This window comes from Eucalyptus grandis, chromosome 10, assembly GCF_016545825.1.
Source record: "Eucalyptus grandis isolate ANBG69807.140 chromosome 10, ASM1654582v1, whole genome shotgun sequence".
In the NCBI taxonomy this organism is placed as follows: Eukaryota; Viridiplantae; Streptophyta; class Magnoliopsida; order Myrtales; family Myrtaceae; genus Eucalyptus; species Eucalyptus grandis.
Window position 1 is genome coordinate 24,448,038 of NC_052621.1, and position 71,669 is coordinate 24,519,706.

Below are 71,669 nucleotides of genomic sequence, written 5' to 3' on the forward strand. Positions count from 1 at the left end.
AATCCATTTCATTGATTAATCTTTTATCACCCATCAATGGTTTATTCCATTGATTCATCTCATATAAAACCAGACATCAATGGTTCATTCCAATGACTAATCTCAAATCACACATCGATGGTCTATTTCATCGACTAAACTCAAATCACATGTCAATTGTCCACTTCATTAACCAAACTCATATCACATGTCAATGACTCACTTGATTGAACAATTTGTTACTCAATATCAAAACATAGTCACAATACAATGCCTTGTAACAATATGATGAAAATTCCCCTTTTTGTAAGGTCTCTAGGTAGTGGCTTGGCCCACAAGAATATTTTAAACTAGTATGCGAATACTCACAAGCCCCTCATTGGGCTCACAGTGATATTGAGCACCCAACCTAATCCATCAATACTAGAAATTCAATCCATAAACAATCTCACATATCAAAATACATTTAACAAATCATTCATCAATAGCTTTCGTAATTTAACTCAGAAATACTTTTCATAAAACATTCTAAAATCATTTCAAGACTCGTCTTATAAACGTTTTTAAACTGAATCAAATTAAATGCATGTCATACAATATTTTACAAATATACATTTAACAAATCATTCATTAATAGCTTTCGTAATTTAACTCATTCGTCGGAAATACTTTTCATAAAACATTCTAAAATTATTTCAAGACTCGTCTTATAAATCATTTTTTAAACTGAATCAAATTAAATGCATGTCATACAATATTTTACAAATATATATAATATTTCTGAACTTCATTCCTTAAACAGAATATATTTTTCCATCAAACAATTCTCACACCATTTACAAATACCAAATTGTAGTCAATGCTCAGCCCAAATTTTATGTAACAAACATGCTCATTTGTAATTGATAATATATCAAATCTTTATTGAAGACATGAGTTTATAAATTCTTAGAAGAGATAGTACCACTTACCTAGGAAAGCCGAAAGTTAGCTCATGGTAGTTGCTCGAGCGAATGCACTCGTATTCCTATCAATTAATTGAAAATGATATCAAAATCAAGTAATATGCTACTCTAACTATCGATTCAACTAAACTATGCTTATTTGTCGATAAAATAACACCTCACATTAACAAATTGCATATTTAGAGCGATTATTCAAGTTGTTGGCAACGCGAAGCTTGAGGTGAAACTTTGTCATGTCATAACTTTCTCCACGAAACCTTGTTTCAAACGTTCTTACAACCAATAGAAAACTCTTTCAACGTGCTACAAGAACCTCAATTTAGCCAACCAAAAATCAAGCCAAAGCTGATGAAATATAGCCCTGAAGTAGCTAGACCCGCACTATTCATCATGCGCTAAAAAACTTGAAAATTTTCTTAGGAGTAAACTGTAAGCTAAAATCAAGTTCCATAAAATTCTACGGCTCCACAACATCCAAATTATTATTCCTATATATATACACACACGTAGCTCAACAACTCAAAAATCAGACTTCGCCACATGAATTCTGAATTTCGAGTCCTAAATTTTAAGCTACTTCGATTGAGCGAACGAGAGGTGAGAGTGCTTATGGAGCATTGCGATACTTAGTTGAATTAGCTTGGTGAGGCTCCTGTGACAAACGCATGAAGCCCTTTTTCTTCTTTTCCTTCTTCTTATTTCTTTCTTTTCCTCCTGCTTTCTTTCCTTTCTTCCCCTTCTCCCCTTTTTCTTTCTCCTTTCCCTTCTCTCTTTTCTTTCCCTTGCACGAGCTCTCTGGTCGCATCTCTCTCTCCTTCTTTCTTTATTTTCCCTTTTATCTCCTCCTTTTTCTTTTTTCCTTTTCTTTCATTTTCTCTCTCTCTTTCTTCTTTTTCTTTCTCTCTCTCAAAGGCTCTCTCTCCTCCTCCTCCTCCTCCTCCTCCTCCTCCTTTCTTTTCTTTCTTCTTCTTTTAACCATTCAACTTTTTTTTTTTGACTTGGCCAAAACCCATATTTTACAGATAATAAAGGGGATGTAGAATGAAATAAAGATAGTAGGTTAGAGTTACTAGTCAAGATTGGTAACTTTGGAGTCCGTAACCCAGGAGTAAGACGTTGTAGAAAACAAACAAAATGAACTATCTTTGGAGGTTTGTGGCAAAGTTGTCACAGGAGTTGAAAATCCTTTTACTTGTTGAGAGTGAACTATTGTATCATATTCAACAAGTGTCAATGTAACGGAATCGCCTGTATTTTGCATTGTAGTTTAACTTGGTGGAGCCGATGAGGGAGAAATAATAGTCTTCAACCTTTGTCAAGGCAACAAGGGTTGGCATGAGCTCTAGGTGAAGAGTATAATAAAATGCTTTTGTATATTCGGCTCTTTGACAATGACAACAATAATGTGAGCCACAACCATTCATAGAACTAATGGCACCACAAGGACCAACCCCTCCATCACGGTCTCCATGACCTCCACTATGAAGAAAACCGTGTCCACAACCTCAGTAGTGATGACCTCGACCTCCATGTCCACTAGGATCATGGGAAAGCATAGCATTCATCTCCAAAACTGGTGTGGAAGAAATCTTCTCAGTGATTATAGAGCGGATAGCCTAAGAGAAGACTTCATCCATTGTAGGAAGAGAGTTTTGAGATGTAATATGTTGGCGAAGAGATGAATGCTTGGGCCCTAATGATTTGAGATAAAATATCACCCACAGATCTTTTTGGCGTTTGGCCAGAACTGGTGAATCATTCGAGGTAGGAAGATAAGTATCCAATTACCGGCAAATGGTCATGAACCAAACATAATGATCAAATAAAGATCTATCTCCACAATAAATACCAAATAATGCTTCCCACATGTCACATACTCGCGTTATATTATTCTACCTAGAACAGAGTAATGCACATTTCTCCCAAATTGCCTTAGTAGAGTTACATTGAGTAAAGTGATGATTGACCTTAAGATCCCTACTATTCCATGAAAGAGTCCAAATCTTCACATCTCTTGCAATCTAGTTGGTAGCTTTATTCTTATCAGACGGTATTGTAAACATAAGATAGTCAAGTTGCTTGGTGGTAGTAAGATAGACCTTGACTATTTTAAACTAGTACGGATAATTAGTTTCATCCAACTTGATAAATATTAATTAAAAATGATCAAAAGGGGATCCGGAAGTCTTGATAAGTCACCATCAATGAATAAAGAATGTGATCGAGCTCAAAAAAATGAATGTCACAGCAATTAACACTTGAATCCAGTAATCCAATCAACCACACAGTAATTTCTAGAAATAATTAAAAAAAATAGGGCTTAATCCAATCACCAGTAATCGCAGCAATTCACCGAAACTTCATAAAATCATTTAATTGATATGCAATGCCAGAACATATAATGAGAAGGCATTTGACTTCTCAAGAGTTTCGTTAGACAGGTCTACAGATGCCATCTATCAGTGAGCAATATTACGAATCACCAAAAAATCAGCAACCTCATTCTCAATATTTGGAGTCTGTTCCGATAATTATTTATCGGCCGCAAGCAAAAAGTCTCGAGTTCGATGGCTGTTGGAAGTGCATCTCACCTGGAATTTTACTATGCTCTGGTGACAATTGAATTCTTTCGGTTTGAGACTTGGTTGGGACTTGCGAGTATATTCCAGCTTTTAGCTCGACTATTGAACAGAATATTTTGGCGAGAAAGTAGATGGACATATTTTGTTTTTTTTTTTTTTTTTTTTTTGGTAAAAGTAATGAATATATAGCTTTGGACAAATATACAAAAGCGGCACCAAAAAACTTACACTCTAACTACAGTAAGTAGAAAGAGTGGAAGGGAGCCGAAGAAAGAGCCAAAGGCAAAGAGAAACAAATATAGGAGAAAACAGAAAGCGACCAACAAGGTCACTAAAACAGAAGTCACAATAGCCAACATGAAACCTTGGCAATTCAAAAAATGAAGAGACAAAGAACGGAGAGTTGAAGTAACTTGAAGCAGGAATGCGATCCATAAGCAACCTATAGAGTCGAAGGATGGCCTAAGAAAATGGAGGGATCAAAGCCCCAGTTCCTCTGAAGACACTTGTTTCTTGGGATATCCGGAACATTTGAGAAGGTAAGTGCTTTCTCATTTATAACTTTAATTAGGTGATTTTTCAATGCAGAGACGACCAAGGCTTCCTCATGAAATATAATATCATTCCTTTTTTTTCCAAATCAAGTAACATAAGGCAGCAAAAGAAAATCTAGCAATACAGTAGAAGAAACCTTTACTATAGGGGTGTGCATGGTCTGGGTGGACGGTTCCCGACCTAGAAGCAAGAACCGCCGCTAAGGACCGGTTCCGAAAAATTAGAACCGAGATCCACCTGTTTGTTGCATGGATCTACCCGGGAACCGGACCGCCGGTCTGGTCCGGTCCGGTTTCTGGGTGGATCCATGGAACCGATCTTGACGCGAAACAATTTTGGTTTTCAATATAGAACGGTCGGGTCTATGAGTTGGGAAGGAGGGGAGGAGGTCTATGGTCGGGTTTTCAACATAGAACGGTCGCGAAACAATTTTCCGCGGCTGTGGCGGGTGGCGGCGACGCGGGGGGTGAGCAGCGGGCGGAGGAGCGGCGGCGGCGGCGTCAACGCTTGGGGAGGAATCGAAATGGCGATAGGATTAGGAGGAATCGAGGAAGAGACAAAGAGAGAGAGAACAGAAGACAAAGGGAGTGAGGAGATGAGATCTAATTTATGGTTTTTTTAGTAATTTTTTTAATAATAAAAAGGTTCAGTCCGGTCCGGGTGGGCGGATCCGCCCATGGAATCGGGAAGCGAACCAGTACCCACCGGTTCTGAAAAATTGGAATCGGGAAGGACCGGTTCCCTCAAGAACCGTTCGATTCGGTCCGGTTTTGGGCGGTCTAGGCGGTTCCCGGGTATTTTGCACACCCCTACTTTACCGGATAAGAATTTTATAGCCCAAGAAAGGTTCTCCGCCCACAGTCTCGCTCACCAAGGTAAGTTACACCTTGTTGCCCAAAAGAAAGCAAGAGAAGCCGAGACATGGCAATCAAAAAATAGGTGGTTGATGGAATCAGAAACTTCGTTGCATAATGCACAAGTGCAAAAGTCAATTCTTCCATGAGAGAGAAGGAGCTCCTGGTTTGGCAAACTGTTTCTTCGTAATCAACCACAAATTAAACTGGAATTTAGGAGCAATATCAAAGTTCCAGATAAGAGAAGCCCAAGGCACCCAGTTTTTTTTTTTTTTTTTTTCTATTCTAATGCAATCCCAAGCAGAAGCCACTGAGAAGGGTTCAGAGGGATCCCGACTCCATAGGAAACGATCCGGAGCAGAGGATGAAATCGGAATGGAGAATCCCGAGCTTTGAAGGAAAAGCCTGAAGGAATCGCCCATAGGGGAGAGAAGATCCATGACTACTGCATGCTTTGGAAGACCAGATGTCTCAATAAGAGGATGCGAAATAATCTGATCAAAAGGGTCATCTGAAAGCCAACAAACAAACCATAAGGAAACCGAAAGACCATTTCCAATTTTCCATAGAAATGATAGCCGAAATTCCACTCTTAGAAGTAAGATTTTTTTCCAAGCCCAAGAGCAAATAAAAGGTGAGGAAGAGATCCAAAAGTTGTCCCTTTTTAAAAAATTGGAATGAATCCAATGACACCATAATGATTCTTTGTATGTAAAAAGAATCCAAATGTATTTAAGCATCGCTGATTTGTTACAGTCTTTCAACTTATGAATACCCAATCCTCCTTCATTTTTAGGAAGACACACTTCATCCCATGCAACCTTAGCCCCACCTTTGCCAAGAGTGGCGCCTTTCCATAAAAATTGTCTCAAGATTTTCTCAATACTATTTAGGACCGAAACCGGCAAAGTAAAGACACTAGACCAATACGCTTGAATAGAGTGTAGGACTAATCTTATAAGTTGCAGCCTACCGGCAAAGTAGATGGACATATTTTGTTCGTACTATATAAAAGTGACATATCGGGTTTTTTTTTTTTTTTTTTTTTTTTTTTTTTAAAGGAGAAATCATACTTGGAACAGTGGAGTCAACGCCATCATTTAGAGATTTCTTGGACGGTACTTTTATTTGCAGCAAATCTTCTGGGTTCGCTCTATGATACAGAGAGACGGAAATGAACTTTCGTTAACTTGGTTTGCTTGCCATTGGCCAAGAGTTCGAATTTATTGCTGATGTTTTAGCAACAAATCCAATAAATCAAAATGCAGAGTTACCGATAATTGTCGGAAGGGAATTTGAGGAGAGTTGTTTCACTCACACAAGGGAACTGAGAACAGCTCCATATCCAAAGAAGCCTTCATACGGTACAGAGGATCAATGTCAAATCATTCATATATATTCACTAAACCCCATCAATGACATTCTCTTGATAGCTCATTATCTGTTCTTTGTTAGTTGTCGCTGATCTAAGAATCGGAGGCTCGGTTGTGATTCCAATAGAAGCCTCCTTACTCAGGTATACTTTGCCTTTGGTATGCAGATTTCAGGTCCAGGACCAGAGTGCAAATTTGTACATCAACGGACACAAAACTTAACCCAAACGGTGTCCGACTCGAAACCTTTCCGGCTAGCACCAAAACATGATTCGATTCTCACCGTATTTGATTCGTCTCAAGGCAACTTGGAATATGTTCATGACACCCACCCGAATGGACAACACTTTGCTAAGCCTACCTCTCATTCATTGGGTCACACGAATGGACAGATCCAGAAACATCTATCGGTATGGAGCTGTGCTGGACCCCGACCAAAGCTTCTACTTCAGAATCAACTTTCCACATTTAATCCACCGAAAAGATAAGGCAACGAGGATCTTCATACATTGACATTACCCGAAACCAAGTGCCAGTAATGCAATGAAATGCCATACAACCAAGGGCTGCCTCTGCAGCTCTCCTGCAATAAATGTCTGCAACTGCCTGCAGAACTGAGAATGAAATCTGAACCATGCAAAGTGAGTGGAAACCAACCAGAAAGAGAAGAACTAAACATATAAATAGCTTTTTTCTAAAATAAGTTCCCTTGATCCTGGGGCATGTAGTGGCAGAGAATTTCGGTGAAAAGAAACGCAAGAGTCTGCATACATTTGAGTGGTTAAGAAACGTCAAGGATTAATTAGGTGACATGTCCCAACCAGTCCACATTTTAAGCCCTCTCACCATTACTTCTATTATCATGTGGCAAGTTGCAGGTCCATGAGGTTCCCTAGTCTTTAGGGAATTCCAAAGAAGGGGTATGAGCAGAACATCTCTGGCTTCAGGGGCCCCACACGGCAAAAACGATGGATCTGATCGAACCATCACGGTTAAGAGATCTAGTATCTCTCTCCTGCTCAGGTTTGTCCTTACTCGGCCGTCGGAGAAATTTTGCGGGCGCCTTCTATACCTCAGTGAGATTCGACAGAATCTACGGCTTTGGTCTCATCCACCCCTCTGCTGTGAATAACTTCTGTAACTTGGTGAAATTTGATGGAGATTCCATGCTTTTTCAAATTCTTGTTTGCAACCCTTTGAAGATGTAGTTGAAAAGAATCACCATGGAAGCAGAAGAACTCATTTGCCTCTATTACCAGGGGTAGATGTCCATTGAATGCCCGAAGTGTAAGTGGTGTATAACGAAATTTCCCATGATGGGGCAATTGCTCTAGCCGACCTACAAAGCAAAGCTTTGTCGGAAAGTACAGACACTTGGGCTTTTCTTGAGTTTAATTGGCTTCAAAGTTTGATATTGGCAGTATTGTTGTCCTCATCAACAGAACATAGTGTACTTACTGTGTTCAATCACATTATAGCCTCCAAGAAATATCTAATGGACAATGGAGTACAGATCTGATCTTCAAGGACGTCCGTGAGAGCATCGCATCACCTTTGGGAAATCAAATGATCAAAGGCGAGATTCTTTGTATGATCGCTTAGTTACAGGAAATAAATCATCTAGTTTAAACAAAATACAAATGGTAGAAGTGTGATTTTGCAGGCTCCAAACAAAATATTTGTTTAAGTCACTCTTGAGCCATAAGAGTTGCACCAACTAATAAATGCTCTGCACTGTACTCTTTTTGTGTCCTCAAGAATGAAGAGCGGACAAGGTAAAAGTAAAAAGGAAGAAAATCAGTAATATCTCATTCTGGTAGGCAGTACCAATCAGGAGCTTTTTCTTTTCCTTTAATTTTCGACTGTCAGCAATCAGCATCCTTCATTGCACTGCAAATTAGCTTTCCTTCATTTCTCATTATATATTTTCTTCCCCAAATTTCCTTCCATTCCCTTCCATTGCTTCAGAAGCAAAAAATCAGTACATGCCCATTTGCTGCCATAGATATATCCACATCAATTCACATTGGCTCCAATTTAAAGGGCAAGAAAAACTCAGTACCAGATTGACTCTTTTTGCCACCCTCTCCCATTCTTGATCCAACACCTTGGAAAAAGGAGGGCAACCGATCATGCTTTCTCACTCTTTGTGCAGATAGGATTTTGCAATCAGTCCCGAATCATTTTGCCTCTGGGCCAATCATCATCAGACCCCAAGATTTAAATGTAGAAGAAACTTCCTTGCCTTTGAACAGTAGTTTCCAGGTCACGGCAAATTCAATAATTTTCTTTTAACAGATGACAAAAGAGAACACAGTGAAAGCAAAAAACATAAAATTTAATGGTACACCTACCATGGCTTTCTAGGGACAACTACCAAAAATGAAAAAAAAAAAAAAAATCCCCTCGTTGCTTTTGTGACTGGAACCCCAAGGTCTCTCAATTCACCTAAATTTCAATATAAAATACAAAGGTCAACATGCTAATCACCGTAGCCAACCAAAGCTAGACCAGAGAAAGGTCTAAAACAACCTTGTCCGCAACACTAGCCTTCTGGTGGCCCAACTGCCATTGCCACCGCATTGAGGGGCATTGTTGTAAACGATCGCTGCTCCTTCACCATTCGGCGAAACATCCCTTACTTGAGAAATAAGGCTATATATAAGGTAAGGAGGTCCTGACATAACTAGTGTCACTGGTCCTGCCTCTTCTACAGGCGAAAATAGACGACGCAGAGAAAATGCCAAGAGAAGGCGATGACTCAGAGATCGCCTTGCTCAGGATACAACTTGAAGCTTGTCTGGCAAGGAATACTTCCCTGGAGAAAGAAAATCAGGAGCTGAGGCATGAAGCAGCACGCCTTAAGTCGCAGATAAGCTCCCTCAAGGCGCACGACAACGAAAGGAAGTCCCTTCTCTGGAAGAAGATACAGAACTCGCTAGAGAGCGAAAGTGCATCTCTGCAGAAACCAACTGCTAAGATAGTGGAACATAATTCGCCCACCCAGAACTTATCTCCGAGACTGGCTTTTGCAGCTAAAAAGGAAAGAGAAGAAAGGATCCCGATTCCGCCACCGAAGCCTAATGGTAATCTTGCTTCCTTTAAAGATGAGAATGGGAAAAAGTCGCCATCGGCACCAGCACCACCCCCACCGCCACCGCCATCAAGATCTCTTTCAGGGATCCGAGCAGTTCGCCGTGTGCCGGAAGTGGTGGAGCTGTATCGTGCGCTGACGAGGAAAGATGCACGGATGGAGAACAAATCCAACCCAACAGTAGTACCCACAGTCACCTTCACTAGGAACATGATCGGAGAGATCGAGAACCGCTCTTCTTATCTCTCGGCTGTAAGTTTTAGCAGCTAACTTTTTGTATGTAAAGGTATTTGATAAATACCGACTTTGGCTCAAAACACATAGTTGTGAACAGATTAAATCTGACGTGGAGAGGCAGGGGCAATTCATCAATTTCCTAATCAAGGAAGTGGAATCGGCAGCCTTCAAAGATATGACTGACGTGGAGGCGTTCATCAAGTGGCTGGATGAAGAACTGTCGTCCTTGGTCGACGAGAGGGCGGTCCTGAAGCATTTTCCACATTGGCCCGAAAGAAAAGCAGATGCCATGAGGGAAGCGGCTTTTAGCTATCGGGACTTGAGGAACTTAGAATCCGAAGTTTCTTCATTCCAGGACAATCCCAAGGAGCCCCTCATCCCGGCCCTGAGACGGATGCAAGCATTGCAAGACAGGCGAGCATGTATAAAAATTTATCATCTTCTCCATGTGTCCGTTGAAGATGTTGTTTATTGATTCCGTGATTCCAATTTCGCATTCGCAGGTTGGAGCAAAGTATTAACAACGTGGAGCGGATGAGAGAGAGCACGAGTAAGAAATACAGAGATCTTCAGATTCCTTGGCAATGGATGCTGGACACGGGACTGATCGGTCAGGTAGGTAGCTTTTGAACGGGAAAAACTGGGCAAAATATTGTTGCTACACGACGTATGATCCCAAGTTCAAGTAGGCTGCTGGTTCAAATCACTGACACAATCACCTACAAGAGCTTCCAAATATGTTAATCTCACCACAGAAAATGATACCGCATCAAAATTGTCATTTCACTATAGTTAAGAGCACAGCTTGAGGTGCTTCTCCATTCTCTTGCAGATGAAGCTGAGCTCGCTAAAACTGGCGAAGGAATACATGAAGAGGATAGCTAGAGAGATGCGCTCCAGTGAGTACTCACAAGAGGACAATCTTATGCTTCAAGGGGTTCGTTTTGCTTTCCGAGTTCACCAGGTAAACTATGCAGCGAAAAGACACTTTGCTTTTCTATATGTATGGGCGTATCTAAGTTTCGACAATTCAGTTCTCAGGTGGCTTTGATGACGAAACCATAGGTGCATTTGAACTACTGAAGATGGCTGGCTCGGGTTATCAGAAACAACAAAATATAGCAACAGACTTGTAATCATATGCAGTTGGCAGGTCAGGACCACTATGTAGGCTATTCGTATAGAAAATTTTCCTGTCTTTTCATTTTCCTTTGTTTCAGAGAACAAGAAAACGGAAACCTCCTAGAGTCACTCGCTATAGCTATTGTTATGCACTCAAACCATCTCATATCTTTTGTACATTTCTGGTGAAAATCCAGATAGGAATGAGCTTCTCTGATGAAAGAGCAGTTTGGATGAATTCCGTGTCAAATCTTCTGTTAGGACAAGTATCATCTGGAAGAGAGGATGATTGATTCGTCTAATGTTAGCTAAGCCTAATCTTTTTTAGATCTTACATCAGTAAAAATCTGGACAATCATTGTGGTTTCACTGAGCACATTTAAATGAGTATGTGACTAATATGAATGAGTCAGTTGAACTACTATTGCTAGTTGAATGCATATCAGTCAATCATGATAGGTACAAGTAACTACAACAGAGCTCGAGTCTATATCACATGGTCATTGTCCTATATGTTAAACCGACTTGGCGTGCATATTGGGTAACCGCAGACTCCAGATGAAGAGGATTCTGTGTAATAGGAATATAGAATAGACGCATCATGTTGTCGGTCACCAATATTAGGGAATTACAATTTCATCGCCAGAACTTTCAAGTCACGTCCAGATTACTGAAGTCAGAGGATGATATTGGTCATCAATAGTTGCAAGCATCATAACCCTTCAGGAATTTTTCTTCTCTCTTTAGTTGAAGTTCTTGATAAAGACACTAGCAGTTCATCATCTCTTGGTTAGTTGGCCCTACTGATGAAGAAAACCGGCACAATTGTACCACTGATGCAGGATACAGACTAGAGAAAGTCGAAGAGCGAGTGCTACACTTACAGAGAAATATCGATGGTAAATGTTCTCAACCGTGACAAAATTGATATGGCGTCCTGGGGTATCATTTATAATCATCTGAAACACCAGAATTCTATTTGATAATGAACATTTGCCAACATGCCATATCAAGTTACCCTGTAATCATAAAGCTAATTGAAGAGTTATCTCATATTTCCATCCTATATCTCACTTTTAAGCTGTGAAGCTGTTTATGAGTGGAAGATAGTACAACTTTCTTTACTTGTTATGTAGATTTTAGTTTTGAGGGATTTAGTTAATCATTACAAACACATTGCAGTACTTATCATAGGGCATTAGATAACCTCCAGTGCATTGTGAGACTATCTTAGGGCATGGTTGTTGCTGGAATCTGCACGGTCCATTGTTACCAGTCCCAAGTCCAAGAGCAAAGAGAAACTGCAAAAAGGCCCCGGAGTTTTCTCCTGTTAGCCCGTCTGATGCTAAAGTTAGTCGGCACTCATGGAGGATGAGAGAGAGAGAGAGAGAGAGAGAGAGAAGGGCAGGGCTTCGTAGGAGAATAAGGCATACCACGATTAGATACCATGTGCTTAGGAAATGGACCTCATTGTTTTAGCCATGCTGCTAGCTAGGATTCAAATTCCCATGGGGCCTTCCAGTGGGTGGTGGACTTATTCTTGTATCTCTGATTCTTTTACACTCAAAAGAACTTCATATGTTTAGAGAGGTCCTGATGCAAACTCCTGCAAGGAGCCAAAAGCATATACGGTATCTCCAAAACTGGACTCCCCACCAAACTCTGAAAGATTCATCTACCATGCTCATCACAAGTATGGAATTTGCGCATTTGGGAAGGTGGCGAGGCTGTTGCTGGGTCCTCATCCTTAACCAGTTTGGCAAAGAACTGCTCATATAGCACGTTTATGAAATGAGAGCAGTTCTGTTGTTTAAGCTTCTGTTTGTTGTTTGTTGCACTCGGGAATTCCTGTTCCTTGCGTTGATGTTTAATGCATCTCCTTGCTTTATCTTAAAAAAAGAAAAAGAAAAGAGGGAGCTGAAGAATTTGGTTGGCTCGACTCTGCGCGGGTGATTCGTCGCCACCAAAGCAGAACAACTGTAGGTTCATTGCATAGATTGGCTTCTTAGTTCTTACCCTTGTGACCTCATCATCGATTTGAAATGCCACCGAAGTTTTTAACCCTATGCTGGAGGCTATTGTCCGCCTCTTGCAGCACGCGTGAATCCTTGAACACCTCTCGTTTTGCCGCATCAACCTTGCGGCGGCTGCATAATGATCACCCCGCTCGCCAGACCGGCTTTGCACTGACCAACAGAGCTCACCACCCACGTCCTTGAGCTGCTGTCGCGCAGTCTAAATTAAGACCCTCCGGAGCATCTACCGGGTCATGAATGTGTCAACGACTCGGTTCGAAGTTCATCATATCAACTCCTCAAAGTTTGTTCACTTTACCCCTTGATGGGCCTGTTGAACTCCAGGAACTCATCAATTTAGCTTGATCATGAAAGAAATGTGATGTGTATCAGGAAGAGCGTTAGAAAAGTCTTAAACCTATTGTATTTGTATTAATTTAATCTTGAACCTTTTAATGGTGTCAATTTAGCCATAAATTTTTTAAACTAATGTCAATTTGGTCACAAACCTTTTGATTTGATGTCAATCAATATTTTCAGCTAATTTTGGCTAGATTTTGTTGACATGGATGCCGACTAGCTCACGTAACATTGGCAATGTTAATGTAGATAATTTTTTTTCCTCTCTCTCTCTCTCTCCTTTCTTCTTCCACTAGGCGGTGGCTAGCCACCAACCATGGCCAAGTAGGTTGGCCTCACCTAGCTAGGGCAAGGCCAAGCCGCTACGAGGCCGACCCTTGCTTAGGTCAGGGCAGCCTTGTTGAGTGTTACCTAGGCAAATGTGACACTCAATGAGGTCACCTAACTTGGGCGAGGTCTCCCTTGTTGGATCTGGCCTAAGCGAGGACTCCCCTTGTCAAATTCAGTGAGGTCGGCCCTTAGCCAGGCTAAGGTGGCCTCACTAGGCATTGCCTTCGCCTGTGTGACACCTAATAAGATCGCCTTGGCATAGGCAAGGGTTGGCCTTACTGGATTTGGTAAGGGAAGCCCTCAGTGGGGCTACCCTTGCTCAGGATAGATCGGGCAAGGCCGACCCTCCCCGGGGCTCGACCTTGCCCTGGCTAAGTAAGGCCAGCCCGCCTGGCCATGGGCCGGCTTTGTTGGATTTGGTGTGAAAAGCCCTCACTAAGGCTACCCTTGCCTAGGACAAATCGGGCAAGGTCGACCGCCAACCTTCACCGAGGCTCGGCCATGGCTAGTGGCCACCATCAACCATGGCCACATTAGCATTAGTAGTGTCGCATAAGTCGGTTGACGTCCACGTTAGAAAAATTTGGCTAATATTATCTAGAATGACTTAATTGGCACAAAATCAAAATGTTTAGGATTAAATTGGCATCGGTTAAAAAGATTTATTATTAAATTGTCACCATTAAAAGGTTTAGGACTAAATTGGTAGCATTCAAAATTTATGACTAAATTGATATCAATATATTAAATTTAAGATTTTTCTATATTTTTATAGATGTGTATTTGCATGCCGATTATGACATCATGATGGCAAGAGGAATTTCAAGCCATTATACCACTCAGTCCTCATCGTGGAATGGTCAAATCTGACAAGAAGCTCATCGCTCTTGATTCATCCGCAGTCCTCAACATTCATGCATAGGCATTAGGACCTAAATGCCCGATATTTGTGTTTCCACTCGCGAAACACTTAATCAATAATGCAGTGGGGGTCCCAAAACTTTTAAATAGGACAATGAAGTCCCATAATTTGGTCTGCACAATCAAATATTTCGGTGAGTTTCGTCCAATTTAAGCAACGAGAAATGTTGGTGCAGCACTTTTTAATATTTTTCGAGGATACGTGGCGTTGATGTTACGGGTTGAGGTGTCGAGGCATCATATAAAAAAGACCCGAAGATGAGAAGCCAAACGAAAAGGTTAAAAATAAGTGGGGGGAGAGAGAGATGGGGAGGGAGCCAAAAGCCTTGATGGAACGGCGAAGCACGTAAGGAGGTTGGCAATTCCTAATGAACGAACCCAAATTCGGATTATAAGGATCCGTTCGTTTTCATGAAAAATATCATATTTTCGGAAAATATTTTTTAAAAGTTATTTTTCAGGAAAATGATTATATTTTTCGATGTTGGTCAAACCTAAACTTTGAATGGAAAATATTTTCCATCGTTCGTTAGTTAATTTAATTGTTTGGGAAAAATGATCAAAAATTGAATTTTAATATTTTTAATTGATCAATAAATTATTTTTATTTTATATATATTTAAAAAACGAAATTTTAATTATTTGTATTTTTTTAAAAATTGAAATTTTTATTATTTATTATTTTTTCTTTTCCTTCCTCCTCCTTCCTTCGCCGCATGCGTGATGATGGCTGGCTGCTCGACGATCGACCAAGACTTGGTTGCTAGATCCGGCGAGCTCGAGGCTTGATCGATCTCGCCCGAGCTTGCCAAAGTTTCAAAGAGCTCAGCAAGCCGTGAGCTTGTCGGCTCTAGCAAGCCGCGAAATTTTTATTATTATTATTTTTTCTTTTCCTTCCTCCTTCCTCCTCTTTCCTTCGTGCCCGGATGGCTAGCTGCGGCAAGAAAGCTCGAGGCTGATCGATCTGGGAGCTTGCCGAGCTCCATTGCTAGATCTAGCATGTGAGCTCGATTGGGAGCTCGAGCTCCATTGCTAGATCCGGTGAGCTCGCGGCTCACCATAGCCCGACGAACCTCTGGCAAGCTCCGGCAAGGCCCGAGCCCCGCCTAGCTGCCGGATCTAGCGAGGCCCGAGCTCCGGCCTAGGCCGATGAGAGCTCTGCCTCACCCAATCTGGCGAGGCCCAAGCTCGACTTTGCCAGATTGGGCTAGGCGGAGCCTTACCAGCCTGGGGCGAGGCTCGAGCTTGCTTGCGGACGAGGGGATGCTTCGCCGCCGCGGATCATCCGTTGGGATCATCGGCGAGATCGAAGTAGGAGGAGGACGAGATCGAAACCCGGGACTTCATGAGGGCGGAGATCCAACATCGCCGGATGAGGGGATGCTCCGCCATTGCTGATCATCGGTGTTGAAGGAGGAGGAGATGAGATCAAAAAACTAGGTTTCGTGAGAAAGAGGGCATAAATGAATAAGGAAAGAAGTAGCGCAATAAAGATTGCGTGAGAGCGCGTGTCTAAGGATGGGAAAATGATTTCCTCTTTTCGAAAGAGGAAATTATTTTTCACAATCTGATGGGGAGATTTTCCATTAACCGGAAAACATTTTTTTGATCATCTATTTTCCGCCGTCCGAACACTGGAAATTTCGGAAAATATTTTTTCGGAAGTTGTTTTCTGCAAAACAAACGGACCCTAAATCCATGTCAATTCTGGGCTTTGAAGAGCATGGTGATTTTGTTGAGCATGCTCGATAGAATGTCATGTTTTGAATTTGTCGAATCAGGATGATTTTACTTTTTTTGTAGAGACAACATCACAACACCATCCATGCTAATAAAATTTCGAAAAATTAGTGTCAAAATCTATTGGTAATAAAATTTTGATTAGCAACTTGTCGTTTCAGGATGATTAACACGTTGTTAAGTTAACAACACTATCTTAGAAATATCAACAGTTGCTGGACTGTTGTAAATTATCGATAATTTAAATAGTTTATCAACATTTATTTATGTAACCTAACAATACGTTCAAATTATTATTTTTGGGATGAGAACAGTGAGAATGCCATGATTTTTGTACAACGTTCATTTGGGTGCTATAACTTTTTTTTTTTGGCTCACTTAAGTGTCAAGTAAAATCGTTTATGTGAATAGCAAACAAATCATCATATATGGTTTTTTTTTACTTAACTTTCCATTTCGATGTGGAATTTCAAATATAAATGGAAGTTCAGCGTGGAGAAACGACGTCTTTCCATGCAACCTGCTGTCTCTCTCTTTTAACGGAAACCACGTCGTTTTTATTCATATATCTTCCTGAAAGGACGATGATGTCTCACTTGCCCTTGTCTTCCTCGTGTTCGTCTCTGTATCGCAAATTAGGGGTTCAATCTCTCTCTCTCTCATCGCAAATTTGGGCTTTGATCTTCTTCAACACTCGTCTTCGAAGCAAATCAAGCGGGATGTGCAGGGTTGAGGCGAGAGGGAGCGACTGATCTGGAAGATCCTACGGAAGAAAGTTGGGCTGGTCCGATCTGGTCGCTTACCTTCAATAGCCGTGGAGGTCGCCGGAGCTGCCGACTACGTTTGACGTTGCAGATCTGGGCAGCGGGCGTCGGGAAGAAGCCGAAAGATTGCTGAAGTGACACCGGTGATGGTCTGAAGCGAGAAGAACAGGAAGCGATGCCATTTGTCCCGATTCCTTCAACTTGCGACTTTGTTTAGTATCTCAAATGATAACTGCTGCTTGTCGCTGGCACGCCACGTCAAATGATTCAATTTTTTTTTTTTAATGCCACGTTAGATTTTCCGATGAGACAAATCACCGACAATACTTTAGTGATTGATTTTTTAAATTTATGATATTTAAGTGAGGGAAAAAAATACAACATTAAAATGAGTATCGTACAAAAGTTATGACACTACGCTGATCTTATCCCATTTTCTTTTTATAAAAATTACCAACTCTTATTTGAGTTCACTTACTAATTTACCAAAAGTTTATTAATTGAACCTAACAATGTTTTAAAATTAATAATTTTTATAAAAATTACCAACTTTATTTGAGTCCACTAACTAATATTTATTTGATTGTTTTGTGATTACCAATTATTTACCAACTTTTATTTGATAAAGCTACCAACGTGTTATTGATTTAGGTCCGTTACTAGCTTTTCATAGGTTAGCTTTACTAAATCTCATTTGGATGAGTTACCAACATTTATTTAATTTTTTTCAAAGGTGAATGATTCTATATTTTGTATAAGTTCTATATGAAAATATAATCTAAAACTTATTAGAAAAGTTTATCAGTTTTGTTAGAGGTTTTAGAAATTTATCCTGTTAGGTTTCAAGGTCTGCCTAAATTCCACAAATATTATTAATTGAATGACCACCATTTAAAACTTTTAATGACCACATTTTGTCTCTATAATTTCTTTGATCATAAAGAGATATGGAAAATATGAATATTAATAAAATAAAAATCTTAATAAATAAAATGGAAGCTTAGATAAGTGCTTTTTGATTGGACATTCATCATAAAATGATATTGAATATCGCAAGATCACTTGAAGACATGAACCAAAAAAAATATTAAAACTTATTCTAGGTTCTAAATTACAGGTTACGAGTTTCAAGTTCCAGGTTTTGGATTTTTAATTAGAGGAACCTAGAAGCTAGAACCTACTTGTTAAAATAGATTCATCATTTTGAAACCCGAAACCTTTTACATACCATTGAAACTAAAACTTACATGTTCTCACTTTGGTTTGATTATCAAGTTCTAGGTTTTACCATAGAACCATGTTCACCCCAAGAAATTACCGATGATTGAATTGAAAGTTATTTGTAGAGTTTACTAACGCGTTCAATTTACTAAATTCTTACAAGAAATTACCAACTCTTATTTAAATCCTTTTATTAATGTTTATTTGATTCCTTGAAATTATTGGCACTTCCAATACTTTACCAACATTTATTTGTTAAATTTTTCAATTTTAGTTACTCTCATAAGAAATTACCAACTCTGAGTCACTACCAATGTTTATTTAATTATTTCGATTATCAACTATTCAATAATTTACTAATAATTATTTGCCCAGCTTATCGAGTTATTTAATGTACTAACCATTCTAGGAAATTACCAATTATCATTTGAGTCCATGTACCAATATTTATTAGAAAATATTGCTGGCATGGGAATCTATGTCAATTTGCATAATTTTCAAACATACAGACTTTCAATTAATAAAAATGACATAGATAGTCAATAAATTTTGATTGAATGTACAATATAATTTAAAATTTTTAATTTATTCAATGAAACTTGAACTTTAACCTAATATGTAATGTTGTTTCCAAAATTTCAATTTCAATATATCTTTAATTTAGTCATTGAGTTATCCTTAAACTTGAATTAACATAAGGACAATTTTGAACATGTACTAAAAATCCATAAATTATATTGAATTTATTAAGGATGGGATTAAATAAATTAAAAATTTATGGATTATAATATCATTAATCAAAATTTAAAGATTATTTATTATAAAATTTTTTTTAAAGATTATTGTGTCATTATCCATGTGCATTCGTGCCAATCCATGCATAGTAGTTGGGATAAAAAGGTTGGCCACCGCTCGTGGCCTTGGTCGGTCCCCCCCCTTAAGAGAATAAAAAAAAAAACAAGCATTTTCGCAAACACTTGGAAGGAGTGGGAGTGGGAGTGGGAGAGAGAGAGATACGAGGAGGTTCGCTCGCTCTCTCGATTCTTATCGCGCATGACAAGGCGCACGCGCAACGCAGACAACACGACGAAGGGCGCGCGCCAACTCCCTTTCGCTTCTCTCCATCGCACGTTCCCTTCCTCCCCCGATCTATCCACTCCCTCCTCCTCCTCCGCAACCCGACACGAGCCGCAAGCACCGAATCCGCACCCCCCTTCACCTTTCGCCCTTTCGCCTGGCTCGTTCCGCGCGCGTATAAAGAACTTGCAGGGCGGGGGGGAGGAGGAGGGGAGAGGCTTATCCAGAACGCGGTGGGCGCGCGCGCGCGCGGGGGTGTTCGTTCCGGGGGCTCGTTCCGCAATGGGGACGGGGTCGTCGAGGGGCGCGGACGGCGGGTCGCACGGGGGCGAGGAGCGGGAGGACCAGCAGCTCTACGTCTCGCTCAAGATGGAGAGGTACAAGCTCAAGGGCGAGCTCATCCCCCACGTCTACGGCTCCGTCCCTCTCGTCGGCTCCTGGGATTCTTCCAAAGCCGTAACCTTCTCGCTTCGTCCCCCACTCCTCCCTCGGCTTTTCCCTCCTCCTTCTTTTTCTCTTCTTTTCTTGATTTGGTGTTGCGATTGATTGCTGGAGCGCGGAGTGGCGCGGGCATTCCTCTGTTTTTCATGGGTTTTGCTTTTTTTCTTTCCTTTCTTTGGGATAATCTCCAGCTGAAGATGGAGCGTGAATCGACTTCAACTTGGGAGCTGAGTTTCGTGGTTCCTCCCAATCACGGTATCTTTGTATATTCATGTTCTGGTTTCGTTTTCCCTAACTTCGTTTTCGAGTAAAGAAACTGAGGGTGCGGTTTATTTTTCTATTGCACAATGCAAGTTGCGCCGGCTTTTGGTTTGGCGACACCTTCTTTTGAACATAACAAAGGCTCATAAATAGGAAAAGGTGTCTCGGTTCAAAGTCAGTCAGCATCTAGACTGGTTGGTTTTAGTTCTCAGTGCTTCTTTTCCTCAAATGGGAAGTTTGACTACCTTTTAAAATTGTGATTTTAAGTCGTAAAAGGGGCTAACTTTGTCAGCTTAGGTGCTTACAGAGGAGAGCATTGATTTTCACATTTCCTATTATGATTTTTGCATTTCATCCTAATAATAGAGACCCTGGATTTCAAGTTCCTTTTGAAGCCAAAATACAGCAGTGCGCCTGTTATAGTTGAAGAAGGTCCAAACCGGCTCCTCACCGGGGGTCATTTACAAGGGGACACGAGGCTCGCGATTTTCAGGCTTAGTGCTGATGAGGTTCTTGAATACCCTGTTTTCATTAAAGCCGATCGGGTATCTCCATTTGACCTTGCTGCCAGTTGGAGAGCCTATCAGGAGAATCTCCAGCCTTCAACTGTTCGTGGGATCCCGGATGTTAGTATTAACTCAGTGCCTGAGATGGGTATCGAGGTATGCACGCCTCGAACTATATTTCACTGATTTTTGACAACATAACTTGACCTTTCTTTTCGCCTATCTGGATTTCCTGTGAATTAATTACATCAAGATGGGATGACCTGTGGATATTTGTTCCATATTCCTAGATAGTAATCTGATAATACCTTCATCTGATTCTGTTCACATGAAATTTTGCTAGCCTGCATATCACAATGGGTGATTAAATTTGGAAATTGCTAAATTATTGAACTGCACACCTTTGTTTCGGATGCGTTGTTGGTAGCTGCATGAGAGGGTAATCTATGATAGAAATGTTATTATATGTAATTATCCTCATGTCCATGCTTTTACCTATGATGGTTGAAAACCTAATGATAGGATCACTGATCTCTTGTCCTGTCCATAATACCTAGCAGTATCCAACTAGTTTTGGGGTGTTGTTGTCCTCAAGATTTGCCACATCAGGGGATATTTCCACCTTGTGAAAAAACATATTAGGGTAGATTTTCAACTGTGCTAGTTTTGATTCTTGTTGGAATCATCTAAGTTTATCTTTTCTCCGCTCTTTATTTTTTTTCTCCAGAATGGATCTGCAGTTAGTTTGGAGCTTGATCTTGAACATTATGTTATCCCAGCTCCATCAACTTCCACACACTCTGGTTTGGTTTATGCTGCCAACATGACAGAAACTCCAAGATCTCTAACCCGTTCTGGTGTTTTTTCTAATTCTGATGGTTCAGTCAATCCTTCACATTCCATCAAGGATAGTGGTGTTTCTGTTGATCGGCCTGCACCTATAAAGGTTCATCTCCTGACTTATCTTGTGTCCTCATGGCTGGAAACTTGTTACTCCAATGTATAATTTGATTCCTTGTCTTAATTGTATGAAACTATTTGATCTACCACTTTGATAATTATATGTTTATCGAGCGTATGTTGGCAACGTTAGTTCTCATTGTGTTTGCCGCAAATCTATTTGCATGAGCATGGATCAATTAGTTGGCTGTACTTTTTGACATCGCAATGAACCCATGTGCAGTTACTCTGTCTGTGTAGTGACTGCTTTAGTAGAATTACACTTGTAAAACTCCTGCTCCTTTAGTTCTTATTTTCTACTTTGATTTTGCTAGGAGATGGAGATAGTTGTCCCAGATCCAGCTAAGGTGTATTCTGGTTCTGGCATGGTTGAATCAAAGTCCGTGGAACTTTTTCTCCTTTCCAAAAGCAGGATAGTCATCGGGGACTCTTTGTAGATCGAGGAGTTGGATCTCCCAGATTAGTCAAATCAGCAAGTTCATCTACCTTCAGTTTTGATCTTAAATTGAATCCAGAGACCAAGGTTTTTTCAGATTGATATCTTGATTATCATATCATGAGTTTTTTCTGGTGGAATTTCTCAAGTTGTCTCCTATCATTTAGAATCCAATGCCGGCGGCTGCTGGAGCTGTGGCTGCTGCAGCCGTAGCTGATCAGATGCTTGGGCCAAAGGAAGATAGACATTTAGCAATTGTCCTGGTAATTTCTTTTGAAAAGAATTATTTACATCACTGATTGATGTGATTGCACCATCCACATGTTTATATGGTTGGTGGGGATAATGGCTGAATGCTGTGTTTTTTAATTTCCCTGATAGACTCTAAAATGGCTTCAAACCACTCATCTAATTACAGTCCTTTTAATTTGTGTCTTCTACTTAGTACTGGTTTTGAATTTTATAAATGGGAGAGTTATGGTTTGCCCCTAAAGTTTTATGTCAGATTCACGTTGCCCTCTTGAGATTAAATTTTTGTCAGTTTTGTCACCTTGAGTTTATATTACTGCTTCACTTTGCCTCATTATTCTAATTATGGTTGCTTTTTCAATCAGAGGTTTATTGTCTCCTCATGTGACTCGTTTTTTATTTTCATAGATATGCATTTTTACCAAAACTCACCAGTTTGGCCAAAAGTAATCTTCATAAGTTGTAGAAGATTCTGTCTACTTTGCAAATTCTCTGTGAAGTAGCATGGAAGCTTTTTGATGAAAAGGAATCTTATGAGTTCTTAATTCTTCAGGTTGGCTTGCCTGCTCGAGGTAAGACTTTTACTGCAGCAAAACTTACTCGATATCTTCGTTGGTTGGGCCATGATACCAAGCACTTCAATGTTGGAAAGGTATAACTTACTGTTACAACTGTTTATTTAATGGTCCCAGTTCTCTAACTTTCATGAATTGCTCCTTTTATTGTCATTTTCACAGTATCGGCGCCTCAAGCATGGAGTTAATCAAGTAAGCTTCGATTTATTGTGCATGTTTGCTTTAGTCTTGGTCTTATTCAATGATGATTCTTCCTATTACTCTGCAAATTGCTTTTGCTGCTGACAATGACCTGAATAAACATATGCACTAGGTTATCTGATCCCTCTTTGCCTATATATCTTCTTTAGTTTGTGGCTCATCATATGCTCAGTTTAGATGTCAGGTAGCAGTTTATGCCCTTTTTATCTTAATAGTGTTTGGTGGCATATGGCACTCAGAAGGTCTTTCTTATAATTTGCATTCTGTAAAAGCTGAACATGGCCATTGTGAAAAGATATGACTGGCTCTTGCTAATTGGATGGCACATAAAGTATAACTAGTTACTTCAGAAGCTGGTCCTGTTGATCAGATTGAAATTTTTCTGGTCATGTTGTGCATCGGGGGTCTAACAGCTCGATTGTATTATATGTTTCTTCCTGCAGTCTGCAGATTTCTTTCGAGGTGACAATGAAGAAGGTGTAGAGGCACGCAATGAGGTGATTGTCTGCACTAGAATTGTATTTGACAAGTAATTAGTAATTTGCTGTTCCAGACATTGTTGAACAATTTGAGGTAATGATGCCTTGTCCAAAGTTGAGTTTTAGTAGTTGAAAAGCTCCAAGCATGGTCACATCAGCCTTGAATGTGCAACCTGCACTGTCCACTGCCACTGGACTTGTTTGGGTTCTGTGATAGCGGGACAGTGCAGTTTGCAGAGTCACCTGCTCGGTCACTACTTAGGCGCTTGTGGTTAATGCAGCACATGAATTGTTTATGACCTTGAGTTCAAAGAAGCTGACTCCCTAGTGGATTCTATTCGGTATTGGTGCTCCTTATAACAATTTAGTTTAAAAATCAAGAACTCATGTTCCCTTTTCATGTCCAAAAACTTGCTGTGGTGGCAGATAAACCTCCCCCGGTAGTAGCAAAGTGGTAAATAATGTCATGCATCCTCATACTTGAGAGTCAATGGAAAAGGAAAAGCAGGTGGGGGAAGCAATAAAAGAAGATTAAATTGCTGTGAGTTGACACCATTGACTGTGTGGAGCCAATTACCATTTAACACTACGAATGTGTGTTGCAGTAAATATCAAATTCCGTCTTTGAATTTGAAATACTGTGAATTCTAACCAGTGACCTGGTGTAACTGCTGTGTGAATACTTATTCTCGGTTATAAACAACCGTTGCCCAATGTGAAGCTGTATGGTTTGAATTGGTCTATAAGGATGCAGGGAGTGAAGATGTTCCTTTTCCTTTTCTCTTCTTTGTCCTCCATCATGCTGACTTTGTTGTTCTAACTTATGGGAGACATCTACTGTGAAACTAGATTTTGGAGGCCAGTAATGTCAACAAATTTTCTTACTTTCTGTCCTGACATACACGTACTAGGTGGCAGCCTTGGCAATGGAAGATATGATATCATGGATGCAGGAAGGAGGTCAGGTCAGTCCATCTGGATCAGATCTTGCAGAACCCACTTTGATTTATTCTTCTTCTTCTTTTTTATCTTCTTCCTGATTTTGCCATTTGTTATTTAATCTCAGGTAGGGATATTTGATGCAACAAACAGTACCAGGAGAAGGAGAAATTTGCTGATGAAAATGGCTGAAGGCAACTGCAAGGTACAAGGCCCATATTCTGGCAGATACATAAGAATTTTCCACTATGTAAATTTGTACAGTGAATGAATCTTGTTCACCGGAAGAGGACAATATTGATGTTAGGTGCCCAGAATTTGTACTTTGATATAAATGTCCATCATAAGTTTACAAATCTAATGCATGCCTCCATTAAAAATGGGATGCCAGACTTGACTAACAAAATTCACTTTTATGTCACTAAGAAGAGAGGATAAAGAGGCTAAACTTGATCTATCTTTCTGGCTTAGCCGAAGCTGTTTAGCTCTGAATCATAGCTTATCCTCTTCCTAATACTTAGATCATGGTTAAGCAACCCCATGAGTGGGAGATATAGGATTCCAACTGCGGGCTTTGAAGACCCAATTGAATTCATCCATCCCCAAGTCAAACTGGTGCTTGCTGTTGCACCAGGGGGCTTTTATCCTTTGATAAAAAAGAGGGGAATTGATACTTTTATAACCATTTTCTCACTCCTTGGGCGCTTCTAATTTTGATAAAGCTACCCAAAATCAGTTGGCAATGTGGAGCAATTGGGCATAAATTGACATCGACGTCCTGCCGGATTGATTGCTCAAGACCTTTGGTCTCTAAATCCTGGAAAAGCAGAAGGCTGGCTAGTTGTTTGCCCTTGGAATTCCTCCTTGTCAATTTCAACCCTCTGCCAAAGATTGGCTGTGTCGATGTCGATACACCAACTCCAACAAGAGTTGGCCCTTTTCTAGGAGCAGCTTCTAGAAAAGAAGAGTAAAAATGGATTACACAAAAAAAAAAAAAAAAACCTATTTGTATTTATTAGAGACAGACCTTCTATTAGTGATTTATGCCTGGTGTCCATATGGGTTCTGGAGTTAGGTTGGTTCTTAGGTGGGAGACTCAGACAGATTGGGATGCATAATCTTCCCATGAGATGATGTGAACCAACTTTTTTACTTGCTGCATCATTATTATTGTGTTTCCACTTTTGAATCTCTCTCTCAAAATGCTTGAGTTTATATACAGATTCAGATCCTTGAAGAAAGACTTCAAACAAGGATCAGTGACTTACAGACTTCTCTCCCTTTAAAAAGAAGGGGGTGAGAAGAAACGAATGGTTTTTATACTGTATTGGTACAAAGGCACTTGGCTTCTAGTACAATGATGACACTATTAGAAACATATACTTATGAGTTTTTTTGCTTGTTCATTCAGTTTGAATGTCCTTGCCATGATGTTGTTAAAGACTGATCTGATCGCTAATTTTTTATGTCTCATTACTTCTTTCTGGCAGATTATTTTTCTGGAAACAATATGCAATGACCAGAGCATTATTGAACGGAATATACGTCTTAAAATTCAACAGAGTCCTGACTATTCTGAAGAGTATGTATGCTTTCTGGAGCTACTGCCATTTCAAATGTAAAAGAACTTCTGGACTTACCACTGGCATCCTTTTGCAGACCAGATTATGAAACCGGATTACGTGACTTCAAAAATCGATTAGCCAATTATGAAAAAGTAGCTTCTCTATTGTCTAGCAGTTGCTACTGGTCAGATTCGTTATGATGAATTTATGATGATTAATAATCTGCGGTGATGCAAATATCACCAGGTTTATGAACCAGTGGAGGAGGGATCTTATATCAAGATGATTGACATGGTTGGTGGACATGGTGGAATAATACAAGTAAGATAGTCTAACTCTCCATTCTTCTGAAATTCAAAGATGCAGTTAGTTACAAGTTTATATTAGTCTAATATGTCGGTGCTTCTGTTTTATCCATGCTGTGGCTTGGTTGCTTATCCTGTGATTGGAAGTAGACAAATGCTTAGATAGACGGCTTTTTCTGTGTGGTTTTTCTGATACATGGCTGAGCACTGGCAATTCAAACAAGCAAGTTATACAGGCAGAGATCACCAATAGGTGGTTTTATATTTCCAAAAATGAGAAACCTTGATAGTTTCTTGAGCTTGGAAATGGAATGCAATCTTACATACCATCAAAAAAGTTTCTAATATCATCATGGATATTTGAAGATCGATCCTCTAATGTCGATGCTCTTGGCTAATTCTAGTGGATGGGTTTGGCTGGTTGGCTGGCTGGATGCTTGTTAAGTTGTACCTCTGACAACTATAATTAGCTTTTTGTCAAGCGATTTTGTTGGGTTTCTTCTTTTTATTTTTATTTTATTTTTTCCTTGGGTGGGGGTGGTTGTTTGAGCGGAGAAGGGGAACAGCTGGTTGCAGCTGCTGCTGGAAGTGAAGAGGCACATATATCTATCTGCAGTATGTGTGTGGGACCATATTATTAGCTCCTGTTGTTTGTTTGTAAAAATCAATTGCTCCTTTAACAGATTCAAAATTGTTGGTTTACGTGGAATCATAGTTAGGTAATCTTGCAGAAAAGCCATTTGTTCTGTGGTTATGATCATTTTGACTTGGGTAATTGAAAGTATGTTTGTCTTTGACTCAGGTGAACAATATCAGTGGCTATCTGCCTGGACGGATTGTTTTCTTCTTGGTATGTATTCGTATGACATCTGTGCTGCTTTTGTTTCTGCCTCTTCACAACATATCATGCCAGCAAGTGGTTGGTTTTGTGGTTGCTATAGTTCTCATCATAGAGTATCTGCACACATTGTTTGAAGTTTGAAGAGCAAAAGTAGATTAATAACGTGACTATTTTGTTTGTGTCTGGGATAATTGTTTGCTGTCTGAAACTTATTTTGAGACTGATTGTATAAGTGGAATTCCAGCATCAAAAACCAAGATCATTTGATCCTGCATTTGCCCCCAAGTTTCTGGGGCCTCTCTTTTTTCAAGGAACTGTGCTCTATATGCACATTGATGATTAAGCAATGTACATCAGTGTGAAGATATGTAAGCAATTCTTCATGTTGAGTATTCCTGCTTAACATCATAACATCTTACAGTTAAAAATAAAGAAATTATGTTATACTGATATCTGTGCATCTCTTTGTCCCCACTAGTGTCTTTCTTAGAGGATGGTTGTGCTGATGAGAAAGTTCTTAAATTGATATTGCAGGTCAATACACATCTCACGCCCCGCCCTATCCTACTAACCAGGCATGGGGAGAGTTTGGATAATGTGAGAGGCAGAATAGGTGGTGATACTGTCATAAGGTATGTTTTGCTAGTGATCATGACAGTTCATTTTGGTTAGCTAATTCTGGATGAAGTTATTTTGTTACTTCCAGAAGGTTGAAGCAGGTTGGAGATATATGGTTTGCATTTTTGTTAGCCTGTCATGGACCTTTTCTTGTCACTTGTCATTCATCCTGACTGAATGATCTGTTTTCTTCACTTTTATTCTGCTTGGGAAAGCCTTTTAAGAACGGAAGAACTAGTTCTTATAATGTTGTCTAATGTGACTGAGAAACAACAGTAATGCCAATAACTTTATCTGCTTATATGCATTAATTCTCGTGGCAACACATATGCTGTTCTAGTTCCACAATCTTTTATAAAGATGAGATCCCTTGCACCATTTTTAACTTCCGGTCACAATCCATTGCCAAATAACCTAGAGATTCCAGCCAAAAGCAGAAGGAAAATACCAGATTTCATCTACCACTTTGGTGGATAAGCAGACCAGCATGGAAGGGACCATGGCTTAGATGATTGCTTGATCAAAATCATAGTATGAGATGCTCTCCAAATAATTAATGATACCTTAATGGGTGCTTTGACATTGCATTGTTATTTCCAAGAATGTCATTGCTGTCGTCACTCTTAAGAAAATGATTCTGTTTAGATGCTGCTTGCATTGTTGTAATGGTGAGTCAATAAACCACTTGCTAGAATATCTTGTTTGTGTCTGGCTGATTACTTTCGTCGTACCATAAGTGTCAGTATCATCTGAGTCATTTGTGGGTTTTGTCCCATGATGAAGTCCATACTACATTGTTCTATTACCTTTATCTTTTAGCATGCGATTGCTGATGATTAATTGATCATTTGGTTACACTTTTCAAAGCATAATACTTCTAGTTTATGTGGCAGTGACGCTGGGGAACTCTATGCAAAGAAACTTGCTAACTTCGTCGAGAAGCGACTGAAGTCTGAAAGAGCAGCTTCTGTAAGCTTCAGTGACATTCATAATAAGTGTTCCATCTTGCACAATCTATATCAATCTAAATTTTTAGGTTAAACATTTGATCTCCCCAAAGAATCTAAATGATGATGGACGCACATCATCATTGAATTCCTTTATTTGGTCTAAAAGGAAAAGTTAGCTTGCGAATGAGGTCTCATGTAAATTTGTTTGACACCAAAACTGATGGGCACTGCCAATCCTGTCACTGGCTATAACATTGGCTTTCCTCTATCCTTTGTTCATACTTCAGTGAATAGAGTCAAATTACTAACTTGGTTGTACTTTAAAAGAAGTTCAATATTTCAAGGTCATCCTTTAATTTGTATACTTTTTTGGGGTGTATATGTTGGTTGCTTATGTGATCTTATTCTATACTCTTTGGACCAGATATGGACAAGCACTTTGCAGAGAACTATCCTGACTGCTAGTCCAATTGTTGGGTTCCCCAAGGTTTGTGAATTTTTGTGCTCAGTCCGCTATGCTTTCTTCATTCTTTGTCAAGGTTTCTGATTACTGATGGAAGTTCTCTGCTACTGCAGATACAGTGGCGTGCGCTAGACGAAATAAATGCTGGAGTATGTGATGGGATGACATATGAAGACATAAAGAAAAATATGCCTGAGGAATATGAGTATGTTGCATTTTCATATTCCCGCTCATGTACTTCATTCTCTCTTCTTGTTGGTGGAATCCTTTACGAGACGATATACATAATACAGAATCTTATGTCCTTTTGCTACAATACAGGGCACGTAAGAAAGACAAGCTGAGATATAGATATCCCCGCGGAGAATCTTATCTGGATGTCATACAAAGGTTTACAGTCTATGAACTTGTCTAATCATGGAATCATTGAATATTTGAAGTTATATTGGGTCTTCGATGCATCATCTGGGCACAAAAGTAACTCTTCCTCTTGCGGATACAAATAATTTTTGCAGGCTAGAACCGGTGATCATTGAGCTTGAAAGACAGAGAGGACCCGTTGTAGTCATCTCTCATCAGGTTATACTTTATGTCGCTGAAGTTGAGATTTCTTGCTTGCCAAGTGGTGGTCAGAAGATAATTCATTGCTTTATTTGCAGGCTGTGTTGAGGGCATTATATGCTTATTTTGCTGACAGGCCTCTGCAAGAAATCCCACATATTGAGGTAATGCTAATTTTCTTGGAAGCTAATTCCACCTTTGGTGGCATGCCAACAATTTGGGACGCGACATGTGTTCTAATGCAGGGATCGATACGTGATGGTTTCTTAAAATGAAAGGAATTATGCATCTGTAAGGTTAATTGCCAAAACTATTCCAAGAGAGACTTTGCTAAATGCTCTTGCGATTCAGTTTAAAATAGATTTTTGGTAAAGGTGGGAAGTGTAACATCAATTGAAGCAGTTGGTTTATGCTCATGGATTTTTTGGTGGATCTTTTGGTAATCGGTTTCGGTGTTTAATTGAATCAGTAAGTTCTTAGCTTAGGCCACGTAAAGCGTTCATTTCAGTAAATTCTTTGCTTAGGCCACGTAAAGTGTTCATTTCATTGTATTCTTCGCACAACTCCTCAGTAATAGCATCGTCGATTCTTTCTTCAGGTGCCGCTCCACACAATTATAGAGATACAAATGGGAGTCTCTGGGGTCCAGGAGAAGAGATACAAGCTGATGGACTAGTTAGGTCAGGTCACTTGTTCTTTTTGGCTAGTTTCTGTAACCATGATGATACTGAGGAAATTTTTCATTTCCAATTATTCTCGAGCCGATTCATCAACAAGATGTAACTCTTGCATAAGTGCATTGTTAAGAATTGAAATCAATGCCTTTAATGTAAAAGCAACGAATTACGTGTAACCCTGGATGCAAATCCATCACGGGTGATTTCACATTGAATAAATTGAATAAGATCAGCTACTGCCTTTGCGAAATCCATTCAAATTCAACACTCTTTTAAACTTCATCCAGGGCAATTGAATTTCTCGATCACTCGGAAGAGATTTATGTACCAATCCTTGTGGACTGAATGGCGTGTTGTCGCGTCATGACATTGAGTGCTGTTGCGACATGGAGTGCCGTGGCTGCAACTCTACTGGGTTAAAATAGCGCTTGTTATCTCCGCCTGTGTTTAAACTCACAAGCATGCATGATGAGATGATCCTTTGATGTTCAGTAAGAAAAAAAGTGCCATGGTATCTGTCTGAAGAGGGGGGGAATCACAACCGAGTGGGAGAGGCAAGGCAGGCAGAGAAAAAAAAAAGGACAGGACTCTATTGGTGGAAGTGCCCTGATCCGATTCCTGAAAGCCTGAAATGGTCAGCTCAAGAGATGGGGGTGATCACGAGATCTCCACTCCACCTGTCCTACAAGATCACATCGTGTCGCATGGCATACAAAGTTTTTCAAAGCCTGAAGGCACACAGCACAAGAGGTGGTACGCCCTGCTGTCGAGGAGTCAGAAGAAAAGGTGAAACGGACGAAAAGTCTTTTAGGTCTCTGGCTAGATTCACATGGGACCCCTGAAGTGAAAAGAAAGCTTGACTCCCCTGAGCTTTTTGGGTTGCTTGCCGCTCTTGCCATGGCATATTCTCGCCCTCCTTGACCACGCTCACGAGGCGATTTTTACCATGGTTTGAAATTGCAAAGGTAGTTTACTCCAAAGATTTGAATTTCGAGAAATTCTAGATGCGCATTTTCATCGATTGGAAGTCATGTGGACGATTTAAATGGAGATTTATTTGAATCTCATGTTTTATGTAGTTGGCATGTGCAACACAAAATTTGCTCTGATCAGATTTCATTCAACCTTACAGAATAAAGCACTGGCTGCATCCATCCAACCCTGTCCTTACCTTCAACTATCGCTCGAAACCGAGCTTCGAGCGTGCTTCGAGGCTAGGAACACGCGTGTAGCACGTGTCGTCGGATCCGGAAGACTTGCACACCTAAAGTCTAATAATAGATATTATGCCGTGCTATCACGTTCCCATCGACTTACCTACAACAATTGGTAAGATTAAAAAAACACGACCGTCCAATCCTCAATGACACGAACTTTGCATAAAGGTCAGAATTGCTGAATCAGAGGATGAACTCAGAGACGATGCACCCTAATTATAATATGGTTGGGGTTCGAGTGTTCTTTTTGGCCTCGGGATCCTTTACCTGCAACACCACCAAAACATTAAACAAAGCCGCGTGCCTCCTTGTTTTCTTGCCGTCGCCTTCACGCCCTTATTTTCCTCTCTTTCTCGGGCGTCTTGGACGATGGAGTCTCTCTTTTGACTTCTCAAGTCCGCACAATCATGCAACCCATCAAATCTCGAGCCTCCCTTTGCCGCCGATTGCACCGTTTCCTGTTCCCCAGATGGCATAACATGACCCAAATAATAACATCTCAATTGCGGGCTACGTTCTTTAAGAATTGAGCATATCTTCAATGGCGATACTGTTTGTCATCCCTAGTAGTTGCATAATCAATGTATCAAGCCCTTCTCTGGTGCAAACGCCGGTCGATGTCGATATAGTGACAAACCAGATTCATTTGCTGTCAATGTCATTGGGTAATGCCAGAAGTGCACTTAGTTCGGTATTGCGAAATCGACTAACAAAACCGCCTGGAATAGGATCCTTATATAAGAATTGAAGTCAATCGTATCGCTTCATTACATAAATTGATTTGGTGAATGGGTTGGGATGTCCTCGGTAATTCTCGAAGTTGATTTCGAGGGTTAGAAAGAGGTCCAACGGGCAAGGCGACACCAACTTCATTTTCACGTAAATGTTCTCTCTCTCTCTCTTGCTAGTCAATAGTATTCGTGGAAGATTCCAACGCTGTCTCCTTTTTAGTCCTCCTCCTCTTCATTCATCGTTCATCTCTCTCTCTCTCTCTCTAGCTGAAGAGCATGGTAAGCCTATCGAGCCCATCCCCACCCGACGCGCCGGCGACGGCGAGCCGGAGCCCGAGCCGGAGCCACCTCATGGACGCCGTCTTCTCCTACGACGGCAACGTCATGCTCGCCGCCATCGTCTGCCTCCTCCTCGTCATCCTCTTCGTCCTCCTCCTCCACTTCTACGCCCGGTGCTTCCTCTCCTCGTCCTCCTTCCCCCGCCGCCCCCGCCGCCGCCTCCGCCCTCCTCCTTCCTCCGCCGCCCTCGCCGCTCGCCTCCAGACGCTCGCCCGCGACGCCGCCCTCCTCTCGCCGTCCCGGGGCCTCGACCCCTCCACCATCTCGTCCATCCCTCTCTTCGTCGCGGGGCCCGAGGGCGGGGAAAAGGACGAGGAATGCGTCGTCTGCCTGGGCGGCTTCGAGGAGAACGACGTCGGCCGGAGGCTGCCGGGCTGCGGGCACGGCTTCCACGTGGACTGCATCGACACGTGGCTCCGCTCCCGCGCGAGTTGCCCCATCTGCCGAGAGCCAGTCGTCGCCGACGCTCGCAGGGAGACGGAGAACAAGAACAAGCTCGCGGTGGCGGCAGAGGATGCCGATCCGGCCGGCGCCGCGCAAGAGAGCAGGGACGCAACGGTTCAAGAAGAGACGGGCTCGGGCTCGACGGAGGTTGCGATCGACATTGCCCACGACGGCGGCGGCGACGACGGCGACGACGACGACGCGGGCAGCCCGTCGTCGTCGTCGTCGACCCGGACGCAGCAACCGGCGACGACCCTCGGGGATTCGCTGAAGAGAATGCTGAGCAGGAACAGAGCAGAAAACAAGATTCATCCGTCGTCAGCATCGTCCAACGGACCGGAATCAAACGCTTCATGTTAACGTCTCATTCAGAAAAAAAAGATGTCACGATTCCACCGATCCGACCACGCTTTCTTGCTCGACTCCTCTCGAGGCCGGATCCAACTGTCGTTACATGTTCGTTCGGGTTTGACTTGGTAGTCCGTGGAAAGCCGAGGTTTAGGAGAGAGGTTGGGTGAGTTTCTTGAATTAATTTCGAAGAGGAATCCGAAAAACCCACGACCCGGAAAAGGCCAAGGAATCATGAAGTCATACGTTAGGAGTGTAATCATTTCTCGATTTGGAGTAAATTAAAGGTGCGGTTGAACGGAAGCACCGTATACGATTCGCTTTTGCATGTATTTGGGCGACGAAAGTCAATTTTGTCTCTATCAATGGCGGCCGCTGTTGGTACGACTCTCATGTGCTAGCCTGGTTCTTGCGGAAGGACAAGAGCGCCCTGACGAAATTTTGTACATCTTTTTTTATTGCTTTTCTTTGAGTCTTTTGGGGCGTAATTCCAGGCTTTGGGGTCAATGTTTTGCTGACGGACAGAGGGGAAAAAGGGCAGGTAGAGTGGGGGACGGAGATAGTTGCCTCCATCTCCCATTTATTCCTCTCTGCCACGCCTCATTCAATGCATTATCTTGCGGTACATGACTGTTCTCGTTAGACTTTCGGGCCGACTTAGGCCTTGCCTAAGACAAATGCGCCCTTGCTTCTTCCTGCCTGATGGAGTTTCGTCTTTTCTGGGGGGGTCAAAGATTAGGGGGAATTTACCAACAGGTTGGAGTGAATGGTGGGGTTGCGTTTGAAGGTCTTTTTAGCCGAATGCCGATTGGTTCGGGGGTTCGAACGCGTATGACCACGCGACGCGACACTTGCGTGATCGATCGAACAAACCGTGGTTTGATGAGCTCCTATGTGGACTTTGTCGGTCCGACGATAGCTCTACTTTGAAAGCACCGGTGTGATTTCTCTGAGTGCGATAATTCACCTAAAATATGATGCGTATTTGGGACGAGCAAACCAAATGTTGGATAAAAGAGATGTCGTCGTACATTAATTTTATATCTTTTTGGGGGTACTGGGGAAATTGGCAACCATTAATCACCATCGACTATGGCATTCCCTGTCCCAACCGTATCGAGCGATCGTGAAGTCACACACCATGACGCCTGGAGTGACAACAATGATGGAGGTGAGCAGACCAGATCGAATCGAATCATAGTTTTTCTATGGGTAGTAATGCTTGTCTCAGTTTCCAGGGTGGTGATGTTCTACTAAATATTGGACATGTTACCACAGTGATTGCTTTGGGTACACCACGGCTTTGTTTATTTCATGAAACTGAATAATTTTAAAAAATCTTTTAAAAAAATTGTTAATATTGCTTAAGAAAGGAATTAATGAAAAATATTTTCATCTTTCATGAAAAAAATTTAGATAAAAATTATTATCGATAATGAAAATATTTTTCATTGACTAATTTTAAGTTATCATTTTAGGAAAATAGTTTTCAAAATTTATTTTTACAAAAGAAACAATTTTCTATCGGTTTGGTGCTTATGTTAAAAACTGATACCAAACTGCCAACATCATATGGAAATCCAAAAATCTAAAAGGAAACATAAAATGAAGGATTTAATGTGATTTATAATAAAATCGAACTGCCTAACACACTAGGATTAAGGTCGATTTCAGGATACCTAATGATTTGGCTTGGTTCGGCAAAAATGCCAAACCATTTTCATTACTTACTTTTGTTTCAATTCGGTTCTACCTCGAAACGAACCAAAGTGCACTGTGCTCGCCCCTAAACAATGAGGCTAAACAACCCGGCAGCCCTTAATCCCCGAAGGAAATGGCCTGAATGCCGTCAAACTGCAACGGCAGTGCCGGCCGACGCCGTCACAATTCGACCAAAAGAAAAAAAGAAAAAAACGGAGGGAACGAAGGGCACCCTTCTGATGGGTCAGCCGCGATGGACCCCTGACATGGGGCGGCGAAAAGCTCTACTAGTTTAACGCCGCCCTCCTGCTTTCCACGGTCGGTTGGGGTGGGGGTGGGGGAGGACTTCCAAGTGATCGAAATGCGGACGAAAAATCACGTGGCGGGCAAATAATAGTTTCAGGTCAGCACACCGTCTTCTATGCTCACAGTCTTAGGGAGAGAGGTTTCACTTCAGTTGACGGCGGAGCTCGGATTGGACCGACGGAAGCTCCGTCGACAATGACTTCCCCCAAAAAGAGAAAGGGAGAAAAAGAAAGAGGGATGATGAAAAGGGTTGGTCCCGGCGGGGCTCGAACCCGCGACCTTCGGCTCATAAGACCAACGCTCTAACCAACTGAGCTACGGGACCATTTGTGACTGCATTTGCATATTTATTAATGGATAATTGTTCATTCGCAACAAAATATTTTCTTTGTGCGGCGGTAAAAAAAAAATACGCTTTTTTGGAGAGATATACTATTTCACCAATCGAGTCACAGGTATCTAACATATTCATACCTAACATCTTGGTCTCGCTCTCTCCCCCCAAATTATAGAACACCGTACTTTGGTCAGGAGTCCATTCCAGTTCCAGCTTCTTCCTCTTTGATTCATGAACGGACATGGGAATGCCTACAAGGCGAGGCACGGTACGGTTTGCACAGCCACCTCTCCAGTAGGTAGCTGAACCCTTTATGTTCATGTCCTATATTATCCGAGACAAAAATATAAAGCTTATCAAGAAGAGCTCGTTTCGACATCCAACTCCCCTTCAAGTATAGAAATAGGGTGCGTGCTCAACCCATCGTGACCCACAAAATGCTTTCTTGCTTGAGAAAAATCAAAAAAGGAGGAAATTTCAGTTCAAGTTTCAACCACTAAGGTGTTTGAATCAGCTATACATGTTGATAAGAAGTTTGATAACCGTGTTGGTTATATTGTGTAAAACACATTACTGGACGAGTCGTGTTCATGTTGGAATAGTTTGAGGGCGTTTATTACATATGTTATGTTCGAGTTAGCTATATTCATGTTATATCCTGATGTCGACACGGCACGACACGAATTGTCCGCCTTACTTGCGTCGCTTCCTGCACAGTCCAATGACACTATTACTGATGTCCTCGACATTGGAATGCATTTGACCTGAATTGGTAGACTTACTCAGGGCAATAACCGTTTCTTCAAAAACGGCTTGAGAGACCTGTGATCACGTGTAGTTCGTACATGTATAGTCCTGTGGCGCAATGGCTGAGCAAGGGATTAGACTAGGTGAGGTATTTGCATAGACAAAATTATGAAATTGAAGGAAGAATTTCCATTAGCTACTCCGTCCAGTTTCGCAAAACACCCCTAAATTTGACAACCGTGTATCAATTATCTCCTTTTGCTAATCGAACGGTGATGAAAGTGGTCCGTCGCGGCACATGTGCATCTCACATGCTTAATTTCAGTCCGATCGAGAGCATTTTTGTCAAATTACAAAAAAGAAATTGCTTAAAAATTAAAATAAAAGATAGAGAGGGAGAGAGAGAGAGAGGCAGAGGAGGAGGCGAAGGCTCATGTACATCCGATGTTATTAACGTCACACCGATCCCTACCCCCATCATTTTTTCTTCTAGTTAGGCCTGTTAAATGGATGAGTTGGGTCACGTCGAAAATTATCCGATTCAAATTGACACATTTAACTCGTATAGCCATTTTTATGTAATACAATTATTTTAATAATCCAAACTCGACCTGACCAAAACTTGACCCAACTCATATTACTAAAACACATCCATATACATACCAAAACATTTAACCTACTTTAAGCTCTTCATAAGAATGTGTTATCTAAATAGATTTTTTTTTTAAAAATCCAATTAGCTAAATAAAATATGTTAGTAAATAAAAGGAAAAACATTAAAAAAAAAAAACCTAAAGATTGAAATGCACATGAGGAACCAAAAAAGCACACATGTTTACATGTTTGGTGACAAAATATACCATAAAATTATCCAAATGTCCTAAATCTATTGTACTTATGTTAGTTCTGGCCAAAATTTTTTAATTTTGTTAATTTAATTCTAATATTTTGACGATTTACCAATTTAGCTATTCTGGCTAGTTTTAATCGAAAATCACTAGAGCGTGTGTCAATTATTTTATGTGGCACAACTGGTGTCGACCATTTATGTTGATGTAGATAATTTTTATAATTTTTATTTTAAATTTCCAAATCCTTTTATATATTTTATTTTTTTCCACTTTTTTTCTTTCTTTCTTTTTATATTTCTTTTTTCTTCCAAGTTTGATGAAGGTCGTTATCAATCTTGTTGGTCACAAGAGAGGGCTCGCCGACCCTTGCCAACTTGCCAACCACAAGCAAGGGCTGATGACCATTGTTGGCCATTGCGAGGACCATGAAGCCCTTGCCGACCATGAGGGAGGGTCGGGCCCTCGCCTAGATTTAGTGAGGGTCGCAAAGCCTTAACTCAGTAGTTGTTTGGGCAAAGGCCATGACCCTCACCGGATTTCGTGGTAAAAAAAAAAGAAAATAAAGAAAGAAAAAGGAAAAAGAATAAAAAGAAAGTTTTAAAATGTCAGAAGATTTTAAAAAATAAAAATTATTAAAATTGTCCAGACTGTTATGAAATACATGAATGGATAGAATATATGAATGGATATTCATTATATTCATCTTATCCAATGTACTTATTATGATACATTTGTATCAAATGTTCTAAGTACATCTCCCTATACAATGAACATTCGTCTCCCTTATCTTGTATATGTATCATTCGATACATTGATATTAATGATAAGTACATTATTGTTCTCCTATAAATAGGAGTTTAGTTTTGATGTACAATATACAATCACACAGAAACACGACAGTGACAGTGAGATACTAGAAATAAAGCTCTCTCATTTTGATACTATCTCTAGTGTTCACTTGCTTTCTCTTCTTTAATCTCTTCTCTATTATATTCGCAACGCGATATTTTACAACACAGACATATCCAACTCCAGCTTGAGTACTTTGCGCATTATGGAACGGCGAAGAAGTTCTCTATTTTTCACATGGGCTTAAAATGAATAAATTCTCAACCTATTTAAGACTTATTAAATTGCTGGGCACTTATTTCTCGGGCCCATTTAAGCCTGTTTTTAAAACTGAAAAGACAATCCATATCTGACTACCATCAAACACCTGCCCAGGATTAAAAGAAAAGTGAGAGAGAGCTGGTAACGGTGACCCTTTCTAAAAAACCATTGGACTAATTTTGGACCCACATTGACATCCAATTGCCCTGACAAACCTTCAAATGTCTGAGCCCGGGTTCGAACCGGGGACCTCTAGTGTGTGAGACTAGCGTGATAACCGACTACACCACCCAGACAGGATGTGATGACTTTTGCTCAAATTAAATATCATATAATCATGTAGTAATCGGACTGCAAACCAATTGCAAGAGGTGGTCTGAATTCTTACCTTTCCTCTTGTTTTGGTTGGGTGAGGCTCATCTTTTTACTTGTTTCTGGATTGCAAGTGATGACGCTGAATTTCGATTGCCATTTTAGATTGTCAAAGCACTAACGATAGTGGGAAGGCGTATGGGGCAGATGATGTATAAAAGGTGTAGTCGGTGATCATGCTAATCTCGCACGGTATCTCTTGATGAAGTAAAAATGGGGGTTGATGTGCTTTTGCTTGAAATTCAAAAATCACTTTGTCGTTTTTTTTTTTTTTTTTTTTGTGGGTTCAAAAGAGTCCAATTGCTTATTAAAAAGGTTCGTCATTACTAGCTCTTTTTCTCTCTCTTTTTTTTTTTTTTTTTTTTTCAGAAGTAGAGGTGGCAAATGGGTCTAGAACCCATATTTGATTGTGCAGGTTATAAATAGGTTGCCTTAGTTTAAAAAATAGGCTTAAGGGGGCCATGAACTAAATGCCCAAACACTTAATAGGTTTTAAATATGTTGAGAATTAGCCCATTTTAAACCCATATGAAAAATAGAGAACCTTTTCACCGGTCAATGAGTCGGGTTGATGAAGTTATACTAATCTTTTCTTATAACTCCACATTAGATGAAGTGGGGAAATTTAATTCAATTTGAAATATTTATCGGAGGGGAAAAAGTAGCGCCAAGTATGAGTTTACAAACGTGATGCTGGGTATGACGCGTTAGGTAGAAAGTCAGGATTGAGATTTTCAGCCAAATTGAGACCCAACAGCAAAAAAGAAAATAAGACCACAGGGTGGTCACTGGTATAAATAACATCTTAGGGGGAAGGGTCAAATGTGAGAATCCTGAAAGCACATGGGGAGGAAATGTAATTTACCAAGAAAACAGAGTAACAGAAGAAGTGGGAAGGAGCGTGCAGCTTCTAAATTGCGACCGAATTGCAACCAACCAACCGCAAGCACCTAAAAACGACAGCAGAGATGTCCCCATCGAGTGTTCTCCCTTTGCTTACTCCTTCTCTGAAAAGTCCCAAGTTTCAACTAACTGTCAGTTCAACCCTCTTCAACTTTCCCCTTTATCTTCCTCACCACATTCCCAAGCCCGCGCGTGCTCGAGGGACGAAGCTTGCCATCTGAGCAAGAGGCACATGGACTAGATGTACTGCAGTGTCTAGATTCAACTCGGGTCATTGTATCTTGTTGAGGTAACTAAGTTGTTGCTACCACAGCTTGTGAACAAGAGGAGGAGCATGGCCGTCGTGAAAGACATGTCTAAAGTGGTTCCGCTGGAGGACCCGGCCGGCCGAGAGGGCAGGCTTGAGGCCCGGATGGGAGATCGAGGCGTTTCTCGGGCCCGTGAGGCGGTAGCCAGGGTCAGAGCAGAGGTTGATAAGCTATCTGAGAAGGTTGGCCTGCATTGTCACTTTGTCGGACTACGCATTTTTGTTGCTTCTTTTTGTTGAGTGGATTGATTGCGTAATTGTGACACCTTGGTAGGTCGTGTCATTGGAGACGGATCTTCGCAGTGGAAGCCGGGTTGACGACAAGGAATTCATTGTCTTGACAGAGTTGCTCATGGTGAAGTTGCTCGAATTGGACTCGATCGAGGCTGATGGAGAAGCAAGAGTTGAAAGGCGGATTGAGGTTGGTATTATTGTTCAACCAGACAATACAAATATGTGACATTAGATTAGATAACAAACATGAGAATTTTCGGTTGGTGATCCTAATGCATATAGATTTGGGCATGACATCAATCTAAGAAATGAACACGAAGATGTATCTACCGAGATACTGGTGTAATGGATGGTAATTTCAAGCTTTTTCCATGATATAAACCATCCAGAACTCGATAAAGATCATGCGAGCAAGAGAAAAAGAAGACGAATTTCCGTTAATGCTTAGCTCAAGTGCAAAAGGAATGATGTCAAAGCTGTGTGTTGATCATTTCGCGTGCACAGGTTTGTCGAGTCCAGAGCATTGTGGGAATACTTGACAGTCTAAAGGCGAGAAACACCGACCCTTTGAGCGGAAGCAAAAATGCTGCAGTGGCCGACATCAAGAGCGAGCAGATCGAGTCACGAATTGGAATCGTAACAGTCCAAGGCAGCTTGCAATCTTCTACAAGAGTCACTCTGGACTGGGAATTGTTTGATTAGGGGAACTGATCAGTCGATATATATCTACGTGCAAAGTGAAAAGAAAATCGAGCAGACATGCCGAGGATTTGGTTTATGCTTTTGGTCTCCTAAGTCGCATCATCTTATCTTCCTAAGGAGTGGCCGAGTCGCTTCCATTTCATTGTCTCTGTGTTCCGTTCACAAGCAAATCGAAGCATCTTCGTTTTGTTTCAATCTTTGAAATGCAGGGTCTGAAATTATGATGCATTGGCAGCTGCAGATATAGAGCACGACTGGTTCTTCGCTCTTGTTCAGTATTATCATAAAAATTCTGACTATAGCCCAATTTCCCAAATGCTTTTATCCTCTTCTACCGATTTGGATGACCCATTAGTCCGCACCTGAATGATCGACAGATTAGCTTGCTGTGCCCGCTTGCTTGCGTTTCATGCATAATTGACGAGCTAAACGAATTTATTTCACCGACATTATCAGTCTACCTTCGAGCCTAAGATCGATTCATTCCAATAAACGGAATTCCTATAGGTCGGAGACTGAAAATAGGGAATTTTCTGGGCAGAGGGACAGCAATCAGGACACAATGTGGTAGCTAGCAGGTCCTCATTAGTTGTTGAGATGTTGTGCGGTGGCATGAGACCACAGCTGCTGCAGCTTCTAGGGAAGCACTTGAAAATAAAGGACCATGTCACAAGAACAAAAAACTTAACCACGAAACATAGGAAAATTACTTTTGGCCAAGAGAAGTACATGGAGAATCACTTACCAATTCATGAAAACATACTCATTATTACCAATCTCGAAACGACAAAAAAAGGAGCCTAATATCTTGATGTCTAGGAAATGCAACCAGTTGTTATGTACTACTGTTTGAGGGCCAATCGAAAATTCGAAGATACATATATAGAAAAAAGGGGAAAAGTACTGAAAAAATCATAAACCTATTGTATTGGTACCAACTTAGTCTTAAACTTTTCAATTGGACTAATTTAATTCTAAACCATTTTCCATTAGTATAAACTCAGTCCATCTTGCTAATTTTAGATTGGAAATTGCTAGTGTGGACATCGGCCGTCTTACGTGGCATGGCTAGCATTGAAGTTGACGTTTTAAAATAATTTTTCAATTTTTTTCCTTTTTCTTATTTTTCTTATTTTTCCTATTTTTTCTCCTTTGCACTATGGCTCATCTTGGCCATGGTCGACGATTGGCCACAATTGAGGGTCGTTGTCACTAGATCTAGCAAGGGTATGACTCTCGCAACCTGGGTGAGGGCGGTCCTTGCTGAATCTACTGGTGACTAGTACTAGCCACAAGCAAATGTGAAAGAATAGAAATAAAAAAGGGAAGATAAGAAAAAATGAAAAATATTAAAAAAATCAAAAAATATATTAAAAATTTGTTTAATGCTAGTTGTATCACATAGGACAATTGATGTGTCACGTAGGATGACCGGCATCCACTTATGCAATTTCCGTTCTAAAGTGGCATGATGGATTGAATTGATACTAATGTGAAATGATTTATAATTAAATTGATCATATTAAAAGATTTAATATTGAATTAGTACCAATGCAATAAATTTATAACTTTTTTTTGTACTTTTCTTGAATGAGAGATACAAAATTTTATGATTTACACAAGCAAGATGGATATAGCTAGACTTCTTATTTTCTTTTGCTTTGTTTGAACATAACTACTCTATGCTTCTTGATTTGCATGCCATAAATCAACCACGCAGGAGGATTTTGTTCATGATTCAGCAATTTTGGAAGTTGATTAGCGCTTGTTTGGTAATAGGCCAAATAGTAACTAGTTTTGTTTTTTTATTCCCGAAATAAAAAGAATAAAAAATAAATATCCATTTGATAAAACTTTTGTTCTCGAAAAATAGATTTGGAAAAATAGATTTGGAAGAGAATCTAAAGAAGTCATAAAAAAAATTAATTCTTTGTTCCCTAAAAAAAAGAACAATTTGTTTTTAATATAAATGATTCATATTATTCTTCTAATAAATTATTATTTTTTTGATATTTTACTGAAGATTGAAGTTTAAGGATGAAATATTCTTTTCTTTCAAGAAATACTTTAGTAGATTTCATTTGAGCTGGAAAAGAAAAGAAACAGGAAATAAAGAAAATTGGCTTACAATTGCATGATACGCAATCTATCTGGATGCTCTCTTGGAACCAAAAAAGAAAGGAAAAAACTCTAGGCTGGGAGAGTCGGTCACTAGCCATGGAGACGGTTAGCAATCGGTTAGATGAAATTTGTGGTGGCCGTGCCTAGAGACCCCTTGCCAATCATCCGTTGCATTGACAACGGCCAGCTTTGTCACGATCCCTCACCATGGCGGTGATCAACAATCACGAAGTTTTGGAGGCCACACGTTGAATACCCGGCCACAATTGAAAAAAAAAGGAACGGCAGCCCGAGAGCGAGAGAAAGAAAACAGAGAGAGTCCCTCTAGGCTGAACCAAGGAGACTCCACGTGACCTCACTGCTACCACGATAAGATGTTGATCTGGTGCTGCCCTCCTGCTGTCGTGACCAACCTCACAGACGCTGATGGGTTGGTGCGACTACCGTTTGATTCGCTGCTCCCCCAACGAGACCGTGTTTTCTCCTTGCATCAATCGATGCCTTGCTGTATCGCGAACCTTGGTATGGGTTTGGGAGAGCGAGGCGGACCTCATGACCCGAAAATTTGGGACACCCAAATTATTATTTTCTCTTTTCTTTTCTTTCTTTTTCTCTTCTCCTTCTTCTTAAGTTGAGCCTCGCTAAGGGCCTTGCTAGCCATCTACGAGGGGCTGGCGACTAGCTAGAGGAAGAAAAAGATGAAAAGGGAAAAAGAAAAGAAAAAAAGATAAATAAAGAAAAATGTAATAAAATTATTTAAAAATTAAAAGAAATTCTAAGTCATAAAAGATTTGAAAGTTGTACAAAGCACGTTTTTATTTCGGGAATATAAATTTTGTACAATTACCAAACGCTTTCGAATGGTTAAAAACTCGTCTAGGGAACAAAAGTAGAAAAAACCAATTATGAGTAGAAATTGTTCCTTAAAACACAATGTTTACCAAACACCATTTATGTTTAGATAATATATGGGTAAAAATCAATTATTGAATTCGAAATTTCAAAGAACTAAGAAAAGAAAGGTAAAAATAATCATTCCTCCCGGTCGCTAAAGATATATTAAAAGGTAGGACACCATATATGTTCAGATACTAAATGGCAAAAACTTGCATATGCAAATTAAATACAGTTTTAACTTTTAGGAACAATTTCCATTTTGAAAACATCGAAGAACTAACAGAAAATCAATATTAACAATTGGATCATGTACGGCGGCTTGAATGATAATGAAGTTTAAGTGGTAAATGATAATACGACTGTCGTACAACAATAGCTAGCTATTCTCACTAAGGCTATGGATCGAATAACTAGCGGGTTTAAGGTAATCGTGGCCTTAAAATTATTTTATTTCCATTTATGTACAAAATCATTGTTAATGACATTCATCCAATTCTAATAAAAATTTCAAATAAGCGCATCAAGTGCCCTCATTATCTTGAAAAAGAACTCATAATGGATTTTATTTCAAGTAAGGTATTAAAATGACCATGACAGTCTTCAATAAGGGTCTAACCATGGCGGCTGACCAAATATTTCAGCCGATCAGAGATATTTTCATGTAAAGACAAATTTCTTTTCTTTTTATTTTCTTTTATTAATTTCTTTCTCTTATTCCCTCTTCAACTTTTTCATCTAGCAAGAAGAGTAAGGAAGAGTTGCTAAAGCAACGAACTTAATGACCCAAGTTGTATGTAAAAACAACCACAACACTGATAGTTCCGGCCGCAGATGAGGGCCATGAAGCCTCGCCTGACATTAGGGCAAGGTCATCATGGCTGTAGGCAGGGCAGCCTTGTCCTGACCATCGCAGCCGCAGACGACGCCACCTTGCCTAGATCTGGGTGAGGCTGGCCTAGTGCATGGCTGCAATGGCCTCCCTAGATCTAAGCAAGGTTGGGCGATCACAGAATTTTTCAAGGGCAATTTGGGCTAAGCCACGGCCGGCCAATCATGAAATTCTCCTCGCAGAAGTGAAGCACGGAAGCGACCCGTTGAAGTCGATGGACCGCTTTTTCCGTCTCCGCTTTTGGATCTGCTCATGCAAGCTCTAACGGTGAGTTTGCACTGCTCGAAGCAAATTTATAGTCGGATTTTTTGTGAGTGTACGTTCTCTTTTGACTTGCAATTGTGGAGTTAATGATTGATTCGAGAATAAATCTCTGTGGAGTATACATTCCTTTTGTCACCGTGGCCGTGGGCCAGGCTACCTTGCCTTGATCTGGGTGAGCCCAGATCTAACTAAGGCCAGGTGAGATGACAGAAATTTTTTAAGGGCGATTTGGGCTAGGCCATGGCCGGCCGAAATTGCATAAGTGAAGTACGTAAGCGACTTATTGTAATCGATGGACGGCTGTTTCCGTCTCAGCTTTTGGATATGCTCGTGCAAGCTCTAACTCTAAGTTTGCACTACTCAAAGCAAATTTATGGTTGGATTTTTTGTTAATCTACGTTCTCTTTCGAGGCAGCATGGAAATGTTCGGCAGAGATTTGAGACATGATGCTGCAAATGTAGTTGTGGTTTGGGCAGGCACGATGCAGCTGCGGAGGTCCCATGACGAAGAAGAAGATGAATAGAGAAGAGAAAAAATATAATTTTTGGACAAAAATGCCTTTGATCGGCCACGAGATTAGACCCTTATTTGACACTAATATGGTCACTTTAGGTCTTTATTTAAAATACATTTCGCTTTGAACCCTCTTTTGAGAAAACAAAGACACTTGGACCCATATTTGGAATTTCCCCCCATGGTCTAATCTTCATTAGCTCTACTTATACTGAAGAAAAAAAATTGCGTTTTCAGTTAAAAGCATAACATCAAACATAAATGTGAACACTATATTTGTTTTGACAATTGAAATAATTCTAATGAAGAACATCTACAAAGTATGTGCTTAAATATCATTCTTAGAACTAAGATAAACCATAATATAGAATCGGAAAAAAATTGTCAAATTAATCTTAAACCTATTGTACATATTCCATTTCAATCCAGAACTTTCTAATTTTATTAGTTGAGTCTTAAACCTTTGCACGAAATTTCAATTTAGTCAAGTTTTGGAGGAGATCTTTGACATGATGCTAGTGATGATTGGACTGCCACGTCAACGATTTCCAGCAATAACTTATTGAAAGGATTAAATTAGAATTTCGTGCAAAACTTTAAGACTAAATTGATAACATTAGAAAGTTTGGAGCTAAATTGACATTCGTATAGTAGATTAAGACTGGTTGGATAACTTTGCCATAGAATCACGAGGTGCACAAAACTTGAGCAAATGGTTCATCTTGAATAAACATATAAATAAGCCACGGAGATCTTAACTCCAAATTGTCTTCATGAAGCTCCATACTGAAAACTAGATCAAGCATAAGATGTAAAGACATAAGGGTTTAGGCTCTTCCAACAAGAGCTTAATTAATAAAGGCATCTTAATCTCATAGTCTATATAAAGTTATAGGTCGGACGTCCCGGTTGGTCCATGTCCACGAATTGGGCACTTGCCATGCTGCTCTTCCGGAGCTCTTCATAGTTTTGCTGTTCCGCAAACACCTTTTTTAGCCTGTCCTCCTCTTTCTTCAGTTGCACATGTTCAGCTGCATCAAATATCAGTCAATTAAATTCTTAATTTCTCCTTTAATATGCGTGCACGCAGAGGGAGAAAGAGAAAGAACCTTTTTTGAACCCGATTTCATGATAAATGAAACCAAGTTTTTGCTTTAATATGCCATTCTCGACTTGGAGCGAATAGCGTTGTCGTGCCAAATAGCACATCATCGTGGAGTCCCATTGTATGTCGGCCTATATATGTCAAATAAGAAAAGTTTAAAATCATTAGATACTTGTCATTTTAATCACCTCAAATGCCAAATCTCGAAAGCACGCTAAAATGGAAGATAAATTGGATGAAGAATTCAATTGGTCGCTAACTTCCAAAGACTGCACTATCCATGCCAGTTGCGTCATCCGCCAAGTTTGTTTGAAACGATAGGTTTGAGCGTATTGTCTGTTTGCCAACATCCTGAAAGACAAAAATACAAAAGAAAATTGAAAAAAAAAATCATGACTTTAGATACATGATTAGAATATAAGAGAAGGAAAAATCTAATATCTCTCTACCATTTTTACAATTTCTTTTTTTTTTTGGCCCATTTTTCACCAAACATTTAAAATGTCTAGATCATGAAAATGGGCATGGTCGTCCATGCCTACAATTTCGAAATGCATTTGAAGAGTTATGACTTTGTGAGCACCTCTTAAGCTTTTCAGGGTCAACGTTGGGGTTTGAAGAGCTTTGTCCTTTCGTTCTCAGGCTTGTTGGAGGCAATGGAGGCATCCCTGTAGCGATGGTTCTCTGGTTCTTGTTGTTGGAGTCGTTGAAGCTTTCGATTTATCACTTCGATGAAAAGATTGCCTACACCACATGAATAAAAGTTAGCACAAGATCATTAAAGTCTCAAAATCATTCTCTAGAAAGATCAAAATTAAGAAACAAACTAGTTAACTAGAGATATTGGGATTTGTTTATTTTCTCACACCGATTGAGAAAAATGAAGAAGAGAGAAATACAAGTAGTGAGTTTCTGAAGTGACTTCAGCCTCTTATTTATAGGAGAGACTAAAAGGCCCATCTCCCTCGCGTTTTGCAATACCTACATTAATTATCTATGATGTAATTTCATTTTCAGGAAACAGGCTAAACCTTCTGAGAATCCTTGAAATAACCTTGCATGACGACATTGAATTCTTGGTCACTTTTGTCTTTACAGCATGGCCAAAATTGGCATGCATGCTGTCAAAATTAAAATTCTTTGAGTGACACCCATTAATAATGGGGATTAGAAGGATAAGGCAAGAAGGAAAGTTTAGGAAATATCATTTTGGGAAATATCCATGAGGAAAATTCCTCTTATTCAGCTTGCACCTAAATTAGGAGCCTTAAAAATGTGCCATCCTTATTTCTTTCTTCTATTGCAGGATGCTAAAAGGGAGAAAAAAGAAGAAGGACTCGAGCGTGGTTGGCGGACTTACAATTAGTCAATGCCCTCCTATGCAAATTTATGCGGGTAAGAATAGCAGGAGTGTTATAATTTTTGTATAGTGCTACTTTCAAAAGAAAGCACCAATTTTAGGTCGAGAGACAAATCTAGGCCGAACTTTTTTTTTTTTTTTGTCTCGTAAAATGTACCAACTTTAGATTGAGTGGCAAATCAGGCTCAAACATTTTTTGTCACGTAAAAAAGCACTAATTTTAGGTCTAGTGACAATTCTAGCCCGACTTTTTTTTTGTCTAAAAAAAATTATCAACTTTCACTTAAAATCCTAAATTTGCCCCCCCCCCTAACTTAGATCCATTGATTGTCTTTAGCAATAAATCCATGTGCACTTGCTAGATTTAAAACACTATTCGTTGTCTTCTTTTTGAGCCACAACTTGGAGAATTATGGTGAAATTGTTCGTTGTCTCCTACACTTCATTAGCAAGTAAAAAAAATCTCTAAATTGAATTTCTCTAGCCAAAATTTGTTATTTTATCGTAATATGAAGTTGTAGACCACCGTTCATCAAGAGACACCATGGACGAGATCCACCAAGCACACGGCTAGAACCATTTTTTTTCCACGAAACTATGTTAACTTCAAATAGAGAGTTAATGATAGAGGTCAAATTTTGGATAAGGGTGAAAGCTTGTGATTTTTTATGAGATAAAAAAAATTAGGGCCAAAATTGTCCCTCGACCTAAAGTTGGTACTTTTTTACAAGAAAAAAAAAAGTTTGGATCAAATTTGTCATTCAACCTAAAGTTTATGCTTTTTTACTAGAAAAAAAAAGTTCAGGCTAGATTTATCCTTTGACCTAAAGTTGGTACTTGTTCTTGGAATTAGCTCTACTTGAGGGCGATAACTTTTTTTTTTCACTCATTTAAGTGTGACATTAGAGTAAATTCGATCATTTGAGTGTCACATTCGACATATCATCTTACGTGAATTTTTTAATTTTTTTTGATTTTTTTAATTGTCCATGTTAGCGCTAGCAATGCCATGTATGACAATTGTCATCCACATCAGATTTTTTAGTGAGGCAAATCATTGATGATATTTAAGGGCAAAAGATCACTTCAAATGCCAAAAATTGGCACAAATGGACATTTAAGTGCCAAAAGTTACAAAAGTGACACTTAAGTGCCAAAATCGGAGCAAAATGGATAATTTGAGTGCTAATCTAGCCAAAATGCTAACATGCGCAATTTCCGGTGAAGTAAGTGCAGAATGGCATCGTTTTGCATGCTGACGTGGCTAGACAATGCAAAAACAATGTCGTTTTGGTGTTGACATGTAAAAAATTAATATAAAAATTAATTAAATTAAATTTAAAAACTAAATTTATTTAAAATACAAATATTGAAATAAAAAAAAGGAGAGGCTGTTGAGGGTTGAGCCCTGTCGCAGGTCGAAAAGGGCCGGTGATGGAGGGGAGGGTTGGCCGGGGTTGCTAGGCCTTGGTTAGGGGCTAGCGACCCCGATTGATTGGTGGTGAGGGACCGCAAGCCCTAGCCTTGATTTGGGGTGAGGGTCGCGGCTCTCGGCCAGATCCGGTGAGGGTTGATGGCTCTCGCGTGGTCGGGCCAAGGGCTGCCGACCCTCGCCGCCGGTCGGTCAGGCTCGTCGGCCCTTGGCTAGGGCCTGGCTACCTCAATCAACCCTCTCCCCTCCATCGTTGGCCCTTCCCAGCAGCGGTGAGGGCTCAGCTCTCAGCTGCCTTTTTTTTTAAATATATATTTTAATATTTGTAATTTTATTTTAAAATGTTTTAAATAAATTTAATTTAATTAATTTTTATATTAATTTTTTACCACATGAGTACCAAAATAACACCGTTTTGCACTTGTTTCGTCGAAAAATAGCCATATCAGCATTTTAGCCGTATTAGTACTTAAGTGATCCATTTTGCTCCGATTTTGACACTTAAGTATCACTTTTGTAACTTTTGGCACTTAAGTATCCCTTTGTGCCAACTTTTGGCACTCTAGGGGTTTGGGTGTTAAGTGATCAATTTTTCGGATTTGTAGTCCTTAAGTGAGTGCCACACAAAAGTTATGACACTCTTAGTGTACTTATCCCTAAAATGCTTATATATGTGCCCATTGAAAAAGTGATTATTTAAATATTTAGGAAAATTATCAATTTAGTCTTATACCTATAGTCATACACATTTGCATAATATTTAAATGTAATATTTCCTAACAATTGTTTTCACAAATTATGACATGGAAATCAACAAATTGCTCACGTCAGCATGCCACTTATGATGGCCGACAATGACTAAAGACCACATTAGTGATTTTAGATGGCAATTGATAGGAAAGACTACATTGAAATATGGTCCAAAAGTTCAGGACTATATTGACAAAATTGAAATAATGACTGATTAAGTTGAATAATAAGTTGTTGACAAGAAAATTATGGCAATTGTAATTGCATTATAAGACATTCCAAAACATATTTTTTTGTCAATTCTTAATGCATCAGAATTTCCAAAGAAAGAGAAAAAAAGGGTAAGAAATAATTTTAAATCTGGAACTAGTAAGAGATATTGTGGTCAATTTAAGGTAAAAGAAGTGTCAAAAGTCAAAAAATGGATAGAAAATGTGCAAGCCTTTATGCATTTATTCTTTTCGCATAATTGTTCATTCAAATGTTAAACCTAACTTTTATATTTGAGTTGATGCGAGTAAAATAATGAGAGAGTATGATGGATTTCTAGAGTATCAAGGGTCGTATGGTGGTTGGGAAAAATGAGAGGCAAATGAGGTAATTTATAATTAATACTGCTTATGTATTAATACTGAATAATTGTTTTAATGATATTTTATTTTTGATATTTGTTGAAAATTAAATTTAATATATTTTGGATTTTATATGCAATGGGCCTCATTATAAGAAGTACCTAGGTTTATATATATGGTACCACCTTCTATAATATGTCTCATAAAGAATTAATTAATGCAATATTTGTCTATGTGGGACCTCTATGATTAAGTTCATAGGATAGTTGCATTGGCCCTCCCCAACCTTTTCACTTATAAAGAAAAATGTTTAGATAAAGATAGTAGGAGTACCATAACTTTTGTATGTAGCTTAAATACTACAACTCTTTTTTTTCTTCCCCGCAAACTTAAGCACTACATCAGAGTAAAATTGATAATTTGAATGTCATCATTGGCAAATTGTCATACTTTGATTTTTTTTAAAATTTTATTTATTAATTATCCACATCGGCACTAATGATGCAACGTAGGAGGACTGGTATCCATGTCGGATTTTCCGATGAATCAATTTGTTGATGGCACTTAAGTAATCGATTTTTTAAATTTGTGGCACTTGAGTGGGTGAAAAAAAGTTATGGCCCTTAATTAAGTGTCGTACAAAAATTATGGCACTCTAAATATACTTTTCTCGAAATTTGTGGGACAAGGACATTCCAAGTATTATAGCTTTTGCCACTCACTTGATTGCTGTAACTTTTATTTATTTATTATTACTTAAGTGGCATAACTTATGTGCAATGTTCACTTGAGTGTCATAATTTTTTTTTTGAATCACTCGAATATCATATAATTTTTTAATTGATCTATTGATTACTATGACTTTTTAAAAACATTTATCACAAGTGCCATGTCAAGTTGAATTTTCAGTACTTGGGTGAAAGTTTTAAAAGGTCTATGGCATTCGAATGATTGATCAAAAGTTATGACACTCAATAGAATGCATTTTTAAAGTTACGTCATCTAAATGATCAAAAAAGAAAAAAAAAATTGAAGCGCTCAAGTGAGTGTCATATAGTACTCTCTTCTCAAAATCATTCTCATGAATGAGTTAGTGAAAATTGGAAAATCATTTATACTTTTACAGCTAAGTCGTTTTACTATGTGAAGTTTGCTAATTAAACTATTTTAGATAGCCACAAGTTGACATTTACGCGTGCATTTTCTGTTGAGCAGGCGGTTGGTTGTTGGGGGAAAATACGAAGCAAGTAATTACCCAACGATTTTTTAGATACAATTGCCTTTTTTCATTACATCAGTTAACCCAAATAATAGTGAGATCAATGAACAATTACTCGATAAGATTACATGCTCGACCAATCTCATTATTTTCTTTCAAGTAGCAATGGGAATGTGAAAAAAGAAGAAGAAAGAGTTGGTACAGGGCAAGAATTCTAAAAGAGTAATTATAGGATATGCTGCTGGCATAAGAAACGTCTTTACTTAAACAGTCTTCTACATCATTGATTTGAGAGAGAGAAAAATTATCAAAAAATTCTTAATCCTATCACACTTGTGCCAATTCAGTTATAAGCTTTTCAATTTGGCAAATTTAGTCTTAAACTTTTAAATAATTTGCCAATTGAATCATTTTGGCCAGTTTGGTCGGAAATAATTGATATGGGCATTGGTCATTCCATATAGGATGGCCGACGCTAACATAGCCAATTTTTACAAATTTTTTAAAATGAATTTATAATTATTTGTTCTTTCTTCTTTTTCCTTCATTTTGGCTAGGGAAGGTTGCCAATCATTAGGCGAGCGCTTGTGTGGCCTTGCTGGCCGCAGGCAAGGCCCAGATCTAGTGAGGGTCTTCGTGCCGTTGCTAGCCACAATGTCGAAAAGAAAAGAAAAAGAAGAAGAAATAAACAATTCATTTTTATAATATATATATATATATATATTTATATATATATAAATTTGTCTATCTTAGTGCCGGTTGTACCTCATGGGACAATTGACATTCACTTCAGTAATTTCCGATTAAAATTGACTAGAAATTCTGAATTGGTAAATTGTCAAAAGATTTCGTCAAATAGAGCTTTGGCTAAAATAAAAACCACCTAGAATCATGCATGCTACGTAGGCAGAGGCAATACCTTTTCATCCCTTTCCCAGACCAGGGCAAGCCCTCGCTGACCTTGGCTAGGGCTGGTGACTCTTGCCCAAATTTGGGGTGAGGGCCGCACTCTCCCTTATGCGCGATGCGTGATTCTCGGTCAGACAAGAGAAAGTATCGAGTGACGATCAGCGTATATGAACAAAGAGAAAAAGGGAAAGAGAGACGGTTCATCAGAAATTAAGAAAAAAGGGAAGATTGACGAGGCTGGAGCGGCGGAGATCTGAAGAGAATTTCCGGTCCAAGATTGAGGAACAAGAAGACAAGAAAGAGAGAACATTCACCATACGTCCTCGGTGGAGGACATTCAGAAGGCAGAACCTTCGGTATTCATTCATTCACTCGACATTGATCCACGAACACTCGAAACAAGGCTTCGACACACTCGCACGCTTTGATTCACAGCAACTCACTCGGGGACAAAGTTCTGAATTTTCAGAACAAAACAGAGGGGAGAAGGGGAGAGGTTTTGGCATATTAGAGAGCACACGGGTGAGCTACGGACGCCGGCGATCTCCGCCATCCCTTTCCGGTAATGAGGGGCGGCGGCAGGGCCCGCTGGGAGCACCCTGTGGTTTTTTCCCCCTTCAAATAGATGATTTTTTTAAATAATATTATTCTTTATTTTTTAATGTGATTTAAGTAAACTTTGGGAAAAATAATAAAAAAATGACACATTGGAGAGAGATAATAATAAAAGATACCATGTAAACATTTTTTGTTGGGCAAATTGACAAAGTTAAAGAAGGAATTGATTGCACTAATTTGACAATTTTTAGAACTTATTGCATTTTTTGGAAGTTGAAAGGCAGTGTTAGAAATTCTTGTGTACTTAGACTACATTTGATAGTCAGGAAAAATTTTGAGATATGATAAAATTTATCATGTCATGCGTTTGATGTCTATTACAAGATAAAGTTAGATATAAGAGAGATATATGTCAAGTAAAATTATCTCATGGTGGATGTGAGATTAAAGTTGATAGAATTTCTAATATCCATAATACAATTTTTTTTTTTGAAGAACAAACTTCTTAAATAATATTTGAATTATAATAAGAAATTCTAAACAACAAAAAATTATAATTTAGTTTTTAAATTTAATCTTATTTTATTTATATATTCAAATTTAATTCTATCTTATAATATAAATTCAATATATAATATACTTATATCTATTACATATTTTAGGTATATTAGTATAGTTTCCTATTCAATAAAATTTTATTAGAGAATGATCAAAGGGGAAAAAAAGAAAAAGAGAGGAAAAATAAAATAAAAAGAAAATAAAAATAAAGCAAGTAAAAGTTTTACGAGAGATTGTTACTATCTTTGTTTGTGACTTTTAGGTTCATTTACAATGATAAATCATTTATACAAAAAAATGTATATACTGTAATGTGAATATATCGGACTTTATTAGGATAAAACAAATTCCTGGGCTTCATATTTTATCATATCTAGTCCTATCTTATAGTCCTATCTTGATTGAAAATTTCGAATGACCAAACATAACATTATTCCTTTTTAGAATGGAAAAATAGACTATACATTGTCAATGCAATTTTTTTTTTTACACAAATAGCTTTATCGATCATTGATTGGAGGATTGTGACAATCCATTCATTCCCACTCTCTCAAATCAATATTGTATAAGATTGTTTGAGCATTTTTTAGACCGGAAGTATGCTATAATTACTTTTTTAGAATTCTCGCCCCCTACCATCTCTTTTCTTTTTCTTCTCATTCCCATTGTTTCTTTAAAGAAAATAATGAGATAGGCTGAGCATTACTTTGTTCGGGTATGTAATATTATCGAGTTATCTTGATTGATCTTCCTGTAATTTGATTTAATTGGTGTAATGCCTACGGGAAACTATATCTCAAAGACCGTTAAGTAATTACTTTCTTCGTTTTTTTTTTCTTCCACCGCCAGATTAACTCCTTACTCAACAGATGATGACCGTGTAAATATCCACCTGCAGCTATTAAAAAATAGATTGAACAGTAAACTTTGCATAGTAAAACATCTTATTAGTGAAAAGATAAACGATTATCCAATTTTGACTAATTCATTCTTGAGAGTGATTTTGAGAAGAGAGGACCGAAAGTAACATCCCCCAAATCCAACGTTAATTATTGAACTTCATTTTCTTTCCATTTTCTGCGGATGACAATTGAAGCAAATAGCAAGTATGGCACATTTTAAGGAACCTAATTAAAGTTCAAACTTTAAAAGAGGGAGCATCCTCGAAGATATTTCCCAAAACATCTCCTAAATTCCCCTTTTTGGCTCAGCCTTTAAAACCCCATTAATAATGCTTTCTATTGTTTACCCAAAGAAATTGATTCTTGACAGCACACATACCAATTTTGGCCATGCTAAAGTGACAAAAATGACCAAGAACCCATGTCGTGATGCTGTGTTACTTTTGGGGATTTCCGAAAGAAATGGAAAGTTTAGCCTTCTTTCTGAAAATGAAACCGTTTCAATATATCATCCAGTATAGGAAAATGCTTAAGAGATGGGCCCACTGCTCAATCACACCAGTGTCTAGCTTAATACGCATCAGTCTCTCCTGTAGATGAGAGGCCGGACTCACTTCAGAAGGTCATTACATTTATCTTTCTATCATTCATTTCTCAGTGTGCGTAAAGAAACACCAATATCTCTGGCTAGCTAATTTGTTCTTTTCTTTTCCTCTGTTTAGAGAATGATTTAGAGACTTTCATTTCTTTTGTGCTCACTTCTTGTTGATGCGTTTTAGGAAAATCTTTTTATTGGAGTGATAAATGGAAGAGCTTCAACAACTCCAACGACGACAACAATCACAAGACAACCATTGCTCCAGGGATCCCTTTATTGCCTCCACCAAGCCAGAGAATGGAAGGACAAAGCTCTCAAAGCCCTAACTTTGAGCCTCAGAAGCTTAAGAGGTGCTTGTAAATGTAAAACCCTTTAAACGCGTTTCAAAATGTTAGACATGGACTGCCTTGCCATTTTTATTGACCTAGACATTTCATTCGAAATTGTTGGTCGGGAAAATATGGGCAAAATAAAAAACAAAGAAATGATAAAAATGGCGATGAGATATTTGATTTTTGGTTCTATTTTATATTTTAATTCTTATGTATATAAAGTGGTGACTTTTTTCAATTTTCTTTGAGTTTGTGTCTGGCAGGACATTGACAAGCAGGCGATATGATAAAACCTTTCGTCTCAAACAGATTTCTCAGATAATGCAACTAGAATGGACAGCGAACTCTCTTGAAGTTAGCCACCAATTTGATTTTTCCACCAATTTATGTTCATTTAATGTGCTAGATTTCGCATTCGAGGTGATTAAGATGAAAAGCATATAATGGTTCTGAAATTTTGTGTTTGATGGATATAGGTTGACGTAGAAAAGGGCTTCGCAATGATTTATTATTAGAAGCGACGACACTATTTTTTCCAAGTCGAAAATGACGATTTAAAGGAAAGACTTGGTTTCAGTTATCTTGAAATCGAATCCAAAGAAGGTTCTCTCTCTCTCTCTCTCTCTCTCTCTGCGTGAATGCGTTTCAAAGGAGACATTAAAAACGTAATTCACTGAAATTTGATGCAGCTGAATATGTGAAACTGAAGAAAGAGAAGGACAAGCTAAAGGAAGTGTATGTGGAACAACAGCAAATGTATGAAGAGCTCATGAAGGGCGACATGGCAAATGCTCAATTCATGGACACGGACCAACTGGGACTTCCGACCTACAACTGTATGTAGACAATGAGAATAAGATGCTTTGAGTTAATTAAACTCTTGTTAAATTCCATTTTAGAGCTTTTCTCTAAAATGGCAAAATGAACTCTTTCCAGAATCATTCTTACCTTTCACCAAAAAAAAAAAAAAAAAAAAAAAAAACTCTTTCCAGAATCAACCCTTTTCCGGATTCATTTGGTTTGATTTACCCAAACCCCTCTCTCACAATGTAAAGCTTTTCTCTACCCTCATGGTAGTTTAACAAATCAAACTTTAATTCCACCATCACTCCTCCACCTTCGTATCTTTCCCCGTCTCTCTTCCCTGCTTTTCCTTCCCTGAATCTTCGACAATTGCGTCATTCATCTGCCCGGAATTATGCTTTTGCAATGACTCAGTCTGTTTCCCTCACCATTTCCACCCCTTCACAATCCATACCCAAACCTTCGTATTTCTTCGCTGTTTGATGGGATTTCGTCTTCCTCTGTCTTCTCTCAGCTCTCATTGATGGTTTATCTTCAATTGTTCACCTTGACCTTCACAATCGCTGAAATTCTCTCCAATCCTTCCATCAATTTTCAGGCTTTTCAAAATACATTGAGGCGTGCATGGAGAATAGACTAGGTTGAATTATCTGCAAGGGAAGCTGGTTTATATGTAGCAAAATTCAAATCTGATTTGGACAAACAACAGGTTTTGGAGGGTGGCCCTTGGCTTTTCTCTAGCCACTTAGTGATCTTTAAACCATGGCTCCCCAACATGCCGCTGCACTGTTATGATTTCTCCACTTGCGCCTTTTGGGGGCAAATCTTTGGTCTACCGTTGGAGTGGTGTTCTGAGCATATGCTAGAAAGAGCTGTTAGAAATATAGGCAAAGTACTAGAGGTTAAGATAAAAGATAAGGAGGGAACATCTCTGTGCGTTGGGAAAGCTAGGGTCGAACTTAATGTGCGGGAACCTTTAAAGACAGGCTAGCTCATCAGAATCAATGGCAAAACCCTTATGGCTTGACTTTCGTTATGAGTGGCTTTCACACTTTTGTTATTCTTGTGGTAAACTCGGACACTATGCTATGTACTGTAAGGACTTTCCATTTAATGAAGCGAAGATGATAAGAAAAGAAAAGATGGTGTATGGCCAATGGTTACGAGCGGAAGTGAGGGAACATAGCCCATATTAGTGAACATTCTAACTTGATTCACCTGAAGAAGTGATCCCAAAAACTCCCCCATCAGCACCCCTATTGGCTGTACCCAGGATAAGTGACATAGTCATCAGCTAATGCATTCCCCTGTTTATATCATTGCCGAGAGGCTGTACATAGCGAAGATGACAAGAAAAGAAAAGATGGTGTATGGCCAATGGTTACGAGCGGAAGTGAGGGAACATAGCCCATATTAGTGAACATTCTAACTTGATTCACCTGAAGAAGTGGAGCACCCCTCTTGCATCAGCCTCTCGGCAATGATATAAACAGGGGAATGCATCAGCTGATGACTATGTCACTTATCCTGGGTACATCCAATATTCCCTAGCGTTAGGCTCCTGTAGATCAGCTAGTACATAATCCAAATTCAGTAGTGATAGATCTAGTACTAGCACAGATGAAGCCTAATTACGACCCGGAAGTGGGCTCCTCTAACTCTAAGAAAACAAAGCACAACAGATTTAATACCAAAGCAGACATAACTAAAAAGTTGAAGCGTTATACCCCTTATGAATCACGATTGCATCAGCACGAAGATATTGACGAAACGCAACTTATGGACACTCCCATTTTGGAAGCCGATGAAGCTAGAAAATGGGCTATGGTGGCTTGCCCAAAAAAGCCACCGCATGACAAATGAAACTTTTGAGTTGGAATTTTCAGGGCTGGGCAATCCCCTAACAGTTCAATCCCTCAAGGCCTTAGTGGCTAAGGAGAGGCTCGATGTTATCTTTTTGATGGAAACCAAAAACCAAGAGGTCCTACTTCAATGTTTACAAAAATGCCTCAATTATCCTAGCTCCTTTATACTCAACCCTATAGGTTTAGCTGGTGGGTTGACTCTTTTTTGGAATGATCAGCTTGATATTACTTTGGATTGCTCTTTCTTTGAGTTTTATGATGTATGCACTGATCTCATGAATGGTATAGGATGAGACTCACTTGTCTTCATGCTCCGGCCACTTTTCAGCAACGTCAACAGTTTTGGGAAACCTTGCATCTCATCAGCGCTTCCAATGATCTGCCATGGCTTTGTATTGGTGACTTTAACGAAATTCTCTATCATTGGGAGAAAGTTGGTAAACATGTGGCTAACTCACAGCGAATGCAATCTTTTAGAGATGTTTTGCATGACTATTCACTCATGGACATTGGAAGTAAGGGATGTTCATTTACCTGGATGAATCATAGAGCTAGTGATGACTTTGTAAATGAAAGATTGGATAGGGCTCTGTGCACTCTAGATTGGCGTCTTACATTTCTCGAGGATGAAGTGTTTGCTTTACCAGTTGTGGGGTCGGATCACAACCCCTTGCTCTTAATCACTAAAGCCTTATCTCATCAAAGGCCTCGGCCCTTCGTATTCGAAGCTTTTTGGACCCAAGACCCGGAGTGCTGTGACATTGTTGCTCGATCGTGGAGAACTACACATCTAATAGCCTCTACACTTGCATCTAAACTAAAGGCAGTTTCTTATGCTCTAGCTCGATGGAGTAGATCAAAATTCTCCAAAGGTCATCAGCAACTTGGAACTTTACACCAGCAACTTCAGAGTCATGTGAATCAAACTCATGACCATTATGATGTGCTGTTGATCACTCACCTACAAGAGCAAATCCATAAATTATGGCAGCAAGAAGAACAATACTGGGCCATGCGATCTAGGATAAACTGGCTGAGGTGGGGGGATAAAAATACCAGATTCTTCCATGCAACTACTATTCAGAGGAGACAACACAATAAGATCAATATGCTGCAAGATGACAACCAAGTTTGGGTGCGTGACCCCCAACTTTTAAAACAAATGACAACAGATTACTCTTCTACTCTATATCAAACAATGGGACATCACGATTATGGGCCTATTCTGAATCAATGTCCCCGTATAATCACTGAGGAAATGAACTTGTCCTTGATAGCTCTTGTCACAAAGGAGGAAGTCCAACATGCTACTTTCCAATAGGGAAAAACTAAAGCTCCAGGCTCAGACAATTTAAATGGACTATTCTATCAAAACCATTGGGATATACTTCAGGATGAGCTTGTCTTATTAGTGCAACAATTCTTCCTATTTGAAGTTTTGCCACTTGATCTAAATTGGACTATCATCTCCCTGATCCCAAAAGGTACCTCACCCTGAAAGGCTTGATCAATACTGTCCAATCAGCTTTTGCAATTATGTCTAAAAAAATCATTTCTAAGATGATTGCTAATCGCCTTAAGCCCTACATGTCTGACCTAATATTCAGGGAACAGAGTGCCTTTGTGAGTGGACGACAAATACAAGATAACATTTAATAGTCCAAGAGGTGCTTCATCAGATTAAGATCATAAAATGCAAATGCCAATTTCGAGTTGTTCTAAAAATGAATATGCATAAGGCATATGATCAGGTTGAGTGGGATTTATCTCCTCAAGATAGGCTTTCATGCTACATGGGTACAGTGGCTCATGCAATGTATAATGACGGTGTCTTTTAGTGTTAAATTCAATGGTGAACACCTTCAATATTTCCAACCATCCTGAGGTCTTAGACATGGAGATCCTCTCTCCCCTTATCTATTTATCCTTCTAGTGAATGTCCTCTCTCATCTTATGAATCAAGTAGTTACCATAGGGCTTCTCATAGGCATCAAATTGAACATGTGGTGTCCTACTCTATCTCACATGTTTTTTGCAGATGATGCAATTTTATTTTTAGATGATAAATTGCTTGAATGTTAGAATTTAGCCAACGTCATCAACCAATATTGCTTTGCTACTGGCCAGGCTGTAAATAGAAATAAATATGGAATCTTTCTTAGCAAAGACTATCCTCTTACCCTACAAGAAAATCTAGCTCGGGAACTTCGAATACTTGTGCTTGATAAGGCTGGTAAATATCTCGGTATACCATTTGACTGGGGAAGATAAAAAAGGGAGATGTTTGCTTGGATATTAGGAAGAGTTAATGTCAAACTAGAAGGGTGGAAAGAAAACCTTATTTCTAAGGGTGGTAAGGAAATTTTACTCTAGACGGTTGTACAAGCAATACCACAGTATGACATGTCCATTTTTAAAATACCTGTGTCAATTTGCAAGTCCATAGAATAGAAAATTGTTCGGTTTTGGTGGCAAAGTGATGGAAAGAAATCAGGCATACACTAGAAAAATTGGGAAGTTCTTAAAATAGAAAAGACAGTGGGGGTCTCGGATTTCGTGATCTCATTGACTCCAACAAAGCCATGCTTGGTAAGCAAGCATGGAGACTAATGTAGCACCCAACATCCTTATGGAGCACCCTTTTTAAAGGGCTTTATTTCCACTCATAGAACTTTCTGCATGCTGATCAGGGAACCAAACCATCCTGGGAATGGTGGAGTATTCTCCTTGGGAGGGATGTCATTTTACCTCACCTACAATGGTCTGTTAGTAATGGACAAACTATTAATATATGGGAAGATCGTTGGCTCCCTAGAGGAGTTATAGGAGGCCTTGCTGCTCGAGATGATCTGCAGATGGTAGCTGATCTCTTCGACTCAACTAATAACAACTGGAACATCCCCCTTCTCAATCAACACTTTGATGCCCCAACAATCGCATAAATTCTTGCTATACAGGTAAGCCTTCACTACACTACTGATCAAATTATTTGGTTAATGACTCAAAATGGTAACTATACTGTCAAAAGTGCCTACCATACCATTAGACTTTCCACTTCCAGCAACCAACAGAACCAAGCATCATCATCATACAAACCCCCCAAGCTACTATGGAAATCCATATGGACTGTCAACTTACCCCCCAAAATTCGATCATTCCTATGGTTAGTTTGTCACAACACCTTAGCAACAAAAGACAATCTTTCCCAACATCACATCACAGCAGAACCAACATGCCCTATCTGTAGTCAACACACACCGGAAACCACAGAACATCTCTTTCTTTTATGTCCATGGATGCATCGTATTTGGTCACATCCATAGATCAACATTCAAATAACACCACAATTAGTCAAACGAATAGATGAGTGGTTAGCAGCACAGCTAGAACACCGGAGTACCTCACCTGGTCTGGAGATCATTGCTACACTCTTATGGAAGATCAGGAAATCGCGAAATGGCTTCATCTTCCGCCGACAACGCCCCAACTCGTCACGGGTAGTGGAGGAGGCCCTCGCTTAGGTACGAATCGCAACGCTTTCTTCCCAGCCATTGACGTGTACAGCCCGATCTGCTTCACAATCCGATTTGCAGTGGCGGCCACCAGATCTTGACGAGGTGAAAATCAATATTGATGGAGCACATCAACCAATGAGTTCTAAAGGAGCTATGGCGTGTATATTCAGAGATCACACAGAAACTCTCATCCATGGCTTTTCCCCTGTGATTTCTCAGCAACTTCGGCTTTGCACGGCGAGATCCAGGCATTCCTCATCACTATTGATTATTTGGTGCAACATGGTTTTGATCAGGATCGGCTTGTGCTTGAATCTGACTGTCTTGTTTTGGTAGATGTTGTCCACGGTCCACCATCGATGCCATAGGAGATGCGACCTCTTCTTGCAGAAGTGGCGGCCAAACTCCCCTTTTTCCCTAACCTAAAAATTCGTCACTGTAGATGCGAAGCCAATTTTGTGGCTGATTGGGCCGCTAAGGCCCATTTTAATGGCAACCTATCATCGAATTGGGCTACGTCCCCACCCCTTTTGCTTTTGAATCTTTTGTATTCTGAAGCCCAAGCTTTGGGCTGCTATCATCCTTTACATTCATGATATAATACTTCCTATTTGACCACCAAAAAAAAAAAAAAAACTCTTGTTAAGAGACCCCAAATCTTTATATCTTCTCAATTTATGCTTGATCCAGTTTTCAGAATGTGTATGGATGCTCTATTTATATAAGCCTAATTAAGACAATTTGGAGCTTATAAACTCCGTGGCTTGATATATATATAGCATGCCTCCTGATCTTATAGTATTGTATATCTTTGCTCTAAGAATGATTAATAATTAATATGCATGTGCTTAATAGATGTTCTTCATTTGGATTGCATCATTTGTCAAAATAACCTTTACATATTGTTGGGGAAAAAATCAATTGATCAAGAAGAACAATGAAATCGGACTTTAAGGCATAATGACACTCTTTTCAAGGAATTATTTGTCCTTCAACAATACTAATAGTTATTGGCAAAAATCCTCCAAAATACAAAAAAATCTCAATGAGAATATCATATTGCAATTCTAGTATTTTCCTGGGATCTCGCAATAAGAAATAATTGGAAACTATGGTTGTATATCTTTCAAAAGAAAAAGAAATTGGTAGTTGAAAGTATTAAATAGAAATGTTTTTTAATGCATACAATTTTTCAATAAGATTAAGAAGTTATGTCTGAATAGACACGGCCTTCCAAAGGTTGTAAGAGCGCTAATAAGCACTAGGTACAAATAATAGATTCGATATTAAATAATTAAAAAATAATTGTCACTCTATTATGAATAATGACATTGTTTCAACAAGACAAAATGGTTATCTTGTAATTATGAATTGAAATTTAATAAATAAAAAAATGATCATTACTTAGTGCTAAATTTCGTCCATGTGTGCATCCATATCTTTTTGATGTGAGACAATGCACATCTTAGTTTATTTTACAAATAAATTACCAACAATTCCCACTTTGTTTGTAAAAAAATTCAAAAAAAATTCAAAGTAGCTATGCTTTAAACTTGTGACTTTAATAATAGAATTGGATGTACCACACTCACTTACCTCTTATTCCAACAAGAAGTTCATAATTTACTTAACACTAAGAAGCGACATCACTTCTAAGCTCATATATGCAAATTATCTACATGTGTTTTTGTTACTAATAAACATATTACCAATTTATATGATAGTTCATTAAAATATAATCCAATCTTCAAAATGTAATAGACGATACTGATTTCTCATGTTTGGGTTTATGTCAGTATCAAACAATGACATTCAATAACTTGTGTTTACCCATTAGATCTTATAACTAATGAAATTCTAATATAAGGTAGGCTACTGTTACTGGTAATTTTAGTCAAAGGGTTTTTGCCCCATCTCTTTAAGGGTTATATTTACCACGTCTCTTAGTAAAACCTTTGTAAAGGGATTAGCTAGATTCTTATTTGACTTCACATAGACAATTGTTATGATACCATATCGAATCCATTATCTCATGTACTCATATCTTAAATTGATACATTTAGACTTACCATTATAAGTGCTACTATAAGCTTTTGCCAAAGTAGGCAAACTATTACAATGGATAGAAATAGGAGGCATAGGACTAGGTTGTAATTTGATTTCAACAACAAATTTCTAATTCATTCAACCCCTTTCCCAGTGGCTACTAAAGCAAATAATTTAGATTCCATGGTTGAGTGGGTTATGCATTTTTATTTCTTGCTCACCCAAGATACAACACATCCACCTTAACATGAAAATTCACCCAAAAGTGGAATGTTTATCACCTACACTTATAGTCTAACCATCATCGGTGTATTCTTCTAAAATAGCCAGTTAATTATTATAGAACAATCCTCAATTTTAGTTTTCTTAAGATAACAAATTTTTTTGGTAAAAGCCTTCCAATGTTCTATACTTGAATTACTAATATATCTACTCAACTTACACAATGAATACACAATATCAAGTTTAGTACAATGCATTCTATACATTAAAGACCTCTAGCACTCGCATGTTCAAATTGTGCTTCTACTCTGCTGGTATTATAATTTAACTTAATACTGAAATCAATTGGAGTATTCATTTCTTTGAAATTAAGATGCTGAAATTTATTTAACATTTTTCAATGTAATCACTTTGGCTTAAAAAATAACTCCCCACCATGTTTTTTTAACTTTAATAACCAAGATAATATCTATTTCACCCAAATCTTTCATTTAAAATATGGAAGTCAGATACTTCTTAGTCTCAATGACTCCAATTATATTGATTTTAGGGTCCTCTTGAGATACCTCCACTTCAAGACTATTTCAAGAGGCAACCAATTGAAACTACGCACCTGTAGGATGCTTGGCTCATTGAGTCATTGGGCGCAAGAAAAACCTTTGGGGAGAATTACCAAAAAAGTCCTAACCTTATTGTAATTGTGTCAATTTAGTCATAATTTTTTTTTTTACTAATTTAGTCATAAACTTTTTATAATTTTGTTAATTTAGTCCATCTTGCCAAATTTGGCCAATGGCGCTGACGCGGACACCAGCCAACATTGGCTTTCCAGTGAATGTTAACATGGCAATTTTTAGTAGAATCTTATTTTTTTCGAATTTTTTTAATTAATTTTTTATTTTAGTTTTCTTTTTTTCCCTCTTCTTCCTCTTTGGCTTCCTTACCCGTAATGGTCAATGAGGCTCCAACGGGGCTTGCCGGCCACTGGATGAGCCCTGTCGGAGCCTCTCCACCCACCGTGAGTGAGAAGAAGCCAAAGAAGAAGAAGAGAAAAAGAAAAAAAAAAAATAAAAATAAAAAACTAATAAAAAGTTCGAAATAATATAAAATATTATTAAAAATTGCCACATCAACATTAGCTAGATGGCCACATAAGCGCCAGCTGGCCAAATTTAGCATGATGGATTGAATTAGCAAAAAAAAAGATTTAAAATTGAATGGAATAATTACAATAGGTTTATGAGTTTTTTAATAATTCTTCCAAACCTTTGCATCCGGAGACCCATGGAGTGATAGTTATTTTCACGGGCCCATTGAGGCTACTCATGAGACTTTGGAGACCACGTCTTGCACGCCCCCGTGCAAGAGGTGTCAAGAAATTGGACCCCGATGCAAAACGAATGGCCCAATCCCTCATCCAAGGGCTTCGAGAACTCCAAATCGACTCCGCCTTTCCCATTGGGAACGAAGCACCCGACTGCGCGAGGAGTATTGTTGCCCATATCTTTAATCGCAATGAACCTCACAAATGAGACCTCTGACGTGGAGAGTTTCTATGACTTTGTACCGTGAGCTAATACAGCGCAAAAGAACTCAAGCAGAAAAGAGAAAACTCAACAAACCCAACCACCCCACGGTTGCCCAAGGTCAACAAAATATACTAGTAGTTTTTTTTTTTTTTATGACCCAGGAACCGCCGTACAGCTGGCAACCGGAGACGCAAATCCAAGGCGACCCGCGGGGACCCACCTCCCACGGACCGCAGTTTAGTCGCACAAGTGAATGCGGGAATTTGAACTCGCTCCTTTACAGTAGAGGGATTGAGCACAAACCACGCGACCACCAATGGGGTGGGTAAATATACCAGTAGTTGTGCAACAAGATTACTCAAATTTCCAATGCCTTCCCAGACCACAGAACAATAAATGGTATAAATACCAACTACGGCACAATAAAATCTAGTCCTCTTCAAGGACATTGACTGGACTATATTAAGAGATGCTGAGAATTTTCTCTGAACACGCATCCACACCCCTCGAACATCTCTCTCCGACGATCACCGTGGACGGATATGAGAACACACCGAGACACAGAGCAACAACGAACGACCAAAAAAAAAAAAACATGTGCTCATATTTTCAGTCTTACCAACAATGAAACGTAAGCAAAATTGAGTCTACACGATTATGAGATTATTAAATCATGTTTACGCCGCCGGTGTATGCTATAGTTACTCTTTTACAATTCTCGTTTTCTACTAACTCTTTTTCTTTTTCTTCTTATTCCCATTGCTTTTTAAAAGAAAATAATGAGATGGGTCGGGCATTACTTTATTTGGGTATGTAATGTTATCGAAGTGTTGATTGATCTTACAATAATTTGATTTTATTAGTGTAACACCAACATGCAATTGTATCCCCAAGACCATTAGGTAATTACTTTCTTCGTTTTTTTCCTACACTAGATCAACTGCTTACTTAAAGGAAAATGACCGTGTAAATATCAACTTGCGGCTATTTAAAAATAGATCAAATAACAAACTTTTGCAAAGTAAAACATCTTGTTAGCGAAATGATAGACGATTTTCCCTTTCTGGCGAGTTCATTCACGAGGATGATTATGAGAATAGAGGACGAAAGTATCATCCCCAGACGTCAATTATTGAACTTCATTTCTTTCCATTTCTACAGACGATAATTGAAGCAAGTAACAAGGATGGCCAATATTTAAGCATCTTAATTAAAGTGCAAACCAAAAAAGAGGAAGCCTCCTCAGATATTTCCCAAAACGACATATCCTAAATCTCCTTCTTGCCTCAGCCTTTTAATCCCCATTAATAATGCTCTCTTGTAGATAGCAAACATGGTAACACCAAGAATTGGGTTTTGACAGCCTGCATGCCAATTTTGGCTATGCTATAGTGACGAAAATGACCAAGAATTCATGTCTTGATGCGAGGTTACTTTAGGAATTTCATAAAAAAAAAATGGAAAGTTCGGCCTTTTTCCAAAAATGAAACCACACCATCAATGTATCTTGCAATATAGGAAAATGCATGCTGGTGCCAGTTAGCTAAAGACCCATGAGTCTCTCCTATAAAGCAGAGGCCGAGCTCACTACATTTATCTTTCTCTCATTCATTTTTCTTAATTGGTGCGCATCTTTGGCTCACTAGTTTGTTCGTTTCTTTTTGCTTTTTTTGGGAATGATGTTGAGATTTTAATTTTTTTTGTGCTAACTTATTGTTCATGCGTTATAGGGCAATCCTTTCATTAAAGTGATAAATGGAGAGCTTCAACAACGAAAACAACAACGACAACAAGAGAACCATTGCTCTAGAGATGCCTCCAACAAACCAGAGAATGGAAGGACAAAGCTCTCAAAACACTAACCTTGACCCTCCAGAGCTTCAGAGGTGCTCCTAAATTTTAAAAACCTTTAAACGCGTTTCAAAATGTTAGACACAGACGACGATGCCCATTTTCTTAACCTAGACATTTCATTTGAAAGTGAGGGAGGGAAAAATGGGCAAAAAAAAAAAAAAAAAAACAAAGAAATGGTAAAATGGAGATCTTAGATTTTCGCTTCTCCTATATTCTATTTTTTTGTTTAAATAAAATGTTGACTTTTTTTTTTTTTTTTTCATTTCTTTTGTGCTTGTGTCTTTTAGGAGGTTGGCAAGGAGGCGATATGCTGATACCTTTCGTCTCAAACAAATTTCTCGAATAATGAAACTTGAACAGACAGTGCAAGATCTTGAAGTTAGTGATCGATTTGATTCTTCCACCAAATTATATTCCATATAGTGTTTTTTTGAGATTTGGCATTTGATGCGATTAAGATGACAATCATCTAATGATTCTGAATTTCTTTTGTCTGATGTATATAGGCTAACGTAGAAAGGGACTCTGTGAGGGTGTACCGTTGGAAACGACAACACTATTTGTTCCAAGTCGAAAATTGCAAATTAAAGCAAAAATTTTGTTTCTTTTCTCATGAAATCAAATTCAAAGAAGGTTGTCTCTCTCTTTATCTCTCTTTGACGCGCACTCATTAAAGGAGAAATTAAGAATGTAATTGACCGCTTATTGATGTAGCTGAATGTGTGAAACTGAAGAAAGAGAAGGACGAGCTCAAGGAGGTGTACGTGGGCCAGCAAAAATATGAAGAGCTCATGCAGAGCAACATGGCAAATGCTGAACTAATGGAAAGGCGCATGGACCAACTGGGATTTCCGACCAACAACACTATGTAGGCCATGAGATTATCATGCCATGAGTTAAATTAAGCTCTTGTTAAAAGACCCAAAATCCTTAAGTTTTTTAATTTTGGGCATGATCCAGTTTTTAATATGAGTATTATCTATGTGAACTTAGTTAAGACAATTTAGAGCTTAAAATTTCTGTGGCTTATATACATGTTAATTCGAGATGAACCATTTGCTTATGTTTTGTGTGCTTCACAATTCTATAGTAGTGTTTATTTTAGCTCCAAGAATGGTTAATATCTAAGATGCTCACGATTGGTAAATGTTCCATATTGTTTCATTTGTCGGAATAACCTTGTGCATCTTGGCTGTAGAGAGTCTGTCTAGCCAATGGAGACGTCAATAACTTTGTACTTCTTGACTCTTCCAAAGTAACATCATTTACTTGAATCACTGAAAAACATAGGGATCAAAAATAAATTGACCAGGCTATGTTATATTGTTCCAATTTGTTCGATAAGTGCACCAAAAGTTCTAAAAACTTGTCGCGAAAGTGAAATTGAATTTTAATATTTCCAAACAGGGCAATCAAATCTCAAAATTTATCAAACTAGTGCAGTCAAGTCATTCTATTAACTTTGTCCAATTAGGCTAATGGAAAATGCCGACATTGCTTTTCTTTTATTATTTTTCTTTCCTACATGGTATTTTGGTCCAAATCCTAATCTTTTACTGCAAATTTTAGTTTGAGTTTACACAACAAGAAGTCAATTATTTTTTTTAAATGAAGGATAAATGCACTGGAAGTTCTAAAACTTGTCAGAAAAGTGCAATTAAGTCATAAAATTTTCAAAAAGAGCTATCAACAAAAGGCCTTGAATTGATCAATTAATTTTTTTTTATCTAATTGCACTTTTTAAAAATTTTAGCACTTGATTACCATTTTGAGTTTTAGAACTTAATTATACTTTTTGAGAGTTTTAGGATTTTCAATGTACTTATCCCAAAAAAATAAAAAAGAGAAACAAAAAAACAATAATAAAAAAAAAGGACTTGCAACCTCACCTAGTTAGGTGATGCCATCTTTGGGAAGGCCTGCGGTAGAGGTAAGCATGTTTGGGTTGCCTTGATCCAGCATCTAACCGAGGATTCAACCCGCATAGTGTTGGTTCCCAAGTTTTAGAAGTAGGGATAGACCCTGTTAAGCTTGGGATTGAGGGCTAAACCGACCTTATGGCTAGTCCAGTTCTAGGGTTAATTCAAGACCACCCAATTTTTTATTTTTATTTTTATTTTTATTTTTTTTGTATTCCTTGAAAAAATAAATGTATTCTTGAAAATTACATATTCAGCTATAATGCATTATTGAGCAACCAACTATAAACACCGGTAGAAATCAAATAGAAATTGACAACTACAAAAATCTCTGCTTGCCAAAAGCATCAAATCATAAAAGACAAATATTTGAAATAAGATTTAACAATAAAACTTTCAAAATATGTAATATAAAACCATGAATTACATATATATATACGCACACACAAAGTTGGTCCAAGTTGGACTGAATTATAAATACGACGAAAAAGGAGCTAGGCATTTAAGTTATATACTAGTTTGGAAAATAAATTTGTATTTGACCTCTCGACTTTGCATGATCTCATGCGGGAATGAACAAGAAATATGTTTAAAAACCACGATTATCTTGAACTTACGAGATTCAATCCATGGCTCTAATGAAAATAGCTAGCCATAGACGATAAATTATAATAAACTTTTATGGTATAATTGTGGTATGGTCGGCTCATCAAGGAAGCGAAGTACGTATTAAAGCGTCAATCAGGTGCATTAGATAGGTCGAACCACCATATAAATGAGGGACATCGATCATAATGAAAATCATGTGTTAAGTTCTACTTACATTCTTATCTCTCTCCTAAAATTGTATTCAAAGTATTCCATGAAATCCTGTATAATTATACCATTTCTAAAAGTTTTTGCTTCATCGTCGTACGACGGCACTACTATTGTTTATCACTTCAAATTTTCATGATTGTTTGGCCCGCCATACATAAGCCAATTGCTTACAGTGGACAATCACGACCATTGCTGATTAACCATTCTTTAATTTACTTCTTGATTCTTTATAATCTCTTACGGTTCATTTGTTTTGCGAAGAATGAAAAAAAAAAATTCATAGAAATAATCACTCACATTGCTTTACCAAAATGAACAGATGAAAAAAATTTCATCGTCCAAAAAAATATTTAAACATAAATTATTATCGATAATGAAATATTTTTCACTGACTAATTATGTCAAATGATATAAGCGATTACTCTGAGGAAAATGTTTTTCTAAATTATTCATTTTCTAATAGTTAGAGGGAGCGTTAGTTTTTGAATTTTCATTTTTCTTTAGTTTGGCTCCCAACATTTATGGTGTGCTTGTTTAGAGGAAGATTTCATGAGAAAGGAAAATACTTTTCAGAAAATCATTTTCTAAGGAAAATGGTTAATTTCCCTTTATTTGGCAATATGTAACTGATTTTTTTTTTTTTTTTTTTTTGTGTGTTTGGATCTTATTTGAAAAATGATTTCATCTCATCAAAAAAAAAAATCTTTTAAATAGTTTTTATTTTATTTTATTTCTTTTCTTATTTTCTCTTTCCTTCTTCCTCCAATGCCAATCGTCAAGGCCTCGACGACAGCCATGATAGGCCACTAGCATTGTCATCGAGGCTCAAAGAGGTCAAGCTCGTTGCGGCAAGGGTAGGGAGGCTTGAGCTCACTTGAGCCGGGCCTTGCCTAGTGGTAGAGTCGGAAGGAGTAGAAAAAGAAAAAGAAAGAAAAGAAAAGAAAAAAGAAAAAGTACATAAAAATATTTAAAAATTGATTTTTTAAATAAAATATTAAAAAATCACATATGAGTAATTTTGGAAAGTGTTTTCACTTTCTTAGATTTATGAATTCATTTTCCTAATTTTATACATGAATGTTTTCCTTGACCAGAAAATATTTTCAATTAACTTATCATTTTTTGGTAAACCAAATAGGTGAAAGTTCAAAAAACTAATTTCGCGAAAATATTTTCCCCAAACAAATGTGCCCTTATTTTGCATTGAGATTCCGGATTCAGAATTCTTATTTATGACCTGAACGTTTGTAA

The 71,669-nt window shown here is 38.8% G+C and overlaps 4 protein-coding genes and 2 non-coding genes across 9 annotated transcripts; 4 read left to right on the plus strand and 2 right to left on the minus strand.

Moving 5' to 3' along the window:
* The first annotated feature begins 8,972 nt into the window (after window positions 1–8,972).
* Window positions 8,973–12,625, plus strand: LOC104422376 (protein CHUP1, chloroplastic). 4 transcript variants are annotated; one of them, XR_005546775.1, is made up of 6 exons: window positions 8,973–9,654; window positions 9,737–10,053; window positions 10,143–10,254; window positions 10,472–10,603; window positions 10,681–10,792; window positions 11,604–12,625. XR_005546775.1 is itself a non-coding variant. In XM_010034689.3 (6 exons), the coding sequence occupies exons 1-5, from the start codon at window positions 9,049–9,051 to the stop codon at window positions 10,773–10,775; spliced, it is 1,269 nt and encodes a 422-aa protein (XP_010032991.2). In that variant the 5' UTR covers window positions 8,974–9,048; the 3' UTR covers window positions 10,776–10,792; window positions 11,604–12,625. The 4 variants fall into 4 exon arrangements, 3 of the variants coding, with proteins under 3 accessions (XP_010032993.2, XP_010032991.2, XP_010032990.2); XM_010034689.3 differs by having other exon boundaries at window positions 8,974–9,654; window positions 10,674–10,792; XM_010034691.3 differs by lacking the exon at window positions 11,604–12,625 and having other exon boundaries at window positions 10,681–10,999.
* Window positions 12,626–19,445: 6,820 nt separating this feature from the next.
* LOC104422377 (6-phosphofructo-2-kinase/fructose-2,6-bisphosphatase) lies at window positions 19,446–30,221 on the plus strand. The gene is given in 24 exon segments (XM_010034692.3): window positions 19,446–19,645; window positions 19,822–19,885; window positions 20,258–20,553; window positions 21,125–21,343; window positions 21,672–21,741; window positions 21,744–21,880; window positions 21,961–22,056; window positions 22,596–22,694; window positions 22,780–22,809; window positions 23,262–23,315; window positions 24,209–24,262; window positions 24,364–24,441; window positions 25,727–25,818; window positions 25,896–25,953; window positions 26,048–26,122; window positions 26,909–26,956; window positions 27,482–27,579; window positions 28,459–28,534; window positions 28,940–29,002; window positions 29,092–29,183; window positions 29,300–29,368; window positions 29,494–29,557; window positions 29,638–29,703; window positions 30,138–30,221. Coding segments are annotated over 24 exon segments (2,250 nt in total). The 5' UTR covers window positions 19,446–19,471; the 3' UTR covers window positions 30,216–30,221.
* Window positions 30,222–32,198: 1,977 nt separating this feature from the next.
* On the plus strand, window positions 32,199–33,619 carry LOC104423826 (RING-H2 finger protein ATL63). The gene is made up of 2 exons (XM_039303405.1): window positions 32,199–32,312; window positions 32,432–33,619. Exon 2 carries the CDS (start codon window positions 32,441–32,443, stop codon window positions 33,305–33,307), a length of 867 nt encoding a protein of 288 aa, XP_039159339.1. The 5' UTR covers window positions 32,199–32,312; window positions 32,432–32,440; the 3' UTR covers window positions 33,308–33,619.
* Window positions 33,620–35,553: 1,934 nt separating this feature from the next.
* TRNAI-UAU lies at window positions 35,554–35,627 on the minus strand. The gene has a single exon. It is a non-coding gene; the product is annotated as a tRNA-Ile (tRNA).
* Window positions 35,628–38,569: 2,942 nt separating this feature from the next.
* On the minus strand, window positions 38,570–38,643 carry TRNAV-CAC. Its single transcript has one exon. It is a non-coding gene; the product is annotated as a tRNA-Val (tRNA).
* A 1,120-nt stretch (window positions 38,644–39,763) lies between these two features.
* LOC104422378 (BAG family molecular chaperone regulator 4) lies at window positions 39,764–41,181 on the plus strand. The gene is made up of 3 exons (XM_010034693.3): window positions 39,764–40,112; window positions 40,204–40,350; window positions 40,668–41,181. Exons 1-3 carry the CDS (start codon window positions 39,957–39,959, stop codon window positions 40,863–40,865), a joined length of 501 nt encoding a protein of 166 aa, XP_010032995.2. The 5' UTR covers window positions 39,764–39,956; the 3' UTR covers window positions 40,866–41,181.
* The last annotated feature ends 30,488 nt before the right edge of the window (window positions 41,182–71,669 follow it).

Excerpts from the sequence above, each read along its gene's own strand:
- LOC104422376 (XM_010034689.3), top strand. The coding sequence starts at position 9,049 with ATGCCAAGAGAAGGCGATGACTCAGAGATCGCCTTGCTCAGGATACAA. Across the intron at positions 10,054-10,142 it reads ATGCAAGCATTGCAAGACAG|GTTGGAGCAAAGTATTAACA; the intron begins GCGAGCATGTAT and ends TCGCATTCGCAG. Across the intron at positions 10,604-10,673 it reads TTGCTTTCCGAGTTCACCAG|TTCTCAGGTGGCTTTGATGA; the intron begins GTAAACTATGCA and ends TCGACAATTCAG.
- LOC104423826 (XM_039303405.1), top strand. The coding sequence starts at position 32,441 with ATGGTAAGCCTATCGAGCCCATCCCCACCCGACGCGCCGGCGACGGCG.
- LOC104422378 (XM_010034693.3), top strand. The coding sequence starts at position 39,957 with ATGGCCGTCGTGAAAGACATGTCTAAAGTGGTTCCGCTGGAGGACCCG. Across the intron at positions 40,113-40,203 it reads TTGATAAGCTATCTGAGAAG|GTCGTGTCATTGGAGACGGA; the intron begins GTTGGCCTGCAT and ends ACACCTTGGTAG. Across the intron at positions 40,351-40,667 it reads GAGTTGAAAGGCGGATTGAG|GTTTGTCGAGTCCAGAGCAT; the intron begins GTTGGTATTATT and ends TCGCGTGCACAG.